Source organism: Cavia porcellus, unplaced genomic scaffold, assembly GCF_034190915.1.
Source record: "Cavia porcellus strain 051 isolate PalLab524CR breed Dunkin Hartley unplaced genomic scaffold, mCavPor4.1 scaffold_16, whole genome shotgun sequence".
Classification (NCBI taxonomy): Eukaryota; Metazoa; Chordata; class Mammalia; order Rodentia; family Caviidae; genus Cavia; species Cavia porcellus.
Genome location: NW_026947499.1, coordinates 34,524,794 through 34,596,312, shown reverse-complemented (window position 1 = coordinate 34,596,312; position 71,519 = coordinate 34,524,794). Strand labels below are relative to the sequence as shown.

Here is a 71,519-nt window from a genome sequence, read left to right as displayed (position 1 = left end):
ACTTGAAGACTCTTCAGAGAAAAGTTTTGGGAGAAAAAGAGAGACATTACTGGTGGTTTGCATCAGGAAAGGCCTACTGATTCTCTAAGATCAATATTTGATCATTAGTGCAACTCTTATGTTTGAAAAATTTCATTGTAATTCCCAATGACTGTCCATTATATCAGAATGTCAAACATGAGCTTGCATAGACACGAAGGCAGAACAAGATTAGGGCTCTATAATTCAGAAAAATGGTTATAGCAGGACAGAGAGTTGATCATTAGATGTAGAAACTTTCTTTTTTTTTTTTTATTTAAGAGGAAAAAGAGAAAAACACAAAACAAACCAAAGCGGCGTAAGGGTACACGCAATACAGAACTACAAACAAAACAAAACAAAACAAAACAAAACAAAACAAAAAAACATAACAGTAAGAAATCACCTGCTAGTAGATTACACACTATCTTCTTGAAAATAGTTCCTCAAATCACAGTATCAAAGAACACAAGGTGGACATTCAAACAGGGAGACTGCAAACAGCTGTGTTCAATGTTCCAAAAACATTGATAAAGTCAGCTATTTAACACCCCCAAACACACTTGCTGTTAGATGTAGAAACTTTCAAAATACAAATTTCCTTAGCCAAGTTTTGATATGCTCAGCGAAAGGGGAAGACAACATATTGTGCTTGGAAAAGTCGCCCAGACATTTCTGATAAGTTTTTTCCTGTTCTTAAAAGATGAACTTGGAGAAAGTATATAAAATTATAAAAAGAATGAGAGAACTGAATACAGACTTATTTACCAAATACAGAAACTATGAATATGTGAGCTCAGAAGTAAGTGTAGAACAAACAAAATTTTATGTAAGTCAACATCAGTTTAGGTAGAACAGGCTGAAGATTTAAATAGGTCTTATCCAAAATGGAGCTAAGGGGCTGGGGATTTAGCTCAGTGGCATAAGCGCCTACCTTGCAAGCAGGCAGTCATGAGTTCGATCCCTGGTACTGATAAAAAAGAAAAAGACAAAAAAAGTTAAAAAAACACAAACTGGAGTTAAATCAGTTAATATGCACCTGTGACTAGCAGGGAAACTAGAATATTTCTAAGGAGATCTCTGATCTATTGAGGTACATGGATACTATACCCACCTGTAAACTATGGAATGGATCTTCACAGTTAAAAAACAAGTTTTGGTTAATAATGGGTCAGTTACCATCTCATTTCCTTGGACAGGACATAGGCTTTTTTGAAGACTGTCAAAAGATCATAAACCAAGGTCCTTCTTCCTTTTTGACTATTTAGTAAATGAACCTGAAAAGAAAACAGAAATAATCCTTGGATTATGTCGACACTGGAGATTGGGAAGTAATCTGGCTTCTTTCTCTGGATTCTTATCTGTCCCACAGGAGCTGTGGCTACCAGACCAACAATGAATGATGCTACTCACAGGAGGTTACAGGTCTGCTCAGGCACTTCTATACACTAGGCAAGGGTGATGCAGCTACAACTCTTGGCTTAAAAATCCCAGGAACTGTTGCTTTGTTTTGTTTTTAAGTCTATATATAGTACACATACAAGAGATTCGGATGCTAGAATCATCCAGTAGAAGGAAATTTCAGGGTCAGCGATTTAGCTCAGTGGTGTAAGCACCTGCCTGGCAAGTGCATTGGTACCAAAAAAAGAAGAAAATTTCTTTTAACTTTTTAAAATCAGCAATGGAGGGCTGGAGATTTAGCGACATAAGCGCCTGCCTTGCAAGTGCGTGGTTATGAGTTTGATTCCCGGTACTGATGATAAAATCAGCAATGGAGTCCATCTACAGACTCAAGGACAGTGAGACTGTAAGAGGGCATTTTGCCGAGTGTGGTGGCATATACCTGTAACCCAGAATCCAGGAAGCCGAGGCAGGAGGAACACCACAAGTTTGAGGCCAGTCTAGGTTATACAGTGAGTTCAAAGTCAGTCTGAACTGCTCAGTGAGATATCCTTTCAAAACAATAAAACGGTGAAAACAGACAGCAGAGGACATTCTAACCCTCCGTCTTACCCCTGTTTAGTATCTCAGGAAAATGTGGTTGCTTGTTCTTTTTATCTAGGATTTAAGAGAGCTAAGTTAAGGAACTAAATTGCCAACTTGATAATCATCTCATTTTTCTCATCTTTTCATTCTGAAGTTTTCCCTGCTAGCAAAATGCTCAACCTCTTGAATTCCTTTATGGGAAAGAGACAGTAGATGTCCTCCCTGAGTTTGGTGTGCAGGCACTGGTGCTCTGTGGCTGCTCACAAGTGTCAGAGTTCTTTCAGTCCCTCCTCTGTGCTATTGAGCAGCTTCTAGCCCAGAAATAAATGACCCAAAATGGAAAAGAAGTCTACCGCCAGAGGAGGAAAGCTGCTCGGCAAGTTCAGGAGTAAATACCAGACCCACTGTATTCCTGGCCTGAGCTTGACAGATCCTCAAGGCAACACGATTGTAATTTTGAGTTTGTATTCAGCAACTCACTGTTTTTCAGGGCCTTTTTTCTCCTGTAATAGGTCTGGTTCCATTTGATCTGGGAGTGTTGATCCCTAAGCACTCACATTTTAGGAAAATCCCAAGAGACAGCGATGTTGACCTCTCCATCCTAGAAGCGACGTGTGATTTACAGCACAATCTAAGGACGGAAGCTCCTTGGTGGAGGACCATTTTGGAACAGAAAGATTTTTAGGAGTCACTCACAGCATGCACAGATTGTTCTTGCATCTGCTTGTCTATAAATTAGTTTGAAACTTTCAGACGTTAAGAGAGACGGCCAAGATTTGCGTCTGAAAGAAAATCCTGTATTTTGTAGTTTCTCACACAGTTGCCAGTTTTCTGCACATGCTTCCCTAAATTTCACATCAGCTCTGAAGTGCTCATCTGTAAATGAGCTCTCCTCCTATCACAGAGCTTGCTCCTGGCTGTTAGCACTCATTACAGAAGAATGCATGTTCTCAGAATTGAAGCCTTGCATTAATAGTAGATGAGCAAAACGGATGAATAAACGGATAACGAATCATTTAAAGAAAAAAAAAGACCACCAACCAACCAAATTGTGCATTCCTGCTATTAACAGAGAAATTTTAAAGTATGTTTTATTTTTAAATATTTATTTGGGAGATGGTTGATGGTGATGTTCCCAGTACCTTAGTTTGTGCCTATCCTGAATATAAAGTCTAAATTAATATTTTCTCCAACTTGTCAGAAATGGAGATGAAAGGTAAATGGGACCGTAACCCATGCAAGGACGATGAAGACACTGCCAGGAAGTTCATTTGGCTCTGGGGAGGGGTCGCCTCCCGGACTCCGGACTCCCAGGGGAGAAAGTCATGGTCTACAAGCCTGAAAACTTGGGGGGGGGGGGAGGTAGGGATAGGGGAGTGGGTGCAGGAGCCAGAGCTGCCTCTCAGGAAGGCATAAGGGTACATTTAGGGGTGGAGCTGTGAATCACAGGAAGGCCAGTGTCAGTCTCTGTGGAGCTGTGAATCACAGGAAGGCCAGTGTCAGTCTCTGTGGGTGCTGCAGCTGTGGAAAGTACTAGGTGTCTTTGTGGTCGGTGCAGTCCTAGTAAAAATCTGCAGGGGTGTTTGGGCTGCACCCTCTAATTCCCTCCTCCCCGGGCCCTGGAGCTCACTGTTCCATCAGGAGATATATTTTTCAAAATGTTATTATTGTGGCAATCAGGCAAGCAAGAACCACAAAACAAAATTTTTCTAGAAGAATAAAGAGTGCAGGGGAGGGGATATAGCTTAGTGGCATAGCACCTGTCTAGCAAGAATGAGGTGATGAGTTCGATCCCCATTACCCCCTCAAAAATAAATAAAGTCTGAATTAAAATATAACCCAACCACTTCAAACAGAAGGATTGAAGGTATTGGATAACGTGAACAAAAATTTTTCTCCCTAAATCTCAGGATTCAAGAATTAGATATGAGGGAATTTGACTCAGAAAATTGATAAATTTAAAACCAACAAAAGGCAAAAATTCACTAATAATAGTAAACTTATAGAAATTACTCCCTCAAGAGATAGTGCAGCTTAAAACATTAAAATTTAGGGGCTGGGGATTTAGCTCAGCGGCGTAAGCACCTGCCTTGCAAGCAGGCAGTCGTGAGTTCAATCCCTGGTACCGATAAAAATGAAAAAGACAAAAAAAAAAAAAAAAAAAACATTAAAATTTAATAAACAGTTATAATGGGTAATTATAATGGGTAATCGATACTATTTGGAGAGGATGATAACTTTCACATCAGAGAAGACGGTCAAGAGCCATTAAAATGATTCAATTGTAGGAGAAGGAATCTTGGCTGAAAGGATTGGTCCTGGTGGCAGCTCTAAGGAACAGAGGATCTTACAAAATAGAAGGAAAACAAGATGCACCGTAGTACATCAAACACGTACATTCAGGCACCACAAACTCAGAGGCAGGAGAAGTCATTTTCCAGGAACACGTAGGTCTGTCACAGTTGAATGGGTCGATAATAGTCCAGGTTTGCGCGGTGAGGAAAGAATTGCCAAGCATACACCCAGGGGTAAGTAGAAAGTAGCTATGTTTCTTGAAGATCATGGGAAGCTGAGCTCAGGGGCAGACGGTGCCAACAAAAATATAACACAGACCCAGAAAGGTGCTGGGGTGACGGAAAAGTACTACACACAGGTCAAAGGTAGCTACAGCAATAGGAAAAAAAGGGGACTGATAACTCAGGTTTTCAGCATTTAAAGGCTGGACACCTCTGCTTTAGTTGCCTCCCACTAAATTTCCCTTGGTACCTGTGCTCTAACCTAGGGTATTGGCAATTTCTATTGAGTGCTGCTTGTGATTTCTTTCTGCCAACGACTCTGTTCCCAGGGTAGGGCATATAGGTTGTGCATAGAGTTTTTGACAGTTAGTTTGATGCTTTAGTGCTTTATTTTTTTTTTTTCAGGTTAACACTTTCACCACTTTTCTCCTGGACTGTCCTACAGAAGATTTTGTAAAAACATTCTTAACATTGTTGTATTAAAATTTTCCATTTCTGTTTAAATACGTATTTGTCCTTCCTACAGTGGTAGGGTCATGAACTCTATACAATAGGACTGGGGCTCAAACACTATCGAGCCTATAGACTTTCACCAAAGGAAGAACATAAAGCAGTGTCTTTAAAAAGTCTCTCCTCTCTCTGTCCCTCTGTCCCTCTGTCCCTCCCTCCCTCTCTCCCTCTCTCGCTCCCTCTCTCTCTCTCTTCCATATCTGGTATTTCTCCTACCTCCCTCCCCCCTCAGCACACCTCACCTCTCTCTCTTATAGTTTGGGGTCCTGGATAGGGAAAGCTTAGGGGTTGTTTATGGAACTATACCTTGGCGTCAGCAGCCCTCCCATCCATGCTCAGCCGGGTGTTCCATGTATGGAGGGGGCAAGCTGCTCTGAGCTGGTGGTGCTGCCCTGCTGTACTTCCTCTCTGGGCTGCTGGCTTTAAACCTTTCACAGGCCTTGGCCCTCTGAGCAGCCTCAGTTGGCTGCCTCCTGCTCCCAGGAGGGAGGACCTGTGTCACCTCCTGTTAGGCAATTAGCACCAAGGACTTGCCTGGCCACAACAGAGGAAAAGGTATCCCTGAAGAATGGCATGGTCTTTCTCCTGAACTTCCTCCCTAAAGAGAGTACTAATTGAACTAGGAATAAGAATAACTGCACCCTGTAAATAATTTCTGGTAATATAATTTTAGTCTTTGTAAGTGCATTCATGTTATCTTAGTTTCTTGTCTAGTGGGGAATGAATCTGGGGCTTTTGTGCTGAATGACTTCTCCAGCAGTGGAGTGGGGTGGGGGTGAGGGAACTCACTAAACTACACAAGCTGGGCCTGAACTTGTGACACTCCTGACTCAGCATTCCAAAATACTGGGATTACAGGTGTGAACCACCTCAGGCTCTAATTTAGTTCCCACAGTGCTTTATGTAGTAGAAAGCAGATGACTTACCCAACCGGAGAAAAGAACAGGCATGAAGTGACTGTGTGACTTGCCCAGTATTAAAGGTATGGTCCCAGCGATGGCTCCTCACTCTGCATGAATGGCCAGTCTTACGCGGAAGGAAGGACTGTTTTAGACTCTTAATGTATGAGCTAGATCTGAGTTTTGTTCTTTTGGGGAACAAGACCCGATAAAGTGAATAGCTCATCTCTGGTCCTAACATATGGCATAAACCAGAGACAGGAAGCTTAGATTCTCATATTGTCCTGTGTAAAAGGCAATAATTTACAACTACAACTAAATAAACCTGGAGGAAGTAACTGGCAACCTGTTAGGTCATTAGATGTCATAGAAGATTAATTACCTCTGAACAGCTGACACAGAAACTTCACTCATTCAAGAAATAGACACTGGGCTGAGGATACAACTTAGTGGTAGGGCCTACTAACATGTGAGAGACCCTGAGTTCAAGGCTCAGTCCTCAGCACTACAAAAACAGAAAACAACACGAAGAAGGAACAGTGAAGAAGGTGCTGGTGGTAAGGATATGGGCGTGAGCAAGATCAGCGAGATTCAGGGTCCGGTGGGAAGATTCCAGCAAGTCTTTCATGATTTGAAGCACTGTGCTAGACACCGCTCAGCAGTTCACAAGTATGATCACAGCCACCACACCAGGTAGCCATTATTCTACCCGTTTCATAAGAGAGAAGCTCAGTCCAGCACTCAGGAGGCTGAGGCAGGAGGATTTCTGCAAATTGGAGGCTATCCTGGACTACATAGTGAGTTCAAACCCAGCCTAGACTACATGGCAAGATCCTATCTCAAAAAACAAAAGAAAACAAAAACAAAACCCCCTACTCCTTCTCCAAAAAAGAGAGAGAGACAGAGAGAAAAACTAAGACTGAAAGATATTAAGTAACTTACCCAAAGGTTGCTAAATGGCAGAGACATCGAACGTGGGGCTGTTTGAACCAGGTGTGGTGGTTACCTATAATCCTGGAACTCTGAGGGCTGAGGCAGCAGGATCCCAAATTTGAGCTCAGCCTAGGCAACCTAGCAACTTAGTGAGATCCTGTCTCAAAAAAAACCTAAAAGTTAAAAATAAAAAGGGAGCTGGGAATCTAGTTTAGTATAAAGGCTCTGGAGTCAATCCCAGGTACCATTAACAAACAATGAAAGTAGATATGTTAGACCTCAAAGTCCATACAGAAGGAAATTAGAGATCATCTATGTCCATCAGTGGGGAATTCAGTAAATTATGGCACTTATGTGAAATTCTATGCATACTGTTATCATTGGTCTCTGCCAGACTTCTCTTACTTAAGTGTTTGTTACTTTTTTTTTACTTTATTCCCAATCCCTGAACTCACTCTTCTATATTCTCCCATAACTACCTGATCTGTCTGATGTGTTTGGTGTGCTCTTTGGATTCATATGTATCCTTATAAAATAACGCTGTTTTGTGTATGTAAATATTCTTAGTTTACCTCAGTAGTATTGTGCCATAGCTCTTATTCTGTTTCTTATATCTTAATATCCTTTCGTAACTTTTTCACTTTGTTTTAAAAGACATCTAGATTGATGTTTCTAATGCTAAATTTTCACCTATTTATTTATGCATTCCATGAGGGAAGAACACAAAATTTGCCTTTAATTTCTAGCTACCACAAACAATGTTGTAATAAATAGTCATATATAATCTTTTTTACATTTTGTTTTATAGACAAGGTCTCACTATGTAGTAAAGGCTGCCTTGGACTCACTAGGAATCACTCACTAGCCAGTGATTCCTGGCTGCTCAGGAATCACTGTGGATTCCTGGATCACTGGCCTGGAATCCACAGTGATCATTTCCTGCCACAGCCTCCCGAGTACTGAGACTACAAGCATGTGCCACTTCGCCCGGCACACATTGTGTTTTATAGGCTAGATCTGCAGGCTCTGACGCAGAAGACAGTCCTGGGCATATTGCTACGTGGTACTATTGACAGAGCAATGTGCAACATATGACCTCAATTTATTTTTATTTATTTCTTATGATCTCAATTTTAAAAAATAGATACAATTGTGTGTGAAGAGAAGTCTAGCAGAAAAAGAAAAAAATGTAGCTCAGTAACTTCAAATTCCATGTGAATTTTAGGATTAGTTTTCTGTTTCTACAAAAGAGGCTATTAGGATTTTGGTAGAGAGTTGTCATGGTTTATGTCTCTGACCCCAGGCCTCATGAGTTTGAATTATGCATTTGTTATTCGTTCATTGTCTAGTGCTTGGATTGATGGTGTCAGTGCTCCACCCACAAAGGGGTGGAGCCAGGATGTGATGTAATGGTAGGAAGAAGTTGTGTCTTGCTCTTTGTTGGTTCCTGCTTGCTGTTTGCAGCTGCCATGAACTGCGGCCCAGCCATGCCTGCCTGCTTTGGAGCCAACTGAGTGTGGACTGAAATCTCCAAAAAACTGTAAGAAATAAATCTTTCCTTTCCCAACTGGGGCTTCAGGTATTTTGTCTCAGCAATGAGTAAAAAGTAACTAAGACAAGAGTATATTGAATATGTAGGTAATTCAAGGAAATATTGCAATCTCAAGAATATTAAATCTTACAATCCATGAACACTGGATGCCATTCTATTTTTGATCTTATTGTATTTCTTTAGCAATGTTTTGCAGGTGGCAGTGTACAAGTGTTGTACCTCCTTATTTAAACGTATTCCTAAATCTTTCATTAATTTTTCTTTTTTTGGGATATGTTTGTTTCCTTCATTTCCTTTTCAGATTGCTCATTGCTAGCATAAAAAAACAGAGCTTATTGTTATACACTGGTCTTGCAACTTTGCAGAATTTACTTACTGGCTCTAATAGTTGAGTTTTTGTAGATTCTTTGGAATTTTCTGTATGTTATCTGTGACTCGAAAAAATTTACAGATTCTTCCTTCTTTTTTTTTGGAACAGGATTTCACTATTTAGTTCAGGCTGCCTTTGAACCCACTTTGTAGCCCAGGATAGCCTGGAGTGCATAGTGATCCTCCTGCCTCAGCCTCCTAAGTGCTGAGATTACAGGTGTGCATCAACACGCCTGGTTATAGCTTCTTTTCAGATAGGTTTTTCTTTTTCTTACCTAACAGCACTGGCTAGACATTTCAGTAAAATGCTGAAGTGATGACAGCAAGCATCTTTTAGTTTCCTTCTTGAATACAGGGGAAAGTGTTGTCTTTCATCATTAAGTGTAATGTCAGTTATAGATTTTTCATAGATGTCATTTATCATGTTCAGGAGACTATTGACAGAATGAGTTTTTATTTTTTTCTGCTGTTTTTCTATTCATTGTCTTATTAATCTATTCTAGTCTTTATTATTTTCTGTCTCTGGATACATTTGGGTTTAGTTTGTACTTCTTTTCTAATTCCTTAAGGCAGAAAGTTAAGATGTGGAATTGAGAGATCTATGCCATGTTGGAAATTAGGGCACTGGGAAACCAAGCAATCAGCCTGCCTCCCTGTTAAGCAATAGTGAGCCTACCAGTACATGGGCTTAGAGTCAAACATTCCACTTCCCGTTTCCCCCTGTTAGCAAATGGGAACCAGAGATCTGAGCATCTCTTGGGAGGTTGACCATATGCAATATAGCAAATAAGGGGATTTCCTTCTACCATCTTTCTGAAGGCAAATATTTTTACTCCTGTTTGGCCTTAGTTAAAAGAAAAAAAGAAAGAAAGAAAGAAAGAAAGAAAGAAAGAAAGAAAGAAAGAAAGAAAGAAAGAAACTGGTACAGAACTTCAGAGCAGAATACCAGGATAACAGTAATAGGTTCCATAGTATATCTCGTTATCTTCACAATAGTTGTCCTTTCAATAGGGTATAACAAAATCAAACCAAATACAGAACATTATAAAACCTATTAAAACAGAATGTTGAATAGAACAAAACAACCAGAACAAAGCAAAACAGTGAAAACAATATTTGTCTTCAAAGAGAAGATAGAAGGAAATCCTCCATATTTGCTATACTGCATACAGTCATCCTGCCAAGAGATGCTCAGAACTCTGGCCTCCAGTTGCTAATGGGGAGGAGAGGGATTGGATGTTTGATTCTCAGCCAGCTGCAGGTAGGCTCATGGGAGACGCTGACTGAATCTCTTCCTGGCTCACCCATGGCTTACTCATGCCATAGCCACTTACCAGGAAGGAGGGTGTGTTGCTCTCTTGCTCATTCCCCTAAATCCCAACATGGCTGGATCTCAGGTGACGCTGACTGGTTCTCTTCCTGGCTTGCCCACTGTTCGCTGGCGCCGCAGCTACTTACCAGCCCTCTCTCCATTTCTTGATCTTTGCTTTCTGTCATGGGATGATTCAATGAGAAAATGTTGGCCAGAAGCCTTGCTGGGTCTGGGAGGAGCAAATCAAGAAGTCAGCTCACCCTTCCAGTAAACCATGCAAACCATGCAGGGTCCAGGAAGAAAGAAGCCAGTTCGCCCCTCCTGTAAATCAGCAGAAGCCATGCTGGATCTGGAAGGAACATTTCAAAAATGTTTACTCCTTGAAAAACTACTCAAAGCATGTGGGGCCCAGGAAGACAGAAGCCAGTTCACTCTTCCCATGAGCTGACCAGTGCACAGGCTGAGAGTCAAGACCCTCCTCCTTTCTCCCATAAGCAAATGGCTGGTTCAGAGGACAGGCTGAGATGATAGTAACTGAGGTACAAAAAAACTAAATGCTCATACTGTTTGATTGACTTTGTAGGCCTAAGGCTCATAGTGTAAATATCTACTAGGAGGATAACAATATGCAATATAGCAACTATGGGAGATTTCCTATTGTCTTGTTTTTGAAATCCAATATTGTTTCCTTTGTTTTGTTTTGTGACCCTGACTATGGGTTAATCCGCGGGGTAACCACCTGGAGGAAGAACGGGGATTAACAAAGACAGGGCAAAAGACAAAGAGAGATGGAGACAAGTTGAGGAAGTCCAATCAAGTCTCATTTATTGAGGAAGTGGTCGCAGCTTTTATAGGGCAAGGGCGGGCCAGTGGGACAGGAAGAGGCTACGGGGTGATCTCTGATGGGTCATCTTCATGTCTGTGTATGTGACGTGAGCAGGAGAGGATCATGGTTGATGTAGACGCACTATGTGCCCATATAAGGGAGAGGCAGGGAGACAGCAGCGGGGCAGTCATGTGGCTCCCTACAGTTTTGTTCTGATTTATTGTTTTGCTTTATTCAACTTCCTGTTTTGATTTGTTTTATTGTTTTCTTTTATTTGATTTTACTATGTCTGATGGAATCAACCACTATTGTGAAAATAATAAGATATATTATGGTAGCTATTGTTGATTTCCTGTTATCCTGTTTTGAAGTTTTGTACCACTTTCACTGCTTTATTTTGATTGACTTTACTCTGTTTTGTTTTTGTTGAGTTTTATTCTCTTTAAAATAAATAAATTTTTAAAAAAGAAAGAAAATGTTTGCCAGATGCTGGCTTCTTAATCTTGAACTTTCTAATTTCCAGATTATAAACCAGTAAATTTTTGTTGTGAATTACCCACTCTGTGATACTCTGCTATAACAGCACAAAATAGACTAAGATACACATAAATATATAATGCCATTTTTTGCTCTTATAAAATTTTTTTGACTTAAGGTTTACCTTATTTGATATAGTACAGCCAATCCAGCTGTCTTTTGATTGTTATTTGCATACATTATCTTTTCTCCATATTTTTATTTTAAATCTATTTGTAACTATGAATCTAAATTAAATTTCTTTTAGACAATGTACAGTTGGTTCTTGCTTTTAAAATATATTCTGTTGAGGCTTGCTGCTAGTTCAAGGTCAGGCTGGCGTACACAGTGAGTTCAAGGGTGACCAGAACTACATAGTGAGAACTTGTCTCAAAAAAAAGTTTATTCTATCAATATTTGTCTTTTAACTGAAAAGTTCAAATTCATTTACTTTTAATTTAATTTCTGATAAAGACTGACTTCTGCAGTATTGTTATTTTTTCTATATTTCTATACTTTTGTTCTTAAATCCCCCCTTACTGCTTTGTGTGTGTTTAATTGATTTTTTTGTTAAAAATTTTATTTTAAAGTGGATAAAACCAAGGAAAATAAAACAATAAAACCAATCAAGATAAACTAGTATAAGCAATATAGGACTTCAAAACCTTACAATATCAGCAATGGTTACCATAATGCCTCTTGTTATCTTCAAAATAGCTACAAATACCTTTGGGCACAGTAAAAATCAAACATAGCAGATTAGAGAAGAAACAATAAAAATGAAACAATGAATGCAATAAAGGACTTCAAAATAAGATAATAGTAAATCCAAAATGGCTACCATAATATGTCCTGCTATCTTACGAACTTATGACTCCATGCTTGCCAGGCAGGTGCTTATGCCACTGAGCTAAATCCCTGGCCCTGTCCTGCTATCTATTAAATAGCTTCTCATGCCATCAGATTTAACATAATCTAATAAAACAAAAGAGAATAAAACCCAACTCCAAAAAACAATGAAAATGATATGGTTTCCAGGCGGGACCACCTCCTTGTGAGGCTTGGTTACAATGCAAGTTCTATTGACAGTAATTAGGCAAGTAAAGTAAATAGAATGTATTCAGAATGGCTACCATAATATGTCCTGGAAAGAAAAAGCAAACTATACTATGATGACATAATTCTATATATAGAAAATCTCAAAGAATTCACAAGAACTGATAAGTGAATCCAGAAATGTTTCAGGACACAAGATCAACACAGAAAAATCAGGTGTGTTTCTATATAGGGACAATGAATAATCTGAAAAATAAATTAAGAAAAACAGTTTAAGAGGCTGGGGATTTAGCTCAGCGGCATAGGCACCTGCCTTGCAAGCAGGCGGTCGTGAGTTCAATCCCCGGTACCAATAAAAGAGTTTAATTTACAATAACATCCAAAAGATTAAAATACCTAGAAATAAATGTAACCAATAAAATGAAAGATCTGTACACTGAAAAGATGGCTGATGGAAATTAAAGAAGGCATAACAAAGGAAAGATATTTGTGCTTATAGATTGGAACGCTTAATATTTTAATATGATAACATTTACCAAAGTGATCTACAAACCCAATGTAATCAGTATAAAATTCCAATGAATTTTTTGAGAACTGGAAAAGCTGATTCTCGAATTTACATGGAACTGCAAGATACCTTGATTATCCAAAACAAGGAGACTCATACTTCCAATTTCAAAACTTACCACGAATCTACAAGAAAAACAGTGTAATGCCAACATATAGTTAGATATATAAACAGCTGTTTGTTTGTTTTTGTTTTTTTGAGACAGGGTTTTGCCATGTAGTTCAGCTTGGCCTTAAATTCACTATGTAGCCCAGGCTGGCATTCAACTCACAGCAATCCTCCTGCCTCAGACTCCCAAATTTTGGGATTACAGGTATACACCACTACACCTGGCTACTGGAAATTGGTTTTTATCATAAATACATGTTATTTTTTCTACATCTTCACTACATTACTCACTTCTGAGTTTCTAGTATTGAATTGTGGCTAAGAGGCACCATAGGAAAATAAATAGCAAACTCCTGGGGCTAGAGATTTAGCTCAGTGGCATAAGTGCCTGCCTTGAAAGCAGGCTGTCATGAGTTGGATCCCTGGTACTGATAAAAACAAAAAAGATTTTAAAAAAATAGCAAACTCCTAATTGATTCAGTAATATTTTGAAATTTGTTATTTTCTAAATCATCTGTTGCTATTAACTCTTCAGAGGTATTTAATAGCTGTTCTATGCATCCTATCAAGATGTCATAACTGTTTTCAGTGTAAGAGAAAAGGTAAAGGAAGCATGGTCATACCACCTGATCCTGCTCGGATACTAGTATCCCACTCGGATACTAATAACTTTCTTATGGCTTTCCATTTCTTATACATTTTATTTATTTTCAGGTATTAGTGTACGAGGTAGGACCTCCAAACACAATGTTGATTAAAATATGGTGAGACTATACCCATCTTTTTCTTAAGTACAGTATAATATTCTAGATGTGTGTGTGTGTGGACTTTTTAGTAGCGACTTTTTCTTTTATAAAACTATTGCATCAAAAGAAAGTCTGTGTTTTAGTTTCTGAAGTGAACACAAAGTGCCCCTTCACAATAACACTGGAAAACAGGGGCAAAGACGGACAGTGATCTTTACCTAAAGGTAGAATTATAAAAAGAAAAATACCAAATAAATCAGTGCCCTTTCTTATTGCTATAAAACTGCAGAGGGGCAGGAAAAAGTTGCTGGTTTGTTACACAAAAGTTGGTCCAGGGGCTGGGGATTTAGCTCAGCGGCATAGCTGAGTCGGCATAGCTTGCAAGCAGGCAGTCGTGAGTTCGATCCCTGGTACCGATAAAAATGAAAAAGACAAAAAAAAAAAAAAATGGTCCAAACTTTCAGGCATGGTGACACAAGCATATAGTACCAGTACTTGGGAGACTGAGGCATGAGGATCACTATGAGCTCAAAGCCAGCCTGACTACACAGCGAGACCCTGTCTCAAAAACAAAACAAGTTGGTTCAAACTTACAAACAAAGCATAAATATGCATAGTTCAGATCTTCAAGAAGACCATAAAAGTCTTATGTCCTTAAAATTAGCATCCACTCAAAATTGCAAGAAACCAAATATAATTAGTTTGTGAAGATATAAATCAATGTATCTAATTTTTAAAAAATTTTATTTAAAGAAACTTAACAATACAGAAAGTGGGTAGAAATAATACATACATTCAGAGAAAAAATAAACAATAAGAAATCACTAGTTAATGTTTACATACTGTCCTTTTACAAATAGTTATTCAAGATACAAAAGTGGAATATATAAAGTGGCAATTCAAATAGTGAGACTGCAAACAGTTCTGTTCAACTATCCAACAAAAACTTAGAAATATGGTTGTCAATCCTACACACTTAAACATACATGCCGTTATCCATATCTTCAATTATGTTGGGATTGAACAAACCCAAGCAGGCTAATATCACTCTGAACCAAGAATAATAATATTACTGGGTTTCGTATTATGACACTCCAGAATCAGCACTGGGTACTTTAGTGTCTCTTTTTCTTCAAAGTATCTGTTCATTTCATCATGTATCATAAGATCAATTCTCGTAAACTGTTTATAGATTCTACACATGCATGAGTCTTAACATGTATTTCTATCCTTTCTATATTAGAGGGAGAAACAAAAAGCAAGGCAAAACAAAACATATTCCTATGAACACATGAAACGTAAAAGACATATAAGACCATTGTACAGGGAGTTCTACCATGGTTCCTGTGTTGTCTCTTGTTATCTTCAATAGAATTTGCTATATCATCAGACATGGTGTAATTGAATATATCAGTATATAGAAGTATTAATAAAACACAACTTCATATATAATATAAAACTTCAAAAGCACAGTTATCAAACCAGGATATGTATCATAGAGGCTTGGCATCTTTGGTGTAGTTGCCTATACTCTCAGACTTGATACTATCAATCATATCAGTTTTGAATAAAATCTGTCAATACCAAACAGCAATCAAACAAACCAGATTTAACTAAGATCAGTCATGATAAAACAGTGTAAGTCATACAGGGCTCCAGATTAAGATAATAGGAAATTAAAGATGATTACTGTGCTATATCCTGTTTTGGGGACAGCTGTCTGTGCCCTCAAATCTAATGCAAGTAGACAGACTGGGACAGAATAAAATCTATAAAAAAAAAAAGAATAAAATCTATCTAAGCGCAGTGGTGCGAGTAATGTGGGTTTTAAATCCTGATACACTATTAACAATATCTTCTGCCATCTTTTTTAAGACTCTCCCTCCCCTTTCACTTCTCCAGGGTACACTGTGAAATTTTGGGTCTGACCAAGACCCTTGGTATTAAATTGGGGGGGGGGCAGCCTGCTATTTACCTAAGTGGTTCTGAACCTTCTCTCTCCTAGACTTGATCTCTAATTGTATTCCTTTACCTATTAAAACCTGTCTTTCCAACCTGTCCACAAATACTGGTTGAGTTGCCCCTATTACTCTCTGGTTCTCTGTCACATAGAGCATTGTTTTCTCATATTTGATTTTCAGTCATTGTCAATTATATTTCCTAAAAATAGTATCTCGGTGGACCCTGCCTCCTGATCTACTCCACGTGTTTTTTTTTTAATTTAGTGTATCAAGGTCATCTATATTAGAGATTATAAACAACCTTCTCTGCCTCATTTCTGTTATGCTCTTTTTTTTGCCATCAGTTGTCTGCTTATCTTTTTCATTCTGTTTTCTGCTCCATTTATTGAGGCTTCTCTGCCACTGTTCCTGGAATCCTAGTACTTTTCTCTCTCTAGAATGCCTTGCAGTATTCTCGTAGAGTTGGAATGGTGGTTGTGAATTTCCCAAGTTCCTCTTTGTCTTGGAAGTATCTTGTTTCTCCATTAATTTCTAGAGACAGTTTAGCAGGGTATATCAATCTAGGTTGGAGGTTATTTTTTTTCAGGGCTTGGAATATTTCACTCCAAGCTCTTCTTGACTTGATGGTCTGTGTCGAGAAGTCTGCCATGATTCTGATGGGCCTTCTTTTATAGGTCATCTGTTTCTTGTCTCTAACAGCTTTTAATATTCTGTTCTTATATTGAATTTCTGGGATCTTGATTATTATATGCCTGAGTGTAGCTCTGTTTTGGTTGTAGGAGGCTGGAGTTCTGTATGCCTCATACATCAGAAGATCATTTCCTTTTCCTATGTTTGGGAAGTTTTCCTTAATTATTTCTGTGCATAGCCTTTGTAGTTCCTTTGTTTGTACCTCTGCTTCTTCATTCATATTCTTTATTCTCAACTTGTAGGTCCTCTTGTCATTTTCTAGCCTTTGTATTTCTTACTGCTTGTTTCCTTGTTATTTTTAAAAAGCTTTCCCTCTCATAATCTCACATTGTTAACCTCTCCTCCAGTTTGGATAATCTATCTTTAGTTTCTTTCAAGCTGATTTGCCATCTTTCCATAGAGTTTTTAATTTCCTGGTGATCTCTTTGAATCTGCTTCATGTATTCTATATTTTTTTATATTCTTCATCAAATGGTTCTCTCCTTTGTGTGAGTTCCTCCCTTCTTCCATCTGTGTCTGCTTGAGGGGTGCTTAGCATCTCTTTTATTAATCTTCTTATATCTTGCTTTACTTGGCTAAATATTTCACTTTTGAACTCGTCTATGAGGTCCTGAAGATACCTCTTTATGTCTACTTGTGCCATGTCTGATACTGCATGTTTGCTGTTCTCATTCTCCTTTGTATTTACCTATCCTGGGTCAGTGTTCTCAGGGTTGGGACCTGGGGACTTTTTGTTGTTGCTTCCTCTTCCCATTTTTTTTGTTTCTTCCAGGAGGCCTCAGTTTCTTTCTTTGTTGGTTATAATTTTTCTGAAGCATGCTGGCTAGGTGACCCTTCCCACTGCAGTGTGCTAGTGAGTTGCAGACATGGGCAGTATATGCTGGCCCCTCCCATTCAGATCAGTCAAGCTGCTGAGGCTTGCCCTGTATTACTACGCACCACCTCCCCTCTGGCTCAGTCAAACTTCTGAGGCTTCACTGTGTCACTGTGCTCCACCACCCACAGGTCGATGCAGGCTCCCGGCAGCTCAGCTCTCTGTTCAGCTGGCTGATCCCTGACCTCAGTGTGACTGCACCTCCAGTGAGTCGAAGTGATGGGACCTCGGACGGCTTGGCAAGTCACCCGCTGCAGTGGGAACACTGATCCTTTAGCTGTTCCAATAATAGCACCAGGACTGTAGGTTTGATTGGTTCTTCTCACCTTAGTTTCTTCTTGGGATGAGAGAATTCATCTCCCTCTATTCAGGGCTCCCCATGGTATATTATGTTGAATTCTAAGTTGACTGTCTCAGGGAGCCTCTGTAGCCAGCTGTTGTCTATCCGCCATCTTTGCTCCACCCCTCCAATGTATCTAATTTTAAGAACAGCATAATTTAAGCAAAAGTTTTTCCTTTTTCAATAAAATTTTTCCTTCTTAAAAACACTATTGTATGCAAGACTCATTCTGTATAAAAATAAAGCTGTTGTTGAATTAATCAAGTTTCTTAGATTTATGCCTTAAAATTCAGTTAGAAAGGCCTTTTCAGATAAAAAGATATTTCTGAAGAAAAACAGGTATACATTCAATACAGCAACCCTCTTCCTCAAATCTGCAAGCTGATGTGCTGATGTATTGTCTGTATTCTTTTATTTATTTATTTATTTATTTATTTATTTATTTTCTTTTTGAGACAGAGTTTCACTATGCAGTTCAGGATGACTTTGAACTCACTTTGTAGCCCAGGCTAGCATCAAATCCTAAATAATTTTCCTGCCTCAGCCTCCCAAGTACTGGGATTACAGGCTTGTACCACCATGCCCAGCCTAGTCCCCTATATTCTGTGAATATCCAGGGACTTGTGCAGGAGAAGTCCATATCTGCCCATGCATGAGGCTTAGGGCATCTGGATTTTCCTGTAAAGAACTGCCATAGTTTCAGCCATAGTGTCTTTGCTGGCAAAGAATGAGTGCTCTTTGGCACCATGGAAAGATCTTTGCTGTTTGACAGGAATGCTGTAGGACCATGGCTGTATTTAAATCTGTAGTCCTTGTCTTTATTAAATACTTTATTTATTTATTTTTTGTCTTTTTCGTTTTTATCGGTACCAGGGATTGAACTCACGACTGCCTGTTTGCAAGGCAGGCGCTTACGCCACTGAGCTAAATCCCCAGCCCCTGTCTTCATTAAATAACATGGGACCAGAATTGAAGCAAATGTTTCCATATCCAGCTACTAAACTGGATAATGACTCAGAAAAGCAGAAACTGAGATGAACCACCAGAGTAAGATGAATCAATACTGTAGTTATCCAAGGAATGAATATCTGTGTTTCCAATACAGCTATATTTTTCCCATGGTGCAGCATAACTACTTCCTGCTGTTATTGCTAACATTAGGCGCAAAGGAGAAAGAAGATGATCCAAAGGTCTCTTTGTAGTCTGAAGTGGGCACATTAAGTGGCTCCAGATAATCAATACCACCTTCTTCTCTGGGCTTACCCTGTGAATGATTCTGGTTACTTCTAGGGCTGATTATAGTGAAAATTTGGAGCACAGACAAAAATAAACTGGAAGTAAGGATATTTTAAGCTTTGTCTGTTTTGCATGTAATTTATAAACAACAGATCTTTCTAACAGTTCTAAAGGGTTGGAAGTACAAGATTAAAGTGCCAGCGGGTTCAGATGTCTGCTGAGAGCTATGTTCTGCTTCCTTGATGCTGCAGTCTCCAGAGGGGAAGAATGCTGTGTCCTCATATTGTAGAAGGGCACTGGCAGATGACTGCATGATGCTTGATTTACAACGATCTTAATCCCACTTAGGAAGAAGAGCTCTCATGGCCTACTCGCCTCCAACAAGCCCTACATCAATGCCTCTCATCAGTAGTACCTGAATTTTGGTGGGCACACATTCAAACTATCACATATAATGTACAGTCATATACCACATAAGAATATTTCTGTCAATGATAGACTACACATACAATGTGGTCCTATGGGATGATACCACCTAGTAACATGTTGGTCATCGTAGCATAAATATATTCTTTTTTCTTTTCTTAGTTATTTTGAGACAGGGTCTCATTATACAGTTCAGGCTGGTCCTGAACTCACTATGTAGATCAGGCTGGCCTTGAATTCATGGTGATCTTCCTGCCTCAGCCTCCCGCGTGCTGGGAGTACAGATATGTACCACCATGCCTAGCTAGCATAAGTATATTCTCAAATCAGATTTTTTCTTTGGTACTGGGGATTGAACTTGTGACCCCACACTTGCCAAGCAGGTGCTTGTGCCACTGAGCTATATCCCTAACTCTAGTATAAATATATTCTAATGATGTTCACATGATGACAAAGTGTTGGAGACCATGAATTCACAACAGTTAATTTTGCATACTTCCCTAAGGGATAAAATGGAAGCCTGAGATTACCAGTGCCACTTATTAACTCTTTAAGGATGGACCATCCTCTCCCATCCACTAAGACTAAAAGTAAGACCACTAAGTCTAAAAATCACTCCAGGGCAAGATCCTTTTTAGTATAAAATCATCTCTGCCCTATTGAGTCATCCTAAGATTATACTTGCCTGCTGAGTCATAGCCTCAGTTTTCTGCCAACTTTGACTTTTTTGCTAGCCCTCCCTATCACTGTATACATCCAGTAAAGAGTGGCTGTCTTAGAGTGTTGTTCTCTTGACCCACCTAGAAACATCGACTTCCTAGTCACTCATCATGTATTACCAAGTTTGTCTCTGTTTCTTACTTTTTCCTCTTGCTGTAGCCTTCACATGTAATCAGAGTTCTTGACTGGGTCTTCAATAACAAAGTTACCAAAAATGTATTTCTCAAAATGTATCTCCATCATGAAGACACATGAATGTAATTGTTTAAATAATACTGAAGTGTTTACAATTTTCTTAAGAGTTTGCTGGCTGGGGCTTTAGCTCAGTGCTGTAAGTACCTACTTGGCAAATGTGAGATCATGAGTTTGTCCCCAGCGCAAAAAAAAAAAAGAGTTTGCTTTGTGTCAATGTTTTACTGAGAGCAAAATGCTCTAACCATGTTTTGTCTATATCTGTAAAATGAAAGAAGTCCTTATAAATATTTGAGAATGTCTTTCTAATGTGAATGCTTAATGTTTAATATCAAAAAATAAGTCTAAACCATTAAATCACATACATTTTTTAAAAATATTAACATTAGGGGCTGGGGATTTAGCTCAGCGGCATAAGCACCTGCCTTGCAAGCAGGCGGTCGTGAGTTTGATCCCTGGTACCGATAAAAACGAAAAAAAAAAATGAAAAAAAAGACCAAAAAAAAAATTAACATTAGAGTATGTAAAATTAGATAGATGCTTTTCTTACTCCATTTGGAGGAGGTTAGAACTGGATGAGGCACTATGGGAAACTGACTATAGAAAGTCAATCAGTTGTCTAAACAAAAATGAAATGGTATTATACTATTTCTCAATTTATTTATTACACTACCAACTTTTTTTTATCAGTACCGGGGATCAAACTCACGACCATGCACTTGCAAGGCAGGCGCTCATGCCATTGAGCCCTAGTACTACACTATTTAAACAGAGCACAAAGCTTAGGAAATGTGGTTTTTCTTAAATCCAGTATTCTTTAGAAGAAAAAACCTCAAAATGTAAATATAGAATTCCAGGTCTATAATAATGTCCCTTCCCCAAAAGAATAATACCTGGCCCATAAAATGTGCTCAATAAATATTTCCACAATGTTAAATGAATACAGCTTTCAAAAACTTCTAGCAAGAAACATCCTTAGGTAGAGATAAGTAGAGAACCAGATTTTGGCAACAAGTTAATATAGATGTCAATTGGGAACTACAGAAGATGATAAAGAGTAATTATAGAACTAGGAATTGTGGTTGCAGATAACTCTTGGATGGTTACGCAGGTTTTTATAAATGGTAAACTATTACAGGTATTAATTGGCCATAAAGGTCTTTTAATTTAGTTTTTACCTTACTTCTTGACTATCAGAGTATTGAGGTTAAAATATAGAATAATTACTGTAGAATAACTCTAGAAAAAGGAACAAGCGAGAAATGAACACCAAACAGAGGAAGGGAGAAAAAAGAGGAAGCATGTTAACAAATGAGGAAGTAGAAGAGATATTAAATTTCCCAGTCATTTTTCTTAGAAGTTACTCAAAAGTAATGGTCAGTTGCTAGTCAAAAAGAAGTATGATCAAACCTAAAGGCTAAGAAAAAAGGGAATTATATTCAGATTTTAATGTTTTGCATACTCATTTACATATTTAAGAAAAAACATTTAAAGCTATTGTAAGTTAGTAAATGAGAAACTATTCTCTTTTTGTTGCTGTTGTTGGTACTGGGGATCAAAATCATGACTACATACTTGCCAGGCCGGCATTTATGCTGCTGAGCTAAAGCCCCAGCCCAATAAGAAACTATTCTGAGAGCACTTGGATAGAGTTCCTCAGGAATCGCTCTATACCCACCTCCCACAGGATAATTATCATTACTATTTTGTTCTTTGGAAATTAATAATTAACTGATGCCACCAAACTCTTAATGAATCACCTTGGGGCTCATTAAAAGTGTAACAGTAGATCATGCAATTTCAAGTTACTAGTAAGTTACTTTGGTGATCATTACAAGCAGCTAGTATCCCTCCTGGACCATTCGCGATATGAAGCACTTGGGTATTCTCCTAAGTGAGTCCCCCAGGCAGGTGGCCTAGAGCGTCCTCTTACAAAGTGGTCTTGAGAAGTTGTTGGTCAAATTTTGATTGCCCTCTGGGGAAGGTACAGGCAGCAACTCCGTTCTCAATTAACTTTGCTCCTAAAGGAGAGAGAGCGCTGCTGAATAGGAAACACAATCTCAAAGATCATGTAGAGCAGAAATTGTCAAAAATTATTTCCTACAAACTGAACATTTATGGGTGAGCTGTTGTAATGTCTGTGGTTTGCTTTAAAATACTGCAAAATAAGCAACACTCTCAAAACAAACTAAAACCAGAATAGTGGAGGGAATAAATGAGATAAGCTTGTAATATACTGATAATGTGATGTTAAAATGATCGGGGAATCATTATATTAGTCCATTTTTATGCATGGTTGATAATTTCCATTAAAATCTTCATATATTATATATGGGATTGCTCATTTCCTATAAATATTATCTTAAATCAGTTATTACTCTATCTACTTATGTGTCTTTTCAGTTAAAATGAACAGAAACTCCAATTCATATTAGCTTTTACCACAACAAGAGTGGATAACACAAGTGCATAGATTCACATCACTGAAAAGTCCAGGGCAGTTCTAGGCAATGTGTGATGCTTGATCCTACAGCTCAATGCCAGCATCAAGAATTGAATTTTTATCATTTGGCTTCTAGGATGTTGGTTTCAACCTAAGCCTCATATTTCTCCTAGTTTCAGTAATCTTGTTAATGGCTGCTGGATTACACGTATCATCCAGCAGAAAATGGATTTGTTTTACTGTTTCAAAAAAATTCCTGGTGGCACTAGCTTAAGATCATATAACCAAGGAGGTGGATTCTCTACAAAAAACTTAGTTAAAAGTCACAGCCTATACCACAACTCCTATAGGATCAGGAGCCTCCCAGATCTCTGAATGGAATCAGTGTGACTGGGAAGAAAGAAACTTAAAATTGACAGTAGGAACCAGTCAAAAATGTCAGCTACATTTCCCATATATACATATTAAGTGCCTAGTAGATCAGAACTGGCAGAGGGCACTGACCTCTATCTTCTAAAAGTCAAATACACATTTGGAGATATGGTCAGAGGTTATTGGCTTGGGTAGTCTATAGAGGTGGGTAAAGTATATTTATTATTATATGCATATGTGTACATATATTATATATAATACATATATTTATTTATTAAATCCACCCTGATCTAACAATACTCTATGTCTTAATAAACAGTTTTGAGTGCAAAACTACTGTTCATTGCTGGTAAAAAGATTTCTAATAAATCCGCTGAAGGTGCCTCAAAGGTATCAGTGTACAGATTCTTCTACTATCTTTTTTTTTTTTTTTTAAAGAAAAGGAAACGAAAAAAAAAATACATGGAGAAAAAAAAAGGGTAGAAATAATACAAAATTACAGACAAACAAAAGGTAAGAAATTGCCAGTTGATAAGTTACAAATCGTGATCTTCGAAATAGCTGTTCAGGTTATAGAATTAAAGTATTTAGAATGACATTCAAAAAAGTGACCCTACAAACCATTCTGCTCTATGATCGAACAAAAGCTCCATAATATGATTATCAGTCCTACACATTTGTTTTACATCTCAAAGAGGGTAAGATTAACCATATCAAAACAGAACAGAACATTTAAAAAAAAATAAAAAACAATTTAAAGAAATACAGATTTCAAAGCAAGTCCACTGGAGATCTTCATTATCTGTCTCTAGCTTCTTACAAATAGTTGTCCCTATCTTCACCCACTTTATATACTTATTGCATATTATAGAACTAATCAAATCATTACAGGATGATGAAGTCTTTTTAGGTCCTCAAGTTCCAAATTAGGGAAGATAATAGCAACTACCATCGCATCTCTCATTCTCTTTGTGATAGCCGTCCCCATCTCTGCATATGCTGAAGTTGAACTGAAGAAACCAGTCCAATGTCATTCTAGTCAGCAAACAATAGATTGCTAGAATTTATATTATAATGCTACAAAATAAGCCTCGGGTTTCTCAGCGTCTCTTCCTCAGAGTATTTGTTCCTATCCTCTCTGTATTATAGGGAAAACCAAGTCATAACAAGACAGCAAAACAATTTCCTAGAAAAACATGCAATGGATAAGACATATAAAACTACAATATAAATGATCTTCTGTAGCTACTATGTTTTCTCTTGTTATTTTCAATAGATTTGTCCACAACACTGGCTTATTATAGTTAAACATACTATCACCTATTTTTATAAAAACTTAACTTTGACTGCATTGTAGTATTTGAGAGCTGTTACTGATTCATACCAGTATGGATATCCTTTACATCTTGTCATGCTCAGAGTAGTTTCCTCTACTTTTAGGGTTGATTCTAACAAGCATACCAATTTCAAATAGAATCAGTCAAGGCCAACCAATAGTCTTATGATTCAGATACAATTAAGATCAGTCATAGTAAGACAATGTAAGTAATACAGGATTTCAGCCTAAGTCAATAGGAAAGTAAGGATAGTTACCATGGTATAACCCGCTATTTTTGGTTCTAGAGGTCTGTGTCCTCAAATCTGACATGAGTGGACAGACCAGAACAAATTTAATTCAACCTAAATATGGCACTAGGACTACTGTGTCTTTTAAATCGTTATACACCATTAGCAATGACCTCTGCTTTTTTTTAAAATATAGTTTCAGAGCTGTCTCTACTAAAGACTAGCTTACCGTCTCTGCCTCATGTCTGCTACTCCACTTTTCTGCTATAATTTGTCCACCTTATTCCCTCATTCCATTGTCTGCCCCGTTCACTGAGGCCTCTCTGCCACTGTAGCTGGAATCCTGATATCTCTTCCTCTCTTTCTCTGTAATGTCCTTCAGCGCTCTCTGTAGGGTTGGATTGGTGGCCACGAACTCCCACAGTTCCTCCTTGTCTTGAAAGTATCTTATTTCTTCATTAATTTTTAGAGAGAGTTTTGACGGATATATGAACTTTGGTTGCATGTTTTTTTTCCTTCAGGACTTGGAATATTTCTCCCCACTCCCTTCTTGACTTAAGAGTTTGTGTTGATAAGTCTGCTGTTATTTTGATAGATTTCCCGTTATAGGTAACCTGCATCTTTTCTCTGGCTGCTTTTAATATTCTGGTTTTTTGGTGGATTTCTGGGATCTCGATTATTATATGTCTAGGCATAGATCTGTTTTGGTTGTAGGTAGCTGGCATTCTGTATGCTTCTTTTATCTGGATATCATTTCTTTTTGCTATACATGGGAAATTTTGCTTTAATATATCTGTGAATATTTTTTGTATTTCATTTTTGGATGTTCCTGCTTCCTCACTCACATTCTTTATTCTTAGGTTATGTATCTTTTTGTCATCTTCCAGTTTTAGAATTGCTTCTTTCTGGTTCCTTGTTATTTTTAAGAGGCTTTTTCTTTCATGTTCATATGCCCTAAATCTCTCTTCAAGTTTCAGAAGGCTGTCTTTAGTTTCTGTCAAGGCATTTTGCCAATATTCAATGGAGTTTTTAGTTTCCTGATACTCTCTTTGGATCTGTTTCATGTATTCTAAGTTATGCTTAAATTCTTCTTCAGATGCTTCTCTTTCTTTTCTGATTTCCTCAGTTCTTCCATCTGTGTTCTCTTGGGCGGGGCTTGTCATTTCTTTAATTAATCTCTTTATATCTTGCCTCGCTTGGATCAGGAGTACAGCTTTAAATTCCTCTATGAGATCATGTAGGTACTTTTTAATTTCGGCTGATGCTGTGTTGAGTAGAGGATGGTTACTGTGCTTGTTCTCTCCAGTGTTTAGTTCTCCTGGGCTTATTTTCTCCTGTTGAGCAGCTGGAGATTTTTTTTTTTAATTTTTATCTCTTGTCATGTTTCTGGTTTCTTTCAGACTGTCCTGGAGTTCTCTGGCCCTCTCCGAATTGCTTAGGGCCTTTCAGAAGCGTGCTGGCTTGAGTTTTTGCTGTCCTCCCCAATTTACTGGTATCTGGGGTAGGGGGGATGCAGGGGCGGTACAGGCTAGTCTCTAGCCTCTGTGTCAGTTCATAAATTAGGCTGTACTTTCTGGTTGTCACTGAGTTGTGACTATTTTGTATCCGCTTATTGGGCCCAAGCAGAGGCTTGGTTTAGCCCCAGTAGCTCCTGCCAGTTCTCTTTGTACCAGAAGCAGCTGAGTAATGTCACTATGGCACAGGGTTCTGCCCAAATCCCAGCCGTTCTCTTCCAAACCTCTCTGTGACAGGAGCACCAGAATAGCAGATCCGCCCAAAACTAAGATGTCTCCCACTAAGTTCTCTGTGTGGAGCTGAAGCCAGCAAGTAATCAGGCTCTGCCAGGATTCAAGATTTCTTCCACCAGCCCTCCCTACAAGGGGACCTGGTGATGTCACCAAGCTGCAGTTTCTGCCGCCAGGCTAATATGTCTGCACCAGACTCTGTGTTATTGATTTCCCCGTGGTGGCGGGCCAGCTGTTCTCTGGCCAACCCCAGCAGCTGCGGGGTTCCCGGTACTCACCAGAGTCCGGTGCAAGTCCTCATTCCGGGACCACCGCACACCAAGCTGTCCACCTTTCCCGCACTCCCGGTACAGCGCGGAACGGTGCACAGCGTGCACTCCCGGCACAGCGCTGACCGGTCAGATATCTGTGCACCGTTTAGATTTGAAACGCCAGAGCTTTGTACATCCGCTCTGGTGCAGTGGTGCAGACCTGGCTGCTACTTGGAGTCCCGGTCCGGGTCTCAGTTTCCCGCAGTCCCCAAATGCAACTCAGCTTTTCCTGCTGGGTCCACAGGTCAGTTTGTTGATTTAAAGGCGTGGGATTTGCAGCCTCCCGTTATCAGCGTTCAAGGTCTCAGCACGACTTTAAATCCTCCAGCTGTACTGTCTTGGTTAATAAGAATTGCTATCGATTTGTCTGGCCCTCTCCATGTTGTCTTTTTTTAGCTTCTAGTATGAATTCTCCGGAGGGACTCTTCGCTCGATCCCCTAGCCAGCCGCCATTTTTCGCACCTTCTTCTACTATCTTGCATAATGAAATGAAACTTTTAAAATGACTTTCTGAATGTGAAAGAAATAGTATAGGACAGTAGTGGTGACCTTTTAGATACTGAGTGCCCAAATTGCAATCCTAAGCCCATTCATTTATTGCAAAATGCTGATACTATAATTAAACCTGAATGCTGAGGTTTTAGTTTAGAGAAAAACAACTGTTACCAATAGTTGGCTTCTAGGACAACTTGGCTCGCAGGCTGACAGCTCTGCATGCCTGCTGCAGTGCATGTGCCCTCCGTTCACCGCCACTGTTGTAGGTGTTACACTCACAAGAGGATGAGCACAACGAGTATGAGGTTTACCTCACCAGTCACTCATTCTGAGGGGACCATACATTCATACTGAAACTGCTCAAACTGTCCTGTCTGGGGGAGTTGACATAAGAAGGAGAGGACAATACCTGACTCCAGAGGAGGATCAGAGAAATACAAAGAGTAGCAGTCCCAGGCCCACCACACTGAGTCTGCAACAACTCTTGTCCAGTGAAATCGCCCGAAAGTGGCCAGTCACAGTGTCATAGCTCCAGGACAAAGCTCTGCAAGCCTCCTTCAGTTCCAGTGCTTCTGCTTCTCCAGGTCCACACAGAGAATGCCAAAGTAGTCCTCCAGGAGGCTGTAGTAGTTGTATATGTAGTGGATATGAAACTGCCCTTTAGCCAGGCATAGTAGCACTCACCTGTAATCCCAGCACTCAAAGACTGAGGCATGAAGTTCACTTTGAGTTTGAGGCTAGCCTGGGTTACATAATGAGTTTAAGACCAGTATGAATTACAGAATGAGATCCTGTCTCAAAATAACCAAAAATAACCAGGGCACTCCTATGTAATCTAGGAACTTTGAATGATAATGTCAATTTATGTTCACTGTTAAGGAATGTACCACTGTGCTCCCGGCCTGGAAACCAGTGCCGTATGCCAGGTGCTGCCATACCCAATCCTCTCTTTGTGAGTCTTTACTATTGGTGGACTTTGTGGGAAGAGAACCACGGGCCTTTCCAGGTGATCCCCACCTAGAAAGCAGTGCCATGCGCCTGCTGCTGCCTGAGGGGGGATAACTACACCCAATCCCTTCTCAGCGAGTCAGCAGCATTCTGGATCTGAGTGGGGTGGGAGAGAGCCAGGCCTTTCCAGGAAGTGATTCTGACCGGGGAAACCATAGCATTTTCATTATTTTGTTGGGCTGTGTTTTATTCTCTTTTGTTTTGTTTGATTATGTTAAATCTGAAGGCAGGAGCAAGCTATTTGAGAGATAAGAAATGTACCAATCAGCCGAAGGATACTGCTAGTGGGAGAATGAGTGGGGAGATATGGAGGTGTATGTACCTTCCACTTAATTTTGTTTGCATATGAAAGTGCTCCTTAAAGTACTTTTAAATTTCTTTTAAAATAGGTTTATGATTATGATACTTAACAATTATATTCATTGTACAGACACATATTGCATCTTCTTTTGTTTTTTGAGACAGTCTCTGACTACGCAGCCTTTGAACTTGTAGCAATCCTCCTGTCTCAGCCTCCTGAGTGCTGGGATTACAGGCATGGGCCACCACATCTGATTGTATCTTAATTATTTTTAATTTTCCTTATCTTCACTGCAGTCCTATTTCCAACCAAGGAAAATCTATTTTTATAAAATATGAGTGGCCTGTCTCAACATACACTATGAACTAAGAAAAAAGAAAAGTGAAGGTGAAAGTGAGTCTATAGGATGAGTTAAACTGATGGAGGGAGTTGAAGCCAATCTAAAGCACTAAACACACAAGAACTAGGGTGCTCTTGAAACTTCACAAATGGAATAGTGGTAAGTTATGTGGTATTGCAGGAAAATTAATGTAGCATAGATGTGAGGAGACAATCTGCCTTGCCAAAGACATGTCTCTATGTCTAACATTTCCCACATCCCACTTGCACCCCTTTGATCCTGACAGGTTAGAGCATGGAATGTTCCTATGTTCCAAACTGTATGCAGGGACAAGAAGTGAGATGTGAGGGTATGGCCTCCAATTAACTCTAAGAAGTTACCTAAAGGTTTTTATTAACAGATCATCAGTAAGGGACTCCTGGCCCTTGAGAGGTCAGAATTCTGCTCAGAGTGATGGCACTTCCCAAGATGCTGTCGGCCTAGTCTCGGAGGTGCTAAAAGCTAATATGAGTGGTCAGGATGGTGGCAGCATGGAGCCCAGGGAGGTTGGGTACTAACAAGTAATTCAGGGAGCCAATTCCTAACAGTTGTTCCACACATGTATGGACAAAAATTGGCTTTCTTTTTGGAGTTCTCATGTTCAAAGGATCTTGTAGCTGAAGAAGGAACTAGGAAACTACAATCTGTTTCCTCTGATACTTTCTTTTTGTACAGCGTTGCTGTGTAATTTAGGCTGGCCTCAAACTTGTGGCCATCCTGCCTCCTGGTGCTGGGATTACAGTATCCACCACACCTCTCTTGCATATTTTAAGACAACCACATCCCGTCATTTGCCTTATATAACTGATCTTTCAAAGGAACCAGTGATCCCTACACTTTGTTCCTACTGGGAAGGTTATGATAGGTGAGAAAAAATAAACTTTGAGTATGAAAGATGTACCACAGCTGGAAGCTTTGCAAATCTGTTTGCAGATGACTCTTTGCTATGGTGAGTGTTAGAAGATATGAACACTGTATTTGCTAAAAGTTGAATCTTCTATGAGGTACAGAAGACCATAAACAGAAGTGTTTGCATTGACTTTGAAGGGATAAATAAATCCATCTGGCGAGGCCTCTCAGAGAGAGAAGCCCGTATGTCATCTCTAGGAGGAAGACACATGACTTCTACCTCAATTCTACCAGCAATATCTACCCAGGGGATCTGAAGCTTCCACTTTCTAACCTGTGAAGCAGTAATGCCTGTGCTATCACCTGAGTTGCTATGTGGTGTGGAGGGAAGGGCATTTCTTTGAGTCAGGTGATATAGGATCCAGTTTTGTTCTGCTAAGTCAGTTTTCTGTCCTCTGTAATGAAGAAAATAATCACTAGGCTAGCAATGTTCAAAATGGTGCTCCATGAAATGTTCTGAAAGATGTAAGGTATCACAAACACACACACTCTCAACTGTCAAATAAGACCAGCAAATACAGCATTCTTACATTCCTATCCTGAATTTTACATTGTATGAATACAAATGCTCAGAGAAACCTACCTACTAAAAAAACATTGAACTCATTGAACCCATTTTGACCAAATTTCCCTGAGTGTGGAATATTTTTCTCAGTATGCTTCTGTACATCTCATATTGTTATTCTGAGTACCAATTTAGGACCCACCAAAGGAACCAGATTTCTATACAGTATACTACAGTATGTTTATATGTAGTCTCAATGTTGAGAATCTCAGAGGGAGGAGAGATATCATGTGTGTGCAGGACCCCTAGGTCTGTACGAGCATTTAGGTCTGCTACTGCTATGTCCTGAGCAGCAGACGTGATGGGTGCTGGTAGAAGAGAAAATCTGGTTGAAGGCACTTTTCCCAGGGTGTACATGGAATCTGGTCTCTCTTTTTCAGAATAAAGTGCTCTAAACTCTGGGCTTGAATGCTCAGGTAGTTGAAATGATGGCCTTAGAAATTTATGTCCATGACAGAAGAATTCTCAGTGAGGCTCTTCACAGGAACTACATGCTCTGCTCTTCCATCTGCTAGTGAACTAAAAGACCAGTACCACCATAGCCATCAACTCTCTATTTAGCAACAGACATCTGAAGAAGGGAGATCCCTGAACAACTAAAGCTAATGCTTGGGGACTGTGTCCCTTTGGATACAAGACTGCATAAAATAGACAATCTTGTCCTCCTGATGCTTACATTTGAATAAGGGGTGAATAGACAAAAACAAGTAAACAAACCAATTAATTCTAAGTTATTGAAACATGCTATGAAAGGAATAAATACAGTGTTCAGAGTAAGACCGATGGCCTTACTTGTACTAGAGGGAAAGACAAGGGAAGCAGGAATTACTGGGAAAGCAGGCATGAACCTTGTGGATCAAAGTTTGAGTTTTAAACTGTAGGAACTCTGGAAAGATTCAAGAGAAGACTGTAGAAGCCTTAATTCAAATTAAGACTGGAAATATGCACTTCTGCTTTAAGGATAGTTTTGAACCTGGAAGGAATCACTTAAAAAATTCCCTGATAAAATAATGTATCATTTTTGTCTCTGTGAACATCTAAGATCCTTTACTTTTTGGTTTCAAATGCTTGAAACAATTCAGTTCATATAAGTCATGGGCAGGTGCCTGGTAAGAAATGATGATGCTGGAAATACTGTTTTTATTAGTGTTAAAAAAACAATGGCAATTTCCTTACTGTTTTTTTTTTTTTATTTTGAAGGTAGCAAAAATACAACAGAACAAGACAACACAAAGCCAATCGAGACAATGCAGTGAACTTGGTACAGAACTTCACAGCAGGATACCGGGATAACAGTAATAGGTATCATAGTGTGTCTTGTTATCTTCACAACAGTTGTCCAGTCAGTTAGGTATAGTTAAATCAAATAAAAAACAGAACATTATAAAATCATTCGAAAGAGAATATTGACTAATGTAATACAATTAATCGTGATGAAACAAAACTGAAAAAAACATTTGCCTTCAAACAGAAGATGGAAAGAAATCCCTTATAGTTGCTATATTGCATATGGTCATCCTCTCGAGTCATGTTTAGACCTCTGTCCCCAATTGCTAACAGGGGGGAGGGGTTGGGATGTTTGATTTCCAGCCTGGGAAGACAGGCTCACAGGAACTGCCCACTGGATCTCCTCCTGGCTCGCCCACGCCCACCTGAGGGAGGCGCTTACCAAGAGGGCAAGGCCAGTTGCCTTCTTCTGCAACTGCCTGAATTCCACCATGGCCAATTCTTCTGTTTTTTCTTAAAGGAGCACTGTATCCAAACATTGAGGCTTACTTCTTTTGTAATAGTGATGAGACTGGTGCAATGTAAGATTCATCATTCAAACTATGGTTAAAATAAATAATTCTGATTTTCCTAAATCTGAAACTCAATGCAAGAGCTAAATGCTTTTCATAGAGATAAACGGGGGGGGGGCTATATTTGATAATTCGCAGAAGTTTGATGAATCATACAGGGCAGAATACTTATAGATGCATGACCACAGAAAGTATTTCAGTACTGCTCCTATAACATGGCCCATAAGAGGATTCATCCATGAAGGTAACCTACACATATATAGTACCAAGTTTCTTAGATGCTTCAGTGTCCTAGCAAACCTATGAAAAAGTATAAAGTGATCAATGTGGCTGGGTATAGTAGCACATACCTGTAATTCCAGCTAATCGGGCATTGGAGGCTGAGGGATTACAAGTTTGAGGGAAGCCTGAGCAACTTTGCAAGACCATTATTTCAAAATCAAAACTTTTAAAAAGAGCTGGGGATGTAGCTCAGTGATAGTGAAAGGCCTTGATTATGGCACAGATTTTCCTTTTGTTCAGGGTCTATGGAGAACTTCTACCTACACCCAAGAAGACTATCAACAGCTAAGGAGGGGTGTGTGGGTGGAGTTCTGGCAATGTGGGATGGAAGTTCACTGGGAGGGAGTGGAGCTGCCTCTGCCCAAGTTCCTTCCCACTGGGACAGATGGCCTGCCTATATAGCTGGAGGGATCACAGCTCTGTTGCTCTACCTATGCTCTTCAGGCAAGGAAGACTGAGACCTTTTAAGAGTCCATGAGAATAGGGAAGGCCAGGCCCTGGGCGACACCTTTGTTGAGTTCCAGGAGCACAAGCATGCCCTGAGAACTCTCCACCACGTCAACAATAATTCAGAAAATCTTTGGGTCTCTGAAGAGGCCAACAGTGAAATTCTTTGGAAGAGCAAAGAGAAACTTAAAACAAAGGAACTAAGGAGCCGGTGTAGCCTGCAAAAAAATGAAATTAAAGCCTGCCAACTGGTGACCCTTAAAAGGAGCAGAAAGCACCTGGGAAAGAAAAGCAACAGAAGTCAGCTCAAAACCACACACAGGATCAAAGCAAGTCCCCCCTCCCACCCCCAGCACAGAAGGGAAAGGTGGCCTCCACCTCATGGACAATGTTCCAGACCAAGGCTGAAGTACAGCAGGTAAAGCTCGCAGAAAGGTCCTGGAGATCCCTTCTGAGGGCCCAAAGTTAGGTTATGAGCCAAAGGCAAAGTGAAGAAACCAAACCCCAGACAAAGTGATGTAAGAAAACAGCAGTTGTCTTCCAAGCCACTTCCTAGGGGAAAAAACTTAGAGAAGTAAGACAGAAGCTCACTTCAGCCAGCTGGTTAAACAATACAAGCAGAAACTGATGGGACCTAAAGATGTAAGAAGGAGTGAATGGTTTGATAGTTGATGCAGCTGGCAGCCTGGATAAGAAGCTGGATATGCACTTCCTAGCAAAGCTCAAAACCCCAGTCTACTTCTAGGGCAAGAAGATCCCTCAGGGTTTCTCTTTGAGCTGTATACTTCTAAAGTTGGGTCCTTTTCTAAGGAATAGTCACAAAGAAATACTCGCAAAAGTCATGACAAAGCTGGGTATGGTAATGCATGCCTGTAATCCAAGCACTAAGGAGGCTGAGACATGAGATTCACTGCGAGCTCAAGGCTATCCAGGGCTACATAGTGAGTTCAAGGGTACTCTGGATTATCTAGTGAGTAAAAGACAGTTTTAAGTACACGGTGAGATTGTCTCTCAAAAGTCACAGTGCTTCTTGCATACAGTGTTATCTGTATCACTGTATGAAGTTGTGTCTGTGATTATTACATTTTTAAATTCTCTGATCCTCAAATGGAAACAATTCTAAAAAGCATTCTGGAGTACTGGATTTTTTTTGAGTACTGTTTTATTAGGCAGACTCTAAATGATAAATTGTGTGACTTTTTGGATAACAGCCTACTTCATTTCCAAAAAGGTCACAAATGTAGAAAAGTTTCAGTTGACAAAAATATGGTTTATGTATCTGTTAGCTATTATTATAACAAATACCTGAGATAATCAATTTATAAAGAGAAAGGTTCTAGTCCATGACTGTCTGACTGCGTCTTTTTTTTTTTTTTTTTTTTTTTTTTTTTTTTTTTTTTTGCAGTAATGGGGATCGAACTCATGACCTCGTGCTTGCCAGGTAGGCACTTATGCCACTAAGCTAAATCCCAGCCTGTGGTTAGGTAACACATCATGGTGGGGGCACAGGGTGGGGCAAAGTTGCTTTCATTATGGCCAAAGAATAAGAGGAAGTTGTTGGAGTTCTATTACACTCTCCAAGGATATATCCCCAACAGCCCCCAAACCTCCCAAATAGCACCAAGTTGAGAAGCAAGCCTTTAGTAACACATGGGTCTTTGGGGGATAGTCAAGATCCAAACTATAGCAGTATTTATGGAATCTTACTGAGGGGAAAAACAAAAAAACCTAGAAAAATGGTAGGGGCAATGTTCAACACTTCCCACTTCAAAGGGAAAGAACCTGGTTCACACTGGGAAAGCTTCAGCAATTAATACACTCTATGCACTAGGAAGTCCCCAAAAGAATCATGGAGGCAGCCTAATTCATTACACAAGTAAGAACTGACTGGAAGAACAGGAGTTCAATAAACATTAGCAGAGTGACTCAATGCATGTTTGGAAAATCTTTTATGGAGTTCAGTGTTTTGTATGGGATTTTTTTAAAAAATTGATACCAGGGATTAAACTCATGACCACCTGCTTGCAAGGCAGGTGCTTATGCCACTGAGCTAAATCCCCAGCCCCTGAGTTCAATGTTTTGTTATACCAACTATCCATCTGGATATAAAGGATGTTTGGCATTTGTACTCTCAAACTCTCCAGGGAAATTAAATACTATTCTCATTTATTCCAATAGCTGATGGAAACTCTAGGAGAGCTAGGCATGGAGGTGTATACCTGTAATCCCAGCACTCAGGAGGCTGATGCAGGAGGATCACTGTGAGTTCAAGGCCCGGCCTGAACTGCATAGTGAAACCCTAACTCAATAAGACAAAACAAAACAACAAAAAAACCCCTAGTAGTTTTAGTTTAGATTTGATTCTAAGTTCTCTTGTTCTTCCAATTTAGTTAAAAGATTTCTGAGTTTCTCATGATCAGCTTGAGGTTCCAAAGTCTGTTTCATGGCAAGAAAATCCTAGGTGTAGATCTGGAATAGACCAAGTCTGTTGGTCACTTTGACCAGTACAACAGCAGGGCAGTCTAGATTGGGACAGTAATAAACTTCTTAGAAATTACACTGGAGTCACTGTAAGACTGCTATCATCTAAACAAGCTACAACAAAGCAACCTTCTGGTTTGTACTAGAGGTTGTTTAGAGGGTTTTTTTTTTTCTATTTTGTTTTTAGTAATTTTTTTTCTTATTCCTGTAACAGAGTTTTGGAAATTTCTTCTTCCAAATTCCATGCAAATGACATTGTAAGAATGTAAAGTTACTCACTGCCTAAGTCAGGACTTCCCTAATGAGGTGTCTCACTTGGGTACTAAAACTGTCCTACTCCTGTTTGCCTGCCTAAACTTTTCCCCAGATGTCACCTTTTAGCTCAGGTAGAGCAGCCTCTTTCCTCTCTTAGCCAAACCAGATAAATTTGCTTTTGCCCTATGCCTTGATGTTTTGCAAGGCATGACTCACAGAAGGCATGACAGAGGCAGTTACAAAATCTGCACTGAGGAATGGAAAGCATCACTTACCCTCCCTCACCCAAACCTCAATAAAAATGCCTGCATATGACATACTGGGATACAGCAAAACAAGGGACCCAGGCTTGTGAGCTCCTAAGTGTTTCCAGTTCAGTCAAGTGCCCAGGTGAAGCCAGATCTCAGCTGAGAGCCAAAGCCCAGGTGGAATGAAAAAGAAAAATTTCCTAAGCTCCAGAACTGTAGCCACCTTCAGCTGGCCTCATCTAAGCTACTGAAATAGTCCAGGGGCTGGGGATTTAGCTCAGCGGCATAAGTACCTGCCTTGCAAGCAGGTGGTCGCGAGTTCGATCCCTGGTACCAATAAAAAAAAAAAAAAGGGGCCAGGTGTGGCATGGTGGCTCACACCTGCAATCCCAGCACTTGGGAGGCTGAGGCAGGAGGATCGCTGGGAGTTCGAGACTAACCTGGGCTACAAAGTGAGCTCAAGGCCAGCCTGAACTGCATAACGAGACTCTGTCTCAGAAAAAAAAAAAAAAGAAGAAATAGTCCAGAAACACACAGTGCCAGGGTCTCCATGATTTGATATAGCATTTATTTCTCATTCCCATAAAGTCCATTATAGGTCTGGGGACTCTGCAACAGATGCCCTTTAAGTGGGGACTCAACAATCCCAACTGTTTACATCATGGCTACTCTGTATGTTTCCACGAATGAGACAGGAAAGGAGCCTTGCACTATACATCTTCAGCCCAAAAGAGAGGCTTCTACTTACAGCCCACTAACAAAAACTATCTCATGACCCAGTCTTACTGCAAACAGCAAGGAAAACAACTATTTTCCTTTTTAGCTCTTTTCTTCTGTTCCCTAGGACATCAACTGTTAAAGAATGTGTTTCTGTCTCTCTTATTTGCTGTGGCTACAGTCTAGTACAGTGGCGGAAACACAATAGAACCTCCTATTAATTGAGTGAAGATAGTGTCAGGAAGAAATCTATTTATGTCCTATGAGAAGAGATAGAATACAAAGATCTACAGCTGAGAGTCTGCTACATGTACCTGTATTAGCTAGGCTTAAAAAAATATTCCATATAGTTTATCAAATACAATTGTTGAGCATTTCAGACCACTAGTTGAGGGGGTTTCTGTGACAAACACTATAAAGCATCAAAACCAAGGATCAAGTCAGTGCAGCATAACCACCACAAGTGCTCAACTCTGGACTGGAACTGTAATAACTACATACACATTTGGTTTTCTATTGCAGTCAACTCACCCAATTTATCACTGAGAAGAAAGGAAAAGGGAAAGCACACATATAGAGTATGCATCTACTATGAAGCAGACTGTTTTAGGTGCTCCACTTTCAGTAGTCCATCAAATCCCCAGAATAAAACCAAGTTGAAGATTATCTCTATTTTATAAAGGAAATGAAGACTTTCAGGAAAAATAGGAACCAATCAAGAAACAAGAATATTTTAAAGCTAGAATTAGATACAACACAACGTTATTCATTCTGGTTATACAGGCATAACAAAACAAACTGGTCCCACTAATCCTGCCTTTATACCTGACAGATGAAACCATGCGATAGCTAATGGGTCCGCTAGTAATGGAGCCTGGGGATGTCCACGAAACTCTCTAAGCCTCAACTTCATTTACAAATGACTTGGGAGAAATAATTTCTTTAATCTCTCTCCTAGTATACCCCAAATCCCAAATTGTAAAATGCCCGAGTCACTGTAGCTGAACAGCTGAATTGTAAGAAAACCCATATATTACAGACTATCAGCAATCTTCACAAATTTATCACCCAAGATTGCTATAAATACTGTCCTAGGGGCTGGGGATTTAGCTCAGCGGCATAAGCGCCTGCCTTGCAAGCAGGCAGTCATGAGTTCAATCCCCAGTACCGATAAAAAGGAGAAAGACAAAAAAAAAAAAAAAATACTGTCCTACACAGAAAAGATAGATTCAGGCTGTTTTCATTTTAAGACAAAACACAGATGTTGATTTGCCTATCTTTGCTTAATATCCACCATCAGTTCCCAAACTTTTCCTTTTAAGAATTCAATCTCCTGACTAGATGCTCAGTATCCATGCTAAGTAACAACAGAATCCTGCCTGCAGTATACACATTGCAGTTTTCATACAAATATAATTCTCATCCTTAATGGTAAACAAAAGCCAAATTAAAAAGTAAACAAAAATCATAGGAAGTTGAACCTAACCACTCATAAATTTTCTTTCATGCCTTGGGTAAGTGTTAAAATTTATGGCTGCTGCACCTTACTGACATTTTGAGGTTTAAAAAAAATCTAGTTTCTTTTATTGCAGAAAATTCTTACATTAATATATAATCATGGCTACAAATTCCAACCCGTTTCTGTATGATCTCATTAGAGATGTCCTGCATTTCCCAAACACTACCAATGTGGCATAAAATAGTGCATTATTAGTTCATTTGGCAGATTACCTAGTGGTAAAATAAATTTTTCATCACAGTAAAAATTATGTTAATAGGATTCAAGAGCTCAAATTGCTAAAAAGTTCAAGAAGGAACTCAAATGATATCCAACTTTGTAAACACGTGTCCAAAGAGAAAAGTAAGAAAAAACCCAATTCAGCTGCTGGAAAACTTTCTAGGAGAATACATCTCTGTCCAGCAAAGATTACTGAAATTGGGAAGCCTAATATTCTGAAGATAATAGTTTGCAATTAAACATACATATTTTTTTGTCTTGAAGACTATAAATATTCCTATTATGTACATTCCAAAGTGGGAAGATCAGTGCAAAAGCAATCATATTTACTCCTAACAAAACACTCATTGGCTGCATCTACAACTTGAAATTGAAATTACTATTCTTCAAACTATAATCCTAAAACAGTCTTTCCCTTATTCAGAATGCTTCTAGAATAGTGATGAACCTTTTAGGACAACAAAGAAAACGAACAGCCCATTACAGCATGTGTGCTGTAAGTATGCCACACTGTCTTAGAACATCTTTCTTGCTAAGTAACTCCCTGACAGCTAAAAGTAAAAATATAAAGTAGTACAGTGAACATACCCCTAACATAAAATCTTGATTCCTTTCTGTGAAACATTACATCCCCAAATTTTCCAGTGATGAAAAATTCTTTATGCCTCATAATTCTGGATGTTTTCAGCTTCACTATAAAGCTCTACTTGCTGAGTTTCTTTTGAATGAGGACTTTGGACATAATTTCCTTCATCGGTGGATTTTCTGATGTCTAAGAAGGCTTGATCGCCTGCTGAAGTTTCTCTTGCATACACCACAGCTGTATGGCTGCTCACCTGTGTGGGTTCTTCGGTGTTTAATAAGATGAGAGTTTTGACTGAATTTTTTCCCACATTCATGACAGGTAAAGGGCTTCTCTCCTGTGTGAGTTCTTTGGTGTGTGTGAAGATTTGTATTTTGACTGAAGCTTTTCCCACACCATGAACATTTATATGGTTTTATTCCTTGGTGTGTTGTTAAGTGCTTATTAAGATCTGAACTCCATCTAAATCTCTTATCACACTGTGGACACTTATATGGTTTCTCTTCAGTGTGAATTCTTTGGTGCTTAATAAGGTCAGAGCTAACTCTGAAGCTTTTCCCACATTCCTGGCATTTAAAAGGCTTTTCTCCTATTCGGTCTTTCTTGTGAAGATCCATAAGTTTCAGCAACTCTTGTTTCCATGTTGAAAGTTTCTTTCTTTTTTTTACTAGAAAATCTCTGTGCCATTTCCCCATTCTGTGCATATCACTATGATTTTCTTTGCTTGTTGTTTGCTGAGGAACATTCACTTTGGCCTTTTTTAATACCATGACTCTTGGTGCATGTATTTCTGAGGCAGAAAGGGATACAGACTGATGATTTTCAGTGTCATTTCTTAGCTTTAACTCTGTTGGAATAAACATAATAATCAGCTATATGTATCCCAGAACAACAGAACTATGGGAATGGAAAGGAAAATTCAATGATAATTAACTTTAAAAAAAAAGAAAGAAAGAAAGAGAGGAAGGCAGGTGTGATAACGAAGACATGTAATCCCAGCTACTTGAGAGGTTGAGGTGCAAGGATCACAGATTTGAGGCAAGCCTGGGAAGCAAGATTTTGTCTCACAATAAAACTAAACTGGCTGGGGAAGTAACTCAGTTATATAGCACTTGCCTAGCAAGTACAAGCCCCAGGTTCAAGGCCCCTAAGTGATGCCCACATACACAGATACAACCACCACCACCCACCAGAACAAAATCTTAAAATGTAAGTCCTTGTAAAGGTTTGCAACAAGGCACATGTCTCCTCTTCCAATAGTATATTTACCTGTAGGCAACTCTCTGGGACTGTCTTTGAAATCCAAGGATCCTTGAACCCACGGCTCTTCCCCTTGTTCAAGACAGGAGATCACTTTAGGTTTGGGGAACCCAAATAATGCTGTGAAATAAAAAAGAAAAATTAGATCAAAGATTACAACTTATCAGTCCTACTAATTTCAGCATATTCAGGAAGAATAAAAGATACTTTTACAGTTTGTTACCCAAATGATGAAATGAACAGATTTCCGGATCCTGTATTATATTTTTATTATATTGTATTCATGGGTGAACATGCGAAGCAGAGAAATAATCTCCAAGGTGGATCAATGAAAATGATATAGGGAATGTCAGCCCAGTGAACATTCCTCCTTTCTGTCACTAAGAATAACCCATATTAAGGGAAAAAACAAAGTTGCAGAGGTTGTGAGAAAGACAGGCTGGTCAGTAACTCCTAAGAGGATTCATTCTGCCTATGACTAGGTATAGCTGAGCTACTATCATGGACAACTTAGGTATCACATGCATAACTGATTACTGTCGTAATTAGTTGCTTACTTAGCTTGTATTTATTTAGTATCTGGTCCTGGACTAGGACAGATTTCTATCCCTCTTACATTCAATTTCACATCCAAATAGAGGAATGTAGGAGGTGGCGGATCATTTCTAAACGGGCTGTCCAGCGCGGCAAGATCTATTACTCACTGATTTAGTAAAACTTTATTAAGGTCAGGGATATAACTCAATAGTACATCACATTCTTAGCAAACAAAAGACCTTAAATTCTCAATACCATACATACATACATATATATATATACATACATACATACATACATACATACAAGTGACTAGGATGTATTAGGCATTGCTCAATGAGGTGGAAATATACAGGTAACGAAGTCATAGTCCCCTGATTTTATGAAGTTTACATTCTATTGGTATAGTGAGTCAATCTGTCAATAAAATGATTTCAGGAAATTATGCTTTGAAGAAAACTAAAGATAGTAAAAATAATTCTAAGATTTTAATTCTGAAAGCCTATTTTTTGGGGTACCAGGGATTGAACTCACAACCTTGTGCTTGCCAGGTAGGCATTTAGGCCATTGAACTAACTCCCTGACCTGAAAGCCTATTTTAGATAAGACTATATGTAATTCTTTTGAGAAAGTAGTATTTGACAAGAAACCTAAAAACAAGTTTTCTATTATGTGACAGAAAAGGGTACCAGTCAGGGAGAGGAAAGCAAAATAAGCACAGCAATGTCAATAAACAGCAAGAAAACCAGAGCAGGGTACAAAAAGCAGGACACAGCGCCAGATCAAAGAGGGTCATAATGTAAGGAATCTGAATTTTTTTCTGAATTTAGGAAATTACTATAGGGAAGTGATTTTGAAGCGAAGAAGTCTTACGAGGTTTTCCTTTAGAATTCTGGTTTCTCTATGGTAAGTAAACTGGGAAGACAAGGGTACAGGCAGGATGTCAGAAAGCTATTTAGTTCAAGATGATGCTGGCTTAGACTAGGATGCTAACGATTCAAAGGGCTGAGTCATTGCGAGACTCAAGATATATGGGAAGGGGTTGGGGATATGGCTCAGTGGCACAGCACTTGCCACGCAAGCACAAGGTCCTGAGTTTGATTTCCCTATACCACCAAGGAGGAAAATAAAAAGCTCTATGGAAAAGTGGAGCTAAGAAAAGTTGCTAATGGGCTACTAGTAGGCTATGAAGGTGAGATTAAAGGATGCCCGTACATTTTCTGCCCTGAGTAACTGGGGAGTAAAGGTGTCTTGCTGAGTAAAGACATTGAAGAGTAGCTTTGGAAGGAGAATGGATGACGAATTTCATGTAGGATAAGAAATAATCATTTATGTTTGTGAATAAAACCCCACATGATCTGGATATCCATTTCCCTTTCCTCATACCGGTGAGCTAGATAAGAGTCAATCAGCTACAGAAAGCATCAGGCTCATAGGATTTCATTCTCAGTAAGCGAAAAATGCAACACATCACTGAACTTCTACACAAAGGGAAGGAAGCTAGACATTACAGTGCAGGCTCATAATCCTATCATTCAGGAGGCTGACTAAGGAGGTTCACCAACTTGGCCTACACAGTGAGTTCAAGGCCAGCCTGAACTACATAGCAAAACCCTGTCTCAAAAAGAAAGAAAACAAAACAAAAACAAAAACCCAATACTACAAAAACAAGGCAAGGAAAATCTTTACCTACAGAGATGACATTCTCATAGTTTTCCTGCATTACATCATTGTAGAGAGCCTTCTGAGTGGTATCCAGTAACTCCCATTCTTCCTGGGAAAAATACATAGCCACTTCTTCAAATGTCAACAAACTCTGAGGAAGAAAATGGACTTAGTTTGGGACCTGCCTCTAGTGCCAGCTTAATCATCTGGCTGAGAACTATAAGATAAGCCAGGCACTAAAAGAATTTTTTTATTTCTTTATGTTGTGAGACAGGGTATCACTGTGTAGTTCAGGCTGACCTTGAACTCACTATGTAGCCCAGGCTGGCCTCAAACTCTTGGCAATCCTCCTGCCTCAGCCTCCTGAGTGCTGTGATTATAGGCATGCACCACCATATCCAGCTCTCAAAGAATAACACATGATTACAGATATTTACTATTGTAAGGATATTTTGGTTAAGAAGGGACACATATAGAACAGTAGTTCCAAAAGATTATAACAGAGCTAGAAAATATTTATTACTTAGTGTTTTTCCTGTTTGTGGTGATGCTGGTGTAAACAAATCTACTGTACTGCTATTTGCACAGAAGTATAGCATGTGTACTGTACTTAGTATTTAATAACTTCCTAGTTTAAATATTTACTGTACCATATTTTAATTATTTTAAAGTATATTTCTACTTTAAAAAAAGAAGTTTACTACAGAACCCGATGTCCATCTTATGACAGTAGCAACCATATACACCTTCTATTTACTCTGTCTCTAGACTGCATTAAAAGATCAAGTGACTGACATCACCTAGGTTTGTTTAAGTACAACCTATGTTTATACAATGACAAAATAGCTAATGACACATTTTTAGAAATATTCCCATCATTAAGAATACATAACTGTGTTTTAAAAAGAGGCAGAAAGGCCCTAAGGAATCAGCATATAGCCCAGGAGGAAGCCAATTCCCCAGGAGAGATTAAGTCTAACATGCCTCTGAGCTTCCTTTAGGTAGTATGAATCATAGCCAGCAGAAAAGACAGCTCTAAACAGCTGGCAAGTACAGCTCACCTGGGACTCAGGCAAGGTAAGTTCAGGTATCGAAGTCCAGTCTTTGGTAGTTGTCTGCTCAGGAAAGGATAGAATCCGTTGAGCAGGTTCATCTATGAGTGGAAAACAGCCAAAGGAAATTGCTCATTTCTAAAATGCAGATTCTGATTCAGTCAGTAGAGATGGGACACTTTTACAAGTCCTGTATGTATCATGTCAGAAGTGACTTTTTCACAGAAAAGAACCAAGTACTTACAAGCCCTTAAAACCATTTCCCCAGCTGATTTTTTCCTTAGTTGTCATGAGAAGTAAAACCCCTTTTAATTTTTCTCTGATATAAATTCTAAGTTAGACAAAACCTAGTTATTACTTTTATTATTTTTCCTGCCACTATTAGCCTATTTTTTTTCTAACAGCCCATTTCTGATTCCAATCCTTCTTTATTTTGAGGATGAAACTACCCCAAAACTTCCTTTCTTTTCCTCCTCTCTTTATCTAAGGAAAGGAGTTCATAGTGCTATTTCCAAGGTTCTGTGGTCTGGTTCATAGGCTAACACCCACATTTACTTATACTTGAATTCTATTACTGCCTAAGGAGACATTGTATTTACAAATCCCCAGTGTTGGATACATAGAAAATGACCAAGACATGTTGGCCAAACAAAGCATAGTTGGGTTCCCAAAAGAAAATTAACTGGCCCAGAAGCTCCTTACCTGTCTTATTTACAGGTTCAGTTTCCTTAGGTGTACTCTTGTTCAGCTGTTCTTGTCGCCCCTGGTATGTATTCCAAAATTCTTTATCCTGGGATATGCCCTCTGTCTGGGACTCTGTTGGGTTAAGCCTGAAACCTGGGGCCTCTGCTGTTCCTTCCAACAATGTTTCCTTTCCCAGCTCATGGACTGTAACCTAGAAATAACCCCCATCCTTGTTACCACAGAACTTATTTTGGTGAGAGGTATAGGCAGGGGGAGGGACACATGTACATCCCAAACTGTAGGAGGTGTGAGACCAAAGGTGGCAAAAGAACTTAAAGAGACATTGGCTGAGGGGTGGGGATTTAGCTTAGCAGCATAAGCAGTTGCCTGGCAGCTGCCAAGATGTGAGTTCGATTGAAAAAAAAAAGAAAGAAAGAAAGAAAAAGAGACATTGGCTGTCTCTTTCATGATGGGTCTGCTCTCACTCTGCAAAGTACATGTTTTCCCCACTTTTAGTTGGCTTAAAATTGCTCTGCAAAGCATGTTTCTTTTCCTACCTTTAGTAAATGTAAAACCTCACTATCATTAAGAAAAAGAGACAGAGAGAGAGAAAGGCTAGAACAATGATATCCACAAAGAACCATCCACAAATCTGGTAAAATTTAGATTAAAAAAAAAAAAACTCTCTGGCTACTGCTATACTCTCAACACAAAGTCCCATCTACATTCAGAGTTCAACCCACGCCACCACCACCTTCTGTATTATATTGCCTAGTATGGCGTTTTCTCTTGATTTAAATCCTTTAGTGGTTTTCTATTTTGTCATCTTCTCTTTAAAAAAATTAAGATATGCAATAAAAATTTTCCTGTTGGTCAGATTTTCCTATGGTCAGGGAAGGTTTTCGTAGAGAATGGAGACAGAACAAACAAGAGGAAGAGTGGTTCCAACCTATCTCCGAATGATTTGACACCAAACTTATGTCCTGCCCTATAGTCTTTTTTTTTTTTTTTTGAGTCAGGGTCTCACTATGCAGTTCAGGCTGGCCTTGAGATTACTTTGTAGCCCAGGCTGGTCTCAAACTCGCAGTAACCCTCCAGCCTTCAAAGTGCTGGAATTACAGGCGTGCACCACTACACCCTGTATGCCCTGTATTCTTTATGGTAGGTCTGAGGCCGGTAGATGTTTGACACCTGCCTAACAGCATACCTTGGCTCTTCACTCATCAGCAAAGCCAAGGACCAAACATTGAGACAGCCATGGAAGCTTATTTGCTACAGAGAGGATCCAATCTCTCAGTTGTCTCACAGCTACTGGTTAGGATTTTCCTTTTCAAATGTTTCCATTTTTCCTTTTCCCTTGTGGTCTTTGCCTAGTTGACTCCTCTTTTTCGCTCTCCTTTGGTCGTAAGTGTTCTATTTTGGATCTGCCCTAATCCCCTATATATACCTTGTATTCTAAGAATTCAGGTTCTGTCTCTTTAGTTAAGACATCAGTTCACTATGGTTCCAAAAGCAAAACTCAGCTCTTTTTCTCTGAAGCAAGAGAAGTCTCTGCCATAATCTCTAGATTTAGTGGATTGACTTTTCTTGTGAGCTTAAGGTTACAAATCCCACTTTAACTATCTTAAAGAAACAACAGATGTGACCTAATTCATAATTTCTCAAATAATTGCTCCCACCCCCATTATATCCACCTTCATTCTATTTCACTGTACATTTCAGGAATCTTTCTTTTCTTTTTTTTTTTTTTTTTTTTTTTTTTGTCTTTTTCATTTTTATTGGTACCGGGGATCGAACTCATGACCGCCTGCTTGCAAGGCAGGTACTTATGCCGCTGAGCTAAATCCCCAGCCCCGATTTCAGGAACCTTTCTTCTCACCCCATTCCTCGTTTGACCAGATTCCCTCTGCAAGTGTTCTACCAGTGCAACAGCCTCCTCAATGCTTTGTGGATGGTGCTTCTGCATCTGAGTCTGTGTCTCCCTTGGCAGGATGGTCAGGAATTGCTCTAGTACCAGAAGTTCCAAGATTTGCTCTTTTGAGTGGATCTCAGGTCTCAGCCATAGATTGCATAATTCCTGGAGTTGGCTGACAGCCTCACGAGGTCCAGCTGCTTTGTGATAATGGAAGTTCCGGAAGTACCAGCAAGAACTCTTGGGATCAAGACTGTCTGTCTGTGGAGACTTTGGATTTTGACCAGAGCCTTCTGTAACAGGTTCCTTAGTATCCCACAGGGCCCTGATATGAGAGTCCAAATGCTCAACCACCTTCAGACGGACCATCACCATTCTGCTCTAGCAACAGTTTTGCTCCTGTGTCTGACACCTCACTGCTGCCACCTTTGACAACTGAGACCCCAACTGGTCGAGTACAAATTAAAAATATCTTCTTCCTAAGGGCAGAGCAGGAAAAAAGTTCGTATCAGCAAGAAATTCACATGAGCCTAATACCAATTATTTATTATGGGAGAAAACTGAACAGAAAAGGTCTTGTCTCATTTTGCCTTTTAAATTAATTGTCAAGCCTGTTCTCTTGGTATAGTACTCAAAGTTCAAAACAGCTCAGAGAAGACAAGAAGTCAACTGATAACACTGCTTTGAGAACAATGATATCCACAAGGAACCATTCACAAATCTGGTAAAATTTAGATTAAAAAAAAAAAAAAACCTCTCTGGCTACTGTTATACTTTTATAATTCAGGAAAGATTGGTAGCTGCGAAATTAGTAACTACTACAGCTAAAAGTTTTGTGAGTATCCAGACTTAATGATGTGCTTCCTATCTTACTTTTTCCACAATATAAGAATACAAGGAAATAAGAGTAGGAGAAGATTGTGAGTTTCTCTTAAATTTCAGTCTTTAAGAAAGAGTACAGCTTCTACCAGGCTTCATCTATATGTGAAGATAGAACCTTCTCTTTGGCCAGGTGTGGTGGTACATGCTTGTAATTCCAGCACTTGGGAGGCCTAAGCAGGAGGACTGCCTGAGTTTGAGGCGAGCCTGGGTTTACATAAGTGAGTCCAAGGCCAGCTTGTACTATACAGTACAAACAAACACAATCAAAAAAACCAAAACACACACACACACACACACACACACACACAAACCACCAAAACACAAAAAAGAACTTCCCTTCATGGAACATCTCATCATGGAACAGTGGCAGGAGTGGTGAGGTGGTAACACCAAAGCAGAAGGTAAATAATTAGGGACAAAGCCATGTTGTTCTCAAAAAGCATTTCCCTGTTAAGCAACTAGGGCTCATCATTCTTTGCAGATTTACCTACAATTTTAAATTAACCTACCTAGAAAAAGAATCACATCGTGTCGAATTTTGTTTTAAATGAGAAAGGGAAGTTGGTGTTTCTGGTCTTGTCCCCCTACTTCCGCTTCTGTCCTGGGGTTCAAACAGAGGGCTTTGAAGAACTCGCTTATGCAAGCACTCCACCGCTGGGCTGCACTGCCAAAAGGGAGCTCGTGATAATTAAAGTAATCCTTTTGCCTGTTTTATATTCCTTCAAGGGTCTTTTAGACCTGTAAATGAGGCTAAGTAGAGCTTTGTGAGCCTCCCTTTGCTTGAAATAAACCAAATTCTGCCCAGGATGCCACAGATATTCAGAGAAATGGCACAGTCCTTTTTGTCTTTTCTGCTCTGGAGGCAAAGGGGACTCTTCCTGTTTTTGCATCAGCAGAACTTGCTCCTTTTTTTTGTACATGTGGGGCTGGACGCAGGCCGCTCATTCGCTGGGCAAAGCATCCTACCAGTGGGCTTAATCCCTACCCCCAGAAGCTGCACTGATCCCTCCTTCCGTGGCAACACTGGCTGGAGGCTAAATGGTCACTGAAGACGGGAAAGCTTCTCTGGGTGCAGCGGTAGACGTTGTGACCGCTTCACGGTGGACACGGTGCAGGCAGGCAGGGTCTGAGTGAGCGTCCATCGCTGCCACCCGCTGAACTTGCGCAAATGGTACAGAACGTGGCTTCTGGTGCTACACGAAGGCCTCGCTCCAGTCTGTCAAGCTCCAGAACAGGGACCGAAACGCCACTGTCTAGAGAACAGGACTGCCTCCCGTCGCCCGCCCGCCTCGCAGCGGCCGCCTAAGGGAAGCAGCTTCTCTGTTACCTCAGACAGCTGGGCTCCCAAAAGGCCGCTTCCTGCTTTCTCGGGCTCAAATGCCAGCCACCGCCCGGCCAGACGCCGCTCTCACGAGAGCAGCTCTAGGCCCGCGTCACTGTAAGCCGGGCCAGCAAGTGGAGCCCAAGGATGGGTGACACAACGTCTTGCACCACCCACCGACAACCTGTCTCAGCGAAACACCCACCCACTCTTCCATAGAAGTCTGGAGCGCGCTCGCGCAACGGGAAGCGGAAGTGATGCGTGCAGGTCTTCGTGCGGTCCCGCCCCTTACTCTGGTGAGAAGCCAACGCGACTGCGTCACAGCCTGCGTTCCCGTCCTGCTGGGAACACCCACCAGCTCCTGGGGCGGAGAGTTAGCCTGACCCAGTTTGCTGTCCCGCCGCTTGGCGTCGCCGTCTCGTGTCTCACTAGTGTCCGCGTCGCAATAGGGCGGCTGGTATCCCGGACCGTGGAGGCTCCTTGGAGCCTCCTCAAGGGAGAGGCCGTTTCGTGCCTGGCGAGGCCGCTGCTAGATCAGGCAGGACCTCTGAGGCTGTTGTGCACTTTCTGGTTCGCATGGTGCTTTTCTCACTTGTTTTCTGTGAGGTAGGTTTTAACTTGTGAAGAAGGTTCCATTTGTATTTCTCCGTGACTCAGAAATTGACATCTGGGAAATGACTTGCTCAGGGTCATACGAGTTACCAGTGACACCTGCTAAACTGGAATGTAGGGCTCCTGGTATGGTTCCCTAAGATAGCCATCAACCTGAGTGAGTAGGCATTCCATAAATGTGTACTGAACTGTGTATATGAATCGTAGTGTTTTGGTGACCTTCAAATTTTCTTAATTTCAGCCTGCTATCCCAGTCCAGGGATTATTCGTTAAATGTACTTTGCGCTTTTGTCCTCAAGTAATCTAAAGGACTAAAGCAATTTCATAAATAACACAGGATAGTAAAAAGTAGTACATACTGAATCCTATGAGAACTCCACAGAAATAAAAATTGATTTACGTTGGAGAAGTTATAAAAGGTCTTGACAGATTTTACCCACAGCAGGGTGTGGAGACATATGCCAGGCACAAGGCAAGAATAAGAGCATAGATTTGAAAGCTGGAAAAAGTTTAATGTAAAAGCAGTAGTACATTTCTACTTAATGGGCTACATTGAAAGAGTTAAAGAGGTTTAAAAATCAGCTTGCCTGGATACTGTCCTGGAGAAGACTATTTAAGAAAATAACTCCGGGAGCACCTTTTGCAGGTTCTGGATGGAACTTCTTTTGAGGGCAGTTCTTAGGCAAATTTAAGATGAAAATGATATGAAAATTCATTAATGCTACTTTTGATTTGGGACAGAAAAGTATTATACTTCTCTGAGACAGATCATGATTCTTTTGAAGTGAGAGTAAATAGACAATAATAATGAAAATTTCCTAGAGTCACTTGAACCTGTCAAAAAAGGTTCATTTCCTTGTGGAATCTCAGTCAGGTTGATATTTACTGTTTTTAAGTGATTATAGTTCCCAGCCTCAGAACCAGTGGTCAGTAATACCCCTGTCTTGAGATACTCATCACCTGGCCTATGCTGAGCTTATATATAGTTAGAATTTTTAAAATTGGGACCAGGAATATAGCTTATCGGCGTAAGTGCCTGCCTGGCAAATGCAAGGTTCTGAGTTTGATTCCCAGTACAAAAAAAAATATTAAATTGAATACATAAAGTTCTGTCAGCAATGCCAAGGACTGCCCTTAGATGTTAATAGCAGGGTTGAATATAATATGGGGAAGAAATTGTTAAAGGGACAAGAAAGGAAGGAGAGCCTGTGAAAAGAAGAGGAAGCAAAGCATAAATGATGAATAGTATGAGAGCCGCTGATGATTTTTACTGTATGAGGTTTGGTGCCACAGTTCTTTCCCTTCCTGTGGAGCCCACTAAAATTACCCAAGTCTTTCTTGTACATTTCACCTCTCCTTGCTTGGCGCTATTTTAGAAATGATGAACATACAGCTAGGAAACAAAGCAAATATATTGAGTTAATTTGAAGATACCCACACAACTGACACAAAAGAAACAAATGTTTTTCTGAGTGACTAGGGTTAATGGTGCTGCTACTGGCTAATAAGTGCTGTGTTTTCTTTTCCCGTTTATAATAGTTACTCCTTAATAATTGACTTGTATATACCTGCCTCTATTAGAAAGTTTCTTAGCCATCACTGGCTCCACATTGGCTCTACATACTGTATGACATTATTTCATGATGCTTTAGTGCTCCATAACTCAATTTCCTGACTCTGCATTTTTAGATGAGAGACCTGAGAGAATTCTATGTACTGTGGTTGGAAAACGAATGGGACAGTCATGATCTGATCTAACAGAAGAATTAACTGAGATAGCAATCCTTTTCCTCTTTCTCTTGACATATTTTTCTTTCTTCATATCACCCGGAATGAATAAAAGTGCCAGTTGTTGTTTCTGCCCATAAAATTGTGTATCTGAAATGAAACACATGAAATAATCTAAAATATTTTTTTTTGTCTTTTTCTTATCAGTACCGGGGATCGAACTCATGACCACACACTTGCAAGGCAGGCGCTTATGCCGCTGAGCTAAATCCCCAGCTCCCACATGAAATAATCTAGAGTAGTTCATTTCTAAAGACCTGGAATGGCTTTGGGTAGCACCAGCAGAACCTAGAAGAAATATTTGAGAGTGCAAAACTATAGAAGAGTTTGCCAGCGAAAGGGCTTAATGGAAGACAATTAAACAGAAACATAAGTAGAATAAATGGCATTTTGAATTTTTTAAGGTAGTTGAGTCTTGACTCAAGTAAAATCTACACTGAAGAGAAATCAATGTCTCAAGTATGAAAAATATGTTATTTAGAATACTGCTGTAAATTTAGGAAAACAAAGAACAGATCTTTTTCACTGTGTTAAAATATTTGTAAAACTTTGAGGCTTATCTCTAAGGAATTGCCATGATCCTGAAACTTGATAATATCCCAAATACAGGAAAATTTTAGTGAAAAAATCCCTGAGAATTCATAAAATATACAGAAGAGAGAAGATATGTATGGGAAAGTGCCATTAATAAATTATTTACATATTTACAGGTTACTTTGGCAACATAACAGACACTCAAGTTTAAAGCTCAGTCTCTGAGAAAGTCATATTGAACGCAGTAAAAGCTTTGTGCAGCAGAACCTACTAACCTTCCTTCACCTTCACCTAAAGATTCTATACAACTGTTCCGGAGTTCCAGCTATTCCAGTGTCAAAATCCTTGAGACTTAAGAGTCTATCCAAGTAGATGAATTGTCCCCAGTGAATGCTATGTATAGAACCACCTGAGCACTTTTTTCATTAGAAAAATGGGTTAAAATCAGGTTATTTAGAAGGGGAGAAGCCACAGTGAATTTCTGCTATACAGAGTAACTCTGTTACAACTTTTGAGTTTTTCCACATTCCCTTTTTTCAGTGTCACTTTTTTTTTGTTTTAAATTTCATCAGGGTTTGTTCTTGTGGGCACTGGGGCAGCTGTATTTGTACATGGAAAGAAGCAGTGGAGTTCTGAAAACTGATTTGCAGTGGCAGTGGCAGTGGCACTGCAACAGCCAGGCAGGACTTTGGTGGCAGCAGCTGAGTACATAGACTCTTTACCTCTAGACTAGACTTCAATCATCAGCTCTTATCCTTTTCAGTCCATTACCTTCCACCAAAAATGCCTGTGCCTTCTGGGGCTTTAATGTAGCTTTCTATTGTTTTTCATTTTTTCCCTAATGCAGTAAGGCTTTTCTCTTTTTATTTGTATTGGTTGTTTGAAATCAAATTCAGTATGAATAAGAAAGGGAAATATACAACAGTGAATTTGGAGGAGAAAATGAAGGTTCTAAGGAGGATTGAAAGCTGGACCATCTCTTAAGAGTGTAATGGATGAATTTGGAATGAGTAAATCAACATTTTATGACATTAAAAAGAATAGGAAATTGATTTTGGACTTTGTACTGAAGCAGGACATGCCATTACTAGGAGCTGAGAAGAGAAAGAGGACAACGGGAGCCAAATACGGAGATGTCGATGATGCAGTCTCATGTGGTACCAACAGAAATGCTCAGCTGGTGTCCTCATTAAAGGTGTGGAACTTCAGGCTGCTGCAGAGATTTGCACAGTGTTTTGGGCAAACAGACTTTAAAGCTAGCACTGCTTGACTTTTTAGATTTCCAAATAGGCATGCAATTGGAAACTGAAAAGTATGTGTAAAAAAAGTCCTAAGTTCAGCTTCAGAACACATTGAATCATTTAGACAAAAACTGTCTATGATAATTAAAGAGGAGAAACTACATCTAGCTCAGCTGTACAGTGGAGATGAGACTGACCTCTTTTGGAAGTCAATACCAGAAGATACTCAGCAAATAGCAAAGATATCTGCCTGCCAGGGAGGAAAATAAACAAAGAACAGTTTTCTGCCCTTTTATATGCAAATACAGATGGAACTCATAAATTAAAATCAGTAATTATTGGCAAAATCAAAGCTTCCCAAAAGTGTGAAAGAGGACACAAGTGCATTATCTGTGATATATAAACCTAGTAAAGACACTTGGTTCACTAGAGAATTGTTTTTTGAATGGTTCTTTCAAAACTTTGTTCCTGAGGTCCAGCATTTTCAACTTCATGTTCTAAGAGTTGATGAAGAGGATGTCAAGGCATTATTACTTCTGAACAATTCCCCAGCTCACCCTTCTGCTGAATCACTAACTAGTGAGGATGGTCCAATAAAATGCATGTTATTTCCTTATAACACTTCAACTTTGATTCAGCCAATGATCCAAGGTGTGATTTTAAGCTGCAAATGACTTTATAGGTGGAAACAACTTGAAGAAAGTCTTGTAATTTTTGAAGAAAGTGATGATGAACAAAATGAAGAAAAAGGAGTTTCCAGCATTAAAATCTACAATATAAAAAGTACAATTTTTAACTGGGCAAAGAGTTGAGATGAAGTAAAACAAATAACCATAACAAAAGTGTGTGGGAAAATCTTTTCAAAAAGGAACCTGATTATGATCCTCACGGCTTAGAAGTTAGAATAGAGAAATTCTTGAAAAATATCAAGAATTAGAAGACGAGCTACATGATGATAGGGTATGGTTAAATGAAAATGATGAAGAAAAAGGTTATCCCCCCAAAACGAAAGGTGTCCGAAAAGGAGGAGGAGCTGAGAAGCAGACTGCTGAATTTAAATTGATCTGCTATGAGAGAGAGTTTGGACTTCCTTCTTGACTTTGTGGAATCCACACCTGAGTTTCAAAGGTTCCATTTCACATTGGAAAAGATGCAACAAGAAATAGTCAAGAAACAGTTCCAGAGTAAAGTCCACTCAGGAATTGATTGCTTTTTGAAATCTAGGCCTCATAATATTAAGGATATATTAAATATGCTTTCAACTTCTGGTTCTGGTAATTAGATTTTGTGTTTAAAGATTTCTGTAGTTATATAAGGTAAGTCTAGGATGAATTTTCATTGTTTTTATCAACTAACATGATTTTGCATATTTGGTGATAAAATATAGTTCAAAAATAATAAATTTTTTAAACATAATAAATTTGTTTTTCAAATGTGTGAAACCATTGGCTTATTTTTTTCTATTTCAGAAATCTTATAATAATAAAATGAAAAACAATCATGAAGATAGTATTTTTGGTTCTAAAATTAGCAAAACCTAATGGACTAACAGTATTTAGTGCTAAGATTAGTACACTGGGAGAAGTACTTTCAAACTCTGGGCATTAATGTGAAAACAATTTAACAATGTACATCAAAAAGTTTTTCAAGTTTACACTTTATGACTTAGTAGTTTAATTTTTGAACTTGCTATGTTGCCTAGCTGGTCCTAAACCCAAGTAGCAAGACTAGGCATATGTTATTATCTAGCTGGAAGTTTAATTTCTTTTAACTTTATTTTATTGGTATGTTTTATATATACATAACATTCACCATAGGGAACTTGTACCTGTACATGGTATGCTGCTTGTTTTGTTTTCTTTTTTCCTTCTATTCTTTTTCTTGTCCCTTTTTTCCTTTTTCCCTCCCTCCCTTGAGCCCTTTCTCATTTTGGAATTTTAATTTCCAAACAATCCTCCTTAAGATAGTAGTTTGAACTTACCTGCCCCCCCCCAAAAAAAGTGTTTCCTTTTTTTTTTTTTTTTTTGGTACCAGGGATCAAACTCAGGACCACACACTTGCAAGGCAGGTGCTTATGCCGCTGAGCTAAATCCCCATACCATATTATTTATTCTGGAAAATAGGAGCAAATATTTGTTTAGTAGGAGAAACGGTTCACTAAACTAGTATATTGGATGGTAGTGTATTAATTGCAAAACCATTGAATTTGAGATTTATGACAAGATTTTTAATGACATTTTGGGGAAATTCTCAGAAATAATATAGTAGTTAAAACTCTGAGCTTCTATAAAAGTCAAAGTCAGGCTCCTTGCCAACCTGCTTGGGACCCCTTCTGTCTCTCGACAGAAGCTTGCTTTCTTTCAATAAATATATTCTGTTCTTAAAAAAAAAGAAAACAAACAAAAAACTCCTGAGCTTTGGCATTAAATTTAAAGTGCATATTATTCACTAGTTTATGTGATGGTTTCAAGTTACCTAAACTCTGGAACAGCTGAAGAACAGATGGAAACCTGTTTCCTTAGCCATTTAGAACAGAAACACTGAGCCAGGCATGGTGGTACATGCCTGCAATCCTAGCACTTGGGAGGCTGAGGTAGGAGGGTCGCTGCAAGTTCGAGACCAGCCTGGGCTACAAAGCTCAAAGCCAGCCTGAACTGCATAGCAAGACCCTGTCTCCAAAAGACCAAAAAAAAAAAAAAAAGAAAGAAAGACTACCTGCTGGTGTGGTCCAGTGGTACAGTGTTTTATATACACAAGGACCTAGGTTCAATTCCCATCACTACAAAATGGAAGGCTGTTATTAAGAGAAACACATATAAAACAACCCTATATATCCAACAAATATTAACATCAGTATCACAGCATAAAGTACATTAAGATAGTAAGGTCTAAATTTTTATTTGGTTTTCCAATTTAAAAATAAATACCAAAAGACTGAGATTATGTCAGTCAATAGGTCTGGGTGGGGGATCAGGGATATAGCTCAGTGGTAAGATGCCTGCCTGACAAGTATGAGGTCCTGAGTTTGACTCCCAGTTTAAGAAAGTTTTTTTTGTGTGTTCAGGTGTTAGGCGGTATTGGGTATTAAACTCAGGACCTTGTATTTGCCAGGCAGGCACTGTGCCACTGAGCTATATCCCAGCTCTGACTTCCAGCTTAAAAAAAAAAAATTGATCTTCAATAATTAGTAGTTTGAAATTATGATCTTCAATAATTCAATAATCTTCAATAATTACTTTCATAACAAGAGAATGACATGCACTAAGTAGGTAGTGACAGTAAAGCAAAGTGTATTATAACATTAAATAAATTTTTTAAAAAAGCTTGGCATGGTGGTGAGTGCCTGTAATCCAGCACTATGGGAGGCTGAGGTAGGAAGATTTTAAATTCGAGCCCAATTTGGGCAACCTAGCAAAGGTTCTGTCTCAAAAAAATAAATAAAAAGAGCTGGGAACATAGCACAGTGTAAAGGCTCTGGATTCAACCAATCCCCAGGTTCCACTCTACACACAAAAAAGAAATCAAATATATCCTTTTTAAAAAGGTAACTAGAATTAGTCAGCTATATAGCTTTGTTTATGCTGTAAATACATTAGGGTGTGTGTCCATATGTGCACACTGGGAATAGAACCTAGATTCTCAAGCATAGTAAGCATATCCTCTACTACTAAACTACATGGTAGAATTTAACTTAATAATTTTCTTACAGTCATTTCACCTTAGAAAAATCTGGGACAATAATCCCTCATTCTTCAGATCTTTGTCTTATATAACATGTCAGGTGAACATTTATTTTGGTATTTGCAAACAGTTTGATAGGAAAATTCATTTTATTAGCTTTTAGTGTTCACTTTCTCACATAGTAAATTCTAGGATTTGCTTCTGAGAATTATATTTTGTTCCACTGGGCAATGTCAGGCAATGTCAGGCAGCTATAGTGTAAAAATACTGATAGTACTGGTGTCTCTTAATTACTGCAGCACTTATTCAACATCTTTGAAATATACAAGCTATTCTTACCTCTTCTTCTAAATCAGCATCCAAAATTAATCAAGCTTTCCCCAGATGCACACCAGTTCCTTCTGGAAATTTATTAATAATTTAAAATTAATATGGTAAATTTTTAATTTTCATGTTATAAATGTACTCTAATTTTTAAGTAGTTTTGTTCTTTCTGTGAATGAGATTTTTTAATTAGTTATTGTTAATAGTTTTACCTTGAAAATTCAATAGTTGGGTCTTTTTTTGGTACTGGGAATCAGACTCAGGACCTTGCACTGGGCAGGCAGACACTGTGCTACTGAGCTATATCCATAGCCAGCCACACTTAGGCCGCTGAGCTATATTCTGGGCTTAGTTTTATGACTCAATTTATAGAAAAATGTTAATATTTCCATTGATTACCATTTTTACAATGGTACTCAATTTAGGACTGCGTTATGCTTCCTTGATTAAGTCTGCATTCTAGAGAAAGCTGAGATCTGTAAAGTTCATCAGTTTAACTTTTCTGTTAAAGATTTGTCCAGTACGACAATAAAAATGAGGTATTACCCCAAGCTTCTCCCCACTCCTTAGAGATACTTTTCGAGCCAGAGATAAAAGTGGATTGTGGAACAAACTGAGGACTCTGGTCAGCTCTAGTTCCTTCCAATTGATGTTTATATTAGCATCTTTATAGTTTTTCAATGGTGATAAGTTCCTAGGGTGATGATGAGAGTCAGTCACACCCATTTTCAGAAATACTGTACTCATGGATTCTAGAAATTAGATGTCACTGTTCCAATAAACTCTCAGAACTGAATAGTAAAAAGAATAGAAACAAACCACCAATGGATGCCTTGGGGCCAGTTCTAAAACAAGCATACAGACATTTGAGGATTTTTCAGTAGAGGGCAGGTATCTAAAGGCCTGAGGTATGCCTTAGTTTGGGGAGCATGCACTTAGGCCCTTGTATGTGCACATACATCTGGAGGAAGCCGCAAAAGTCCCTGAATGGTTGCCTTAGGGGTGGGCCTCTAGCAGACAGCAGCAGCAGACAGGTAAGGACCAGATCATCAGTGACTCCGGAGGAACCTCCCTGATTTTAGGACTGGCCTGGGCTGACAGCATGTCCTAAAGTTTCTGCCCCTCCATATCCCTCCTCTTTCTCCCTGCCCTGAACTGGCCCCTATCACCTTTGTCTTGATGACTGTACATGCCTGTAATTTTCCTGCCTCCTCTTGTCCCCTTCTCTAGACTTCCCTGTATAGGGCCCTTATGGGTTTATTCAGGTATGTCTTACTCTGGTTTTAGGCTTGTCTCCTACAGATTATGAAGGTCAAAAAGGGCATCTTTAAGAGTGCAGTCACAACGCTCAGGTTTCCTGCTCTCTGCTGGTGAAAGCTGAAGGATCCTGCAACTGTGTGGCCATGCCAGGAACTACTGACTACCTGTAGGCAGGCACTTGAGGCCCTGGCGGGGTACAAGGAGGCCTCTACCAGCCATCCCCCAGGGAGCAGAGGGAAGGAGGGGGCCAGAACAGTACAGCAGCAGTCTTTCAGGGCCCTAGTCCCTAGGCACATGCTACAAGCCATTAGCTGGCTTTTGTTTTGGCCATGTTTGAGAAAGGGATGAAGTCTGCTTCTGGATATCATTCCTGAGGACTGGAGCTGCTCTGAGAAATTTAGGCAACCCGATATTCTGGTTGTTGAAATAGGATAACTGACATAACCCGGGAAGGAAATTTCACCTTGGGAGAAACGCTGACACTCAAGTCCTAAGAAGGGGTTTTCCTGCCTGCAGAAAAGGTATGGGCTGAGAAGAGTTCGCTATCATATCCAAAACATACCCCTGGATTACGGAAAGATGCTCTAATTTGTTTTCTTCCCATTTTGCTTGGAGAAATTCTAGCCACCCACCAGAAAAGTTTGGGTAGTGTGAACCACCAGATTTCTGATTAAATATTTTGAAGCAAGGTAAGTTCTAGTGATAAGAATTAGCATGAACTGTAAGACTCATTTGAGTATTTTTATACTCTGAATACTTTCTATGTAGGTATCATGTGTGACATCTCATACAAAGCTAAATGCATGTGAAGTTTGCATAGAGCTACACTGGAGTCTGGGCAAAGGATCCCAAGGAAGCTTTTTTAGTCCTTGGAGCTAGGGACTGCAGGACTCTTCATTGTTCTGCCTTCCGGTTCCAAGAAGGGCAATACCAGCTAGACCTCATGACAGTAGCTGTGAGTGGTGACGCTGAGTAGACACAGGCTGTGATGAGAACCAACTGGGTAAACTGCTACATACCACTCTACCCAATTCATGCCATCAACAGCCACATTAGCTCTGCTCTGTTCCTATCACTATAGATCCTACATTCATCTAATTCTCAACACCTGCCCTGTTTCTCAATCCCTGTACTAATGCTCTCCTGTGAACAAAGTAAGAAAAGAAAACATGAAAAAGTTTTAAAAATTGGCTCAGAAAAACAGTGCAGGAGACAAGACTAAAAAAAAACGACACAGGATTGTTTCCATCACTTAATACTGCTTTATTTGATAGCCTGTTCCTAATGGATTGTTAAGAATAACTAGTTAGGTATCTTCCTCCAAACCATATCCTGAAATGTTTTCCTGGCATTAAATTTCCACCCTTAAGAGTATCTCCTGGTAGTTCTACATCCTTTGCACTGATACATAAGACACCTGTTCGCTTTATTCTAAAATATGCTTTTCTCTAATAGTTTTGCCCTCCCCTTTAACTCCCCACCATTAATGATCAATGACTCAGTTACAACAAGACCATCTCAACTTCTTTCCTAGAAACCAGGTATAAAACCAAAATACATTTTAAAAAACCTAATCTGCCTCAGCTACCTCATAAGACTGAAAAGTTTCTAAACAAAGAATCAAAAACATTTTTACTGCTGTACAACACAGAGGGGAAGAACAATTTTCAGAGACTTTATGACGTTATGCCAATTTAGTTTGACTGTTGGTTGGCATGTGGGAGGTCCAGCCTAGTCAATCATGCCCACAAACCACCTGAACCTATCTGTGGCTACCTTTGTCAGAACGTTCTTGACCAACCCAAAAGTCCACAAACAAAATGCAGTTTCTCTCAGACATAAGATAAACACGGGAATAAGACAAAGATCCACATACTTTGTTTGCTGAAGATATTTATTTTCATCCAAACACTGTCAACAGGGACAGACATAATCCCTAATTTCCCTACAATCCACATTTTCAGTGTTTCCTAGGGAATCTGTCTTTCAAGGAACCCTCTACCTGGGAACAAGGCTTAGAGCGCTGTGTTATTTTTTGAATACAGAAGAAAAGCCTCAGTCTATCCAAAGGGTAGACTGATCACACACTCATTTCAACTGCCAATTTCTAGACTCACCTGAAAGTTCTTCCTTAAATTTCCCTTAGGTCTTCATTTTCTTTTTGTCTGAGGTCACACATCATGTGGTTTGCCAATGGGCACTCCAGGAGCCAGACACTGAGGGGTGTTATTGTGGCTGACCTGGACACTCATGGATTCCCAGCCGGAGCTGTAACTTACAACCAGTCTTGTTGACCTCCAGGCTAGTTTCTCTGGAAATTTGGCCCTTTTCTTTGGTCTCAAGGACCCGAGGAGCCTCAATGCTTCTGTAGTTCCATATGAAGACTAAAAGATCATGTGAATTCCCAAAGTTGTTGGGATAAATATTACACAATAAGGCACCCAAACTACATGCTGGTTAAACATACCAAGAAAGTGGGTATACCTTGGGACAAGATGGACTAAAGTGTCCCTGAGCAGGTCATTTTGAACCTTCCTACTGCAAACAACTCTTTAGTTTTAAAACATTCCTTTGCTGCCTCTGCATGACCCTCAATATGAGCCCTCATTTCCTCTTGGAAAACAGAGGTCATCTGGCAAGGTTAGGCAAGGAATGATAGCTCATGATAACTCTATATACCACCTAACCTGGGGCAAAGAGAAATCCCATTACTTTTTAACCTGTGTGAGTTCTCTGGTGACTCATAAGGCGTGAACTTCGAGAGAAGCTTTCTCCACATTCAGAACATTTATAAGGCCTCTCTCCAGTATGGGTTCTCAGGTGACGAATCCGATTGGAGCTGTGAGAGAAACTGTCTCCGCACTCATGACAAGTATAGGGTTTTTCTCCTGTGTGAATTCTCTGGTGCCGGATTAAGTTGGATCTATGAGAGAAATTTTCTCCACAAAGGGTACATTTGTACGGTTTCTCTCCTGTGTGCGTTCTCTGGTGTCTAGTAAGATGCATGCCCTGCCGGAAGCTTTTACCACAAGTTGAACATTCAAAGAGTTTCTTTTCTGCTCTGCGGGTTCCCTGACTTGGAAGAAAGGGAGTACCATCACTCATGGCCTCCCCATTCTCAGAGAAGGGGTCAAGTCTCTCTCTCTCATGAGTTCTTTCATGAATGACAAGGTGAGAACTCCGAGAGAAACTTTTCCCACATTCAGCACACTTATAGGGTCTCTCTCCTGTGTGGATCCTCTGGTGTCTAAGAAGGTTGGAGCTGTGAGCAAAGATCTCCCCACACTCAGAGCACTTGTAGGGTTTTTCTCCAGTGTGTGTCCTTTGGTGCCTATGGAGGTTGGAGTTGCAAGAGAAGCTTTTTCCACATACATTGCACTGATAAGGCTTCTCACCTGTGTGGGTTCGCTGATGGCGAGTCAGATGGGTATTTTGACTGAAGCATTTCCCACACTCTAGGCACTTATGGGCCTCCTCTCCCAGGTGTGCTTTATGTAGTGAGAGAAAATGTGGATGCCCACCAAAGATTTCACTGCACTCCACACCCATACATAGTCTTTCTGCTGCATGTATTCTCTGATGTCTAATTAGGTTTGAGTTATTAGAGAAATTTTTGCCACACAAGGGACATAAATGAAGTTTTTTTGGCTGCAGTTCCTTTGGTGGCCCCAGTTCTCTGCAACCCGTGGCTCCTGTTAAGGACTGCTCCATTTCATCTTCTGGAGGAGGTTCCCAGTGCCCTTCTGCCCTGTCATGAGGCTGGCCCTGCTCAGGACTCCAGGGTACCTCTCCTCTGGCCTGGCCAGGAAACAGCACCTGAGAGTGAGTGTTCTCAGGGGAAACAGACTGAACATTTCCTTCTTGGTTGTCATACTTCTCTTTTCCTGGTAGAGAAAAAAATCCAAACCTCTACATTATTTCTATACTGGAAGAGAACATAACCCTACATTCCTGCTATGCCAATTAGGTCAGAGGTCCTAGGGGAGCTTCAGTTTCCTACTGTCCTTCTAGGTATAAAATACCCTAAAGAGGTATCTGAACAAGGGTTGGAGCTACGGCTCAAGGAATCAGAGCCCAGAAGCCAGGTGTAGTGCCTCACCAGGTGTAACTCTGGAGGCTAAGGTAGGACAGTTGCAGGTTCCAGACTAGTCTATCCTACACTACACAGTGAGACACTGTCAGAAAGAAAAAAAAAGACAAAAGGAAAAAGAAAAAGAAAAGAGAGAAAGAGAAGAAGAAATCAGAGCTCAGAGAATTGTGGACAGTCCTTTCTTCGGCCTCAACAAACCTTTCCAATTAGGCCCCTGGCTGATGCCTTTCAGGAATGGATGAGATGTAACAGGGCTGAGATCATGACAGGACAAGTGAGCCCAAGAGTGAGTACCTCCTCAGAGTTTGCATCCTAGGTTCCACAGTTGCCTCACTGGGATGGAAAGTGGTCAGTTAAGATAGAAGCAATGTGAAAAAAAAAAAAAAATGGGGCTGGGGATTTAGCTCAGCGGCGTAAGTGCCTGCCTTGCAAGCAGGCTGTCCTGAGTTTGATCCCCGGTACCGATAAAAAAGAAAAAGAAAAAGAAAAAGAAGATACAAGCAATGTGCTTCCGTAGAAACAGTGGTATGCTGGCCCTACACTCAAACCCTTAAAAACCTCATGCTTGGAGTGAGATACCTTGCTGAGCAGTTACTCATCCATCTTTTTTTTTTTTTTTTTTTTGTTTGTTTGTTTTTTTTGTTTTTTTTGTTTTTATCGATACCAGGGATCGAACTCACGACTGCCTGCTTACAAGGCAGGCGCTTATGCCGCTGAGCTAAATCCCCAGCCCTACTCATCCATCTTCATTCCTTACCTGGAGCTGGGCTTCTGGGGCTCATGCCCTCCTTACAGCCCTGGACATTGAGATCCCATGGCTTTTCTCCTTGTTCCACCTGGGTGCTTAGGGCCTCCTGACTGGGAATGTGAGGCTCTGTTTAAAATGATGAAAGAAACAGATTGCTGTATCAGCACTCTCTTCTACTAGGCAGAACAAAGATAGCCTTAATCCCTACCCTTAATAAATAAGACACAGAATGCTCTGATACTACTGGGAATGCACATTAAACTATTCCCAATGTTTACGTCTAAGAAACGAAATTAGGGGAGAAAGACTATGGGTTGATTTTTTTAAAAATTTTTTTTCAAAGTTTTTGGTATTTTTTTGCAATCAGAATATATATGTTTATAATTAAAACAAGAAAGCAGATGATTAGAATGGTCAGTTCATTAATGAATTTGTTTAGCAAACCAAAACAGCCTTGCCTATTAAAATATAAACATAAAATAGAGCTAGATTTGATAGCTCCAGGAGGAGAAAACATCAATAGGCAATTAGAAAAGGACCCTGGGCTCTTTTGGGATTATAAACTTAAAACCCAAATACGCCATTTCTATGTATGCTAGAGAGAAAAACAAAAACCTCACTTCCCTTCCAGAAAACATGGGACTCAAACATACATTCCGTTCCAACAAATTATAATCTGATCTTTTTTTCCTAGTCAGCACTCACTTCATTCAACTTTGCACAACTCAACAGTGGAGAAGTAATGGAAAACTTGGAGAGGTCTCAATCATAGAAAACAAAAATAACAGTAACCCTTTTACAGAATTAGTACAAATGAGTTCATAGCTATGATTCTCTTTACACAAAACAGATGAAAACAAAAATGGTGTGACTTTCTGCTGAGTGCATCAACATAGCTAATCATAATATATATAATGTCTTAGGACTTATCCCATTTTTTAAATAAGATTTTTCATAACTACAATCAAGGGTATTGTATAATAAATAGCAGTATATCCTCCATCTAAATCCAGTGGCAGATGTGTAACTGATCCTAGTGCAGGAAACTTTACATAGAAGGTTTCATAAAACTCAAGTCTGAGAGATAAGTATCCAAGAGACAGAATTCTTATCAGAAATATTGCAGTTATCAACCTCAGAAAAGAAGTCTTACCCAATGAGTCCACAGTCTCATAACTCTCTTGCACCATGTCCCTGGAGAAAGTTCTCTTACTAGGATCCTGATGCCCCCACTCCTCCTGGGAGATGTACACTGCCACATCTTCTAAGCTCTCAGGCAACTGAAACAGCAAAGGATCGCCTTTAGCCCGGGATGCACTAAGAACATTTCAAGCAGAGTTTCAGGAAAAAGAAGTAAAAACCCAGGGGTACCAAGGACATATGTCATGGGGAAAAAAATGATCCCAGACCTACAAATGATGGATGGAGACCAATAACAGGGAGGGGGACATTTGGTTGAGGGGAAAGGATCCTCCAAGTGCCACAACTGCCCCAGCCCATCCCCAAAGGAAGACTCCAGGGGAGGAAGAAGAGTCCTGGCAGGGGGAGATAATGGGACCTTCCACATCACCTGGGACCCAGTCATTTCCTTGTCTTCCATATTCCCTTCAGGAGGAAAGAGAGAAAGCCAGGGAGCAGATAACGCTGAAGGTGACAGAAATCATAATGAGAATGGCATTCCTAAATCTCGGCAACCCATAAATTATTACAATTCAGTATACACTTCTCAAAATCTCATTTCTGCTTTTAAGGTTAACACTAAACAAAAACCAGTAACAGGCAGAATAAAGTAATAAGTAATATCCAAAACGATGGGGTCGGATTCAAGGAATGGGAGCAGTTTTTCCACAGGAGTTGGCAACACTCCAAACTCCTCATTGTTTACCTAGTTCTAAATCTCTTCTGCATTCAAATACATCCCTTCTACTAAGAGATTCTCCTTCCTTGTATCCCTCAGCAGAACCCACACCACTTTTGGTCTTTCAGGCCACATCTGAAATCTTCAACTTGAGGAATTCCTTTCGCTTGTCAGAGACACTACATCCTGCTTAATGGGTCAACCCCAAAGCCCTTTCTCCCTCCCACCTGCCCAGATAACTGTTCCTCACCCCTGTCCTTTACAGCCTGGGGGTCCCTTTGGGGGCTGGGGCCTAGCAGCTCCTGCAGCCTGGGGCCAGGGCTTCGCTCAGTCTCCACAGGCTCCAGCTTGAAACTCGGTGACTCTCCTGCTGTTTCCAGAGGCAAAGGCTCCTCCAAAAGCACTTCTGTTCCCCGCCCTTGGTTTGTGACCTGAGGACCAACCCACATCACTTATCATCACAAAGGGGCCAATAGAAAAGGAAATTAGCACAGGATTCTAAAGCCTTCAACAGAAAACCACAAAAGATCCTTTTGAAGAAGAGAAAGATGTTTTACACTAAGGCTTTTTTGGTCCTGTGGGCTATCAGTAAAAATGGGGGAGTACAGTTAGGTGGGGCGGGGGTCCATTCCCAATGCACACCTTTCCCACACACAGTTCTACTATACCTTATTTTTGTTCTCCATCATTTTCCAGATGCTTCTATTCCTCACTACCGAATAAATTAAACCTTGGTGGCCCTAAGAGGGCCAGTGCCTGTAGAGTCTCAATGCCAAATTGCTTTTCAAAGTTTAACCAAAATCTACCTCCACAGATGAGACTACACTGCTGACCTTAACAAGAACAGGTAGCAAGCATAATTATAAACCAGTACCACCGACAAAACTTTACACGCTGTCCCCTCTCTACTCCTCAAAATAGCGCCCCCCCAAAACTATTTTATTATCTTCATTTTAACAAATGGCAAATAACTTGCCCAAAATCACAAAGGTAGTAACAGTAGTGTGATCATTTGAACGCTGTCAACTTAATTCCAGTGTTAACTATTGCTGAAGCACTGCCTCCATGTGGAAACAGGGTACCCTAACTATTCACTGCTCACTCTGTTCACATGGAGAAAATCTGCAGTGTGAATGTTCCACTTAAGCTATGAAAAGCCCTCTTCCCCATGTAAGTTCTACTCAGCGAAACCACGTAAATTATACTGGAAGATTTAGGCCAGCATCATGCCCCAAGCCTAGGGCCAAACAGCGACAATGTAATTCTCTCGCCCACCTGTTGCCTGAGTCTCCCAAGTTCTCTCTGCATATCCTCCACAAGGCTCACTGCTTCTTCACCGCTCTCGGGATGGAGTTCCTGAACCCTGCTCTGGATCTCTTGGGGTAGAATCGTCAAGAACTGCTCCAGTACTAGTAGTTCCAGGATCTGCTCCTTGGTACGCATCTCTGGCCGTAGCCACCCATGGCAAAGCTCCTGGAGCCGGCAGAGGGCCTCCCGGGGACCAGCGGCCTCTTGGAAGCGAAACCTCCTAAAGCGCAGATGAGAGGCCTCGGGGCTGGGCCCAGGGTCAGGGGGTGGTAGCTCCTGCGTCCAAGCGCAGTCCTCCTCGAGTTTCACTATAAGGAGACCTTCCCGTTCCTGAGAGCCCGGGAATGCCGCCATTGCCATGCCCCAGAGCGCCTTGGCCCGGAAACCGGCTGCGCCCTTTAAGGCGCCCGGGACCCTGTGCAAAGATGGACGGCTTCACCAAGTGCCAAGAGGTCCAGAGTTCCAAATCCTGGCGGAAGACCCCAGCTCGGAAATTTGGCCCTGCTGGCGCCACTTATTCCCGGGTTTTGGACGCACGCAAGCCTCTATCCTTAGCGTCCACGCCGGAAATTTCGGCGCACGGATTAGGCATCACTGTCCAATGGCGCATGCGCACGACCAACTTCCGGGACGCGTTTTGCGTATTCCCGTGCCCATTGGGTCCAATCAAGCCACATGCTCATTTTCAATAGACTAAAAGGGAAAGTTTTTCTACAGAGGCGGGACAAGGCAGAGGCCAATTGGAGCCGAAAGGCTGGGTAGCAGGGGGAATTTTGTGACCGGGGGAACAACGTGGAAGAGGGAAAGGAAGAAGCAGGTATAGAGTAGTGGACTACCTCAGTCAGATTACCCCCAGGGAAATTAGTCAAAATGAGCTACGCTTGATCCAAAGTCAAGCCGTATCAGTGTCGGAGCAGGGCCCAAAAAATCTGAATTGTTAACAAACTCTCCCATGAAATTCTTTCTCTAAGTGGTCCTTAGCCATTTGGGAAACTCGAAGTTGGCAACTCGTACCATTCCTGCAGCCTTCAGCCGCGGGACTGCCAGGAGTCGTAGTGGCGGGACCCGGCTACTCCGCCTGCGCTGCTGGCGGCTAGTCTAAGGTCCCTGAACAGCGTCTAGGCAGGAGAGCAAGTGTGTGCCTGCGTCCCCTGCTGGCCCGGGGTCTCGTTTCCGGCGGCTGAATTTAGTACAGTACCGGAGCAGCCGAGCCCACTGGCGTCTCAGGCTTCCAATTGCAGATCGGGTTTTAAGCCTGCCAAAGACGTACAGTGGCACTTGCTGTTCTGCACGCGCGGTCTTGCGCTCAGCCCAGTGAGAAACCAACTGTCCATTGTGAATTCTGTCATCAAGGCGAAGGGAAACCCTTAGAGAGCCGACTCCGTGCTAGGGTTAGATGCTCCATTCCCTCTGCCACGGTCAGTGGTTCACCAGGTAGAAGCTTCAGAGCAGCGAGTCGTGCCAAACAGTAACCGTTTATTGAACACGTGTCGTTGGGTTCTCACAAAAAAATTGTATGGTGAACATATAAAGACACCAGTGTTAGTTAAATCGCTTGTCACACAACTGCCTTATTCAGGCTGCCGTGTAAATACATGGGCAGATATAGGTCTATTTCAGGTAAACCTTGTTCAGACTTAGGACTTGAGTGTCCTAAAATCATTTTTATGTTTTTAAGACATTCCTGCTTATAAACCTCACATGCCTGGCAAGCGCAAAGTTGTGACTTTGATACCCGGTACCCACAAAAAAATAAATTATAACCTCGACACCATTTGTTTGGAGTTTACTATGTAATCTCAGGCAATTTGTTCAATCGATTTATTAAAAACTGACTTCCTAGAGGCTGGGGATTTAGCTCAGCGGCATAAGCGCCTGCCTTGCAAGCAGATAGTCGTGAGTTCGATCCCTGGTACCGATAAAAACGAAAAAGACAAACAAAACGAAACAACTCATTTCCTCTAAGCCCTTTTCTGTTCTAAGGGAGTAATATTTTACCCACCTCAAAATATGTGCATGGAACACGTGTATCAGTAAATATCAAAGGTTTTTTTTTTTTTACTTTTTTATTTTTATCGGTACCGGGGATCAAACTTGTAACTGCGTGCTTGGAAGGCAGGTGCTTATGCTACTGAGCTAAACCTCCAGCCTCAATATCACAGTTTTGTTTTGACATCAGGTTCACCAAAATTTCCCAGGTTGGCCTCCTACTTGAAATCCTCCTGCTTCAGCCACCTGAGTAATTTAGAATTACAGCGTGCATCAGGTGCCTGGCTTTACTAGGTGTTAATAATGCACCGAAAGTTTCTGAAGGCTTCCTTGCTGTTCGCGCGCATGCGTGCACACGCACACACACACAAATTTAAATGAGAAGCCCTGGGTTCAATCCTCAGCACAAATAATTAAAATTAAAAAGCCACTTGGAATTTTATTGCAGAATATATGGTGTACGAATGCTTGTGTAGGGGCTGGGGATTTAGCTTAGCGGCATAAGCGCCTGCCTTGCAAGCACACAGTTGCGAGTTTGATCCCTAGTGCCGATTTAAAAAAAAAAAAAAAAGAATGCTTGTGTAATACACATACTTTGAGATGGGAAGAACGAGGTGTTAGTCGTTTGTTATTTAAGATCCTTTTGATTTTAGGCTTGTTAATGAGTATCTAAAGGTGGGTGCACTTTCCAAGTGTATCAGTCAGTGCTTTCTAGAGAAACATGCTAATTATATGCATACAGAAGAATTTACAAAAATGGCATGTAAAAAAATCAGGTGTGGAAAGTACAAAAAGGACATCTGTGCGCTGGAGATCCAAAAGATCCAGGGCCTGGAGCTCAATGTAGTATCCATGTAAATCTGTATCAGGAGTAAAAATGGTCTACAATGGAAGGCTAATGTGTCTGTGCTGGAGGCCAGGAGACAGCATCCTAGGTGAAGGTGAAGACTGGAGCTGCTCCAAAGAAACAAGCAAGCCTTCCTTCTTTATTTCTCTTTTATTCCATTCAGGGTATAAGCCATTGGTTGGTGCCACTCACAACCAGGGTGGGTCTTCTATCTTTTGCAAATTCCTTCTGCCACACCTAGAACTCTGGTGATACAATTCAGTTTTTTCAGTTGAGTGTTTCTCACTCAAGTTGACATAATCATTACTGTTGTACTAGGTTATTTAAAATTACTGAAAATATTCCTCTTCTATTTCATTGTATCTTGTTTATATGCCTATAGAATAACTGGAATTTGGGAGTAAGATTATAGCCTAGCAGTTTTATTTATAAGGGTTCTCTTGGGTCTGGAGATTGGGGGGGGGGGTCTGGAGATTTTTAACCTGACATCAATAAAATTCAAGAGCAGTACTATCCAACAGAACTTTCTGAGATGGGAGCTATTAGGAACTTAGAGTTTCTAGCTTTGCCAAATGGCTATTATGTAGGTGGCACATTTAGATGGTCCATGGATGGGTTTGATGATTTTTTAAATCTTTTGATATCATATGTAAAATAGCATGTGTTCTTGTAGGAAGTTGGTCCAACCTATCTTCAAATTCTCAAAACCATCAAAAGATTAAGCACTGCAATGTTAGGGCTTTGGTAAAAAGTAATTTAAGGGAAATAAGTATGCCCTCTTGCAATCACGAAAGATTCTACCTTTTATATTTTCTTATGTTTTTTTGTAGGTGGCTTTTTGACTCTTAAAAATAAATTTGAATCTCAGATAATGAACTAGTACTCCTGATTTTAGGTCTCAGCAATGCTTGACTCTAGGGCTGCCTTCAGTCTTTGCCTAGGTCTTAAAGACTTGTTTTGTGCTCAAGGAATCAGTTTTCTGTGCCTGGTTTTAAAAATGATATTTGACAAAATTTACAGTGTTGATATTTTCAAGTCACTCAGAGTAGTGGCACTCACGTGTAGTTCCAGCTACTTGTGAGGCTGAGGCAAAAAGATTGAACCCAGGAGTACAAATTCAGCCTGGGAAATATTGCCAAGACTCCATCTCAAAAAACAATGGGGAGGAGATATGGAGTAAAACTCAGTGGCAGAACATATGCTTAACATTTAAGACCCCGAGTTCAGATGGGCAGCCAGTGCAAGCAGAGAGATGCAGCCAGGTAAGCCCTGTGCACCCTCAGGCCACCATTGGAAACCTTTGCTTCCTTCAGGTAGCCATTGCCCACCATGAGAATCAGACAAATACATTCCTATGTGCCTGCCACCATCGCAGTTCTGGTGTAGACATGCAGGCTGAGGAATAAGTAGCCCTACCACCAGGCACCTGTGACCATCAGGGAAGCCCAGTGTATTTGTATAAGTCTGGAGAAGCCTGCTCCATACCGTGCTACTTCCCTGTAGACCTGGGGTCAGAGAAAACCCAGTTGTCTGTCCCATTCCCCTACACTGTGGAGAGACAGCCAACGTGAGAAGTGCCTGGGACCCCACAACCAGATTCTAGGGAGGAGCCCAGGAGAATGTCAAGATGAAGGTGTAAAAGGCAGTCTCAGACCTCCAGGCCACACAGAACAAATCTGGGAGATACAGTCATGGAAGAAAATGGAAGAAACACACCTGAAATCTCCAAGAGAATAGCATCTGAAGGAAAAAAGCAAATTCATGAGGCTGTAACACTAACCAAATCAGGAATAATATCTCAGGTAAAATAAGAAATCACAAATATAATGAAAGAATTGCTCAGCATATTTAAAGAAAACATAAATAAAAAAGAGGAGCATAGGAAATGATGAAAACCTTGAAGGAACAATATAAAAGGAATTACAGTGCATGAAACATTCAAAGAGATATTCAGGAAATTAAAAAGTTGATCAAAAGCTGGTAAAACTGCTTGAAAGAGACTGAAGATAGACTTTGACACCTTGAAGACTGGATCACAGCGAGCTAGTGATTGTGAAAGGAAAGATCTCTTAAAAATAACAAGGAACCAGGAAATTACAATGGCTACAAGACAACACAAAGAAAAATAATTTAAGAGTGATAGGTATCAGTGAAGAAGCAGGGCACAACACAAATGAAACAAAAAGGCTATTTACAAAAGTAATAGCAGAAAGCTGAGCATGATGGCACATGCCTATAATTCCAGAAATTGGGAGGCTGAAACAGGAGGATCATTGTGATTTCAAGGCCAGCCTGGGCTATAAAGTGAGCTCAAGTCCAGCCTAAATTGTGAGAGCCTGTCTCAAAAAGAAAAAAAATAGAAAACTTCCCAAATATGGGAAATGGATCTGGCATAAAGATAAATGAGGCATATAGAACTCCAACTAGCCATAAACAAAGTAAATCTACTCTCAGACACAATAATCAAAATCCCAGAAATTCAGCACAAGACAGAATATTAAAAACTGTTACAGAAAAGAAACATCACCAATAGAGGAAAATCAATTGGAATCATGGCAGACTTATCAACACAAACCATCAAGTCAAGAAGAGTTTGGAGGGCTGGAGATTTAGCTCAGTGATGTAAGTGCCTGCCTGGCAAGCATGAGGTACTGAGTGAAGTGTTTTGAATCCTGAAGGAAAACAACTTCTAACTCAGATTGATGTATCCTGCAAAAGTGCCTTTCAAAACTGATGAAAAATAAGATACTTCCATGATAAAGAACAACTGAAGGAATTCATGACTATCAAACCAACATTACAGAGAGTGCTAAAGGATATTAGAGAGAGAGATAAAGCTGACCATGGTTCCAGGAACAGCAGCAGAGGAGGATCACCAAACATGACAGGCAACTGAATGAAGAGGAAAAGTGGAGAGCCAACAGCAAA

At 40.1% G+C, this 71,519-nt stretch overlaps 3 protein-coding genes across 10 annotated transcripts in view; all 3 read right to left on the bottom strand.

The window, feature by feature from the left end:
• The window catches only part of LOC100713698 (olfactory receptor 2C1), a 5,953-nt gene extending 940 nt beyond the window's left edge, over positions 1 to 5,013 (bottom strand). The window contains exon 1 of one of the 2 annotated variants that reach the window (XM_013141642.1): positions 4,991 to 5,013. In XM_013141642.1, coding sequence (XP_012997096.1) covers positions 4,991 to 5,013 — 23 coding nt within the window. Of the gene's footprint in view, positions 3 to 4,990 lie in introns of those variants that run through there. The other variant, XM_003477703.3, reaches the window with a different exon arrangement.
• Positions 5,014 to 31,571: 26,558 nt separating this feature from the next.
• Znf75a (zinc finger protein 75A) lies at positions 31,572 to 48,594 on the bottom strand. 6 transcript variants are annotated; one of them, XM_063226379.1, is made up of 7 exons: positions 47,500 to 48,594; positions 46,076 to 46,587; positions 44,215 to 44,407; positions 43,522 to 43,613; positions 42,485 to 42,569; positions 40,268 to 40,378; positions 31,572 to 39,845 (listed from the first exon to the last, which is right to left on the bottom strand). In XM_063226379.1, the coding sequence occupies exons 2-7, from the start codon at positions 46,481 to 46,483 to the stop codon at positions 39,166 to 39,168; spliced, it is 1,569 nt and encodes a 522-aa protein (XP_063082449.1). In that variant the 5' UTR covers positions 46,484 to 46,587; positions 47,500 to 48,594; the 3' UTR covers positions 31,572 to 39,165. The 6 variants fall into 6 exon arrangements, 3 of the variants coding, with proteins under 3 accessions (XP_063082449.1, XP_012997093.1, XP_012997092.1); XM_013141639.3 differs by having other exon boundaries at positions 42,485 to 42,611; positions 48,318 to 48,591; XM_013141638.3 differs by having other exon boundaries at positions 42,485 to 42,611; positions 47,500 to 48,590.
• An 11,033-nt stretch (positions 48,595 to 59,627) lies between these two features.
• Positions 59,628 to 66,349, bottom strand: Znf263 (zinc finger protein 263). 2 transcript variants are annotated; one of them, XM_063226376.1, is made up of 6 exons: positions 65,723 to 66,349; positions 64,698 to 64,878; positions 64,160 to 64,233; positions 63,743 to 63,869; positions 62,599 to 62,715; positions 59,628 to 61,635 (listed from the first exon to the last, which is right to left on the bottom strand). In XM_063226376.1, exons 1-6 carry the CDS (start codon positions 66,113 to 66,115, stop codon positions 60,467 to 60,469), a joined length of 2,061 nt encoding a protein of 686 aa, XP_063082446.1. In that variant the 5' UTR covers positions 66,116 to 66,349; the 3' UTR covers positions 59,628 to 60,466. The 2 variants fall into 2 exon arrangements, with proteins under 2 accessions (XP_063082446.1, XP_063082447.1); XM_063226377.1 differs by lacking the exons at positions 64,160 to 64,233; positions 64,698 to 64,878.
• Positions 66,350 to 71,519: the final 5,170 nt, after the last annotated feature.

Bases quoted from the DNA above. Each gene is read 5' to 3' on its own strand.
- Znf75a (XM_013141639.3), bottom strand. From the start codon at position 46,483: ATGGTGATGGTCCGTCTGAAGGTGGTTGAGCATTTGGACTCTCATATC. The intron at 44,408-46,075 runs GTGAGAAGAAAG...GGTTATTTCTAG, and splicing joins CTGGTCAAACGAGGAATGGG to GTTACAGTCCATGAGCTGGG. The intron at 39,846-40,267 runs GTAAATATACTA...TTATTCCAACAG, and splicing joins TCCCAGAGAGTTGCCTACAG to AGTTAAAGCTAAGAAATGAC.
- Znf263 (XM_063226376.1), bottom strand. From the start codon at position 66,115: ATGGCAATGGCGGCATTCCCGGGCTCTCAGGAACGGGAAGGTCTCCTT. The intron at 64,879-65,722 runs GTGGGCGAGAGA...GTTGGTCCTCAG, and splicing joins TTGGGAGACTCAGGCAACAG to GTCACAAACCAAGGGCGGGG. The intron at 63,870-64,159 runs GTGATGTGGAAG...TTGCTGTTTCAG, and splicing joins AGGAAATGACTGGGTCCCAG to TTGCCTGAGAGCTTAGAAGA.